The 56,651-nt window shown below is 30.9% G+C and overlaps 2 protein-coding genes across 2 annotated transcripts; both read right to left on the minus strand.

Annotated features, from left to right (window-relative positions):
• Positions 1-24,788: 24,788 nt before the first annotated feature.
• LOC115715781 (protein DMR6-LIKE OXYGENASE 2) lies at positions 24,789-26,801 on the minus strand. The gene is made up of 4 exons (XM_030644454.2): positions 26,364-26,801; positions 26,036-26,283; positions 25,618-25,939; positions 24,789-25,200 (listed from the first exon to the last, which is right to left on the minus strand). Exons 1-4 carry the CDS (start codon positions 26,586-26,588, stop codon positions 24,940-24,942), a joined length of 1,056 nt encoding a protein of 351 aa, XP_030500314.2. The 5' UTR covers positions 26,589-26,801; the 3' UTR covers positions 24,789-24,939.
• Positions 26,802-49,863: 23,062 nt separating this feature from the next.
• LOC115717977 (mitochondrial import inner membrane translocase subunit TIM13) lies at positions 49,864-51,189 on the minus strand. The gene is made up of 2 exons (XM_030646947.2): positions 50,859-51,189; positions 49,864-50,249 (listed from the first exon to the last, which is right to left on the minus strand). The coding sequence occupies exons 1-2, from the start codon at positions 50,973-50,975 to the stop codon at positions 50,097-50,099; spliced, it is 270 nt and encodes an 89-aa protein (XP_030502807.1). The 5' UTR covers positions 50,976-51,189; the 3' UTR covers positions 49,864-50,096.
• Positions 51,190-56,651: the final 5,462 nt, after the last annotated feature.

Consider the following 56,651-nt stretch of genomic DNA (forward strand, 5'->3'; position numbering starts at 1 on the left):
TATGAATCTGACTTCTTGAAACACCTTCAAGCCCGAACTCCCTTCGTCTTTGAAGTGTGAGTGCTTACTTCCTCCCGAAGTAAGGCTTCAACAAGTCTTCTCCCGAAGACCAAGTGCTTACTTCCTCCCGAAGTAAGGCTTCAATAAGTCTTCTCCCGAAGACCAAGTGCTTACTTCCTCCCGAAGTAAGGCTTTATCAAGTCTTCTCCCGAAGACCAATCTCTTGTTCAGTCAAGTAGTTCTTCACAACCTCTAGGATAGAGTAAGAACAGAAATAGAACAACTAGAACCTAGATGAACAACTAGGCTCTCACAAAACAAAGAAAGACTCTCTTCTCTCAAAAGATAAATGTAGAAAATGAATAATGGAAGAGGTAATTCGAATGGTTGCTCTCTAGGCTCTATTTATAGATCATAGAAACCAAAGAGGCAACCACAAGTTCGAATTAGCAGCTGTACAAAAACTTTCCAAAAGAAACACGATCTGCTACATCAGATTCGGATGCTGACGCAGCGGATCTGCCCAGAAACGGGAAACTTACTAAAATCGGGTCCGATCTTCTTTTAATGTTTGATTCCTGCCAAAAACAGATTAGATATTCTGATTGTATCAAGATACAATCGAAATCAATAAGGAAAAGGCAATAAACAAAGTTTCCCTAAAAAAGACAACTTTCCAAAAGAGAATTCCTTCTCTTTTGAGAAGTTTTCAACAAAGGAAAGTTCAGCTGAAAGTGCAACTTTCCAAACAAGGAAAAGGGCAACTACAATCCGAATTTATAAGGTAAGAAATCGAATATGAATGCACACCAATCTTACCATAAATGGAAAAATTATTTTGTCAACTAACTTGCCAAAAAAAGACTTTACAATCTCCCCCTTTGGCACTTTAGATGAACAAAATAATTTTTAACACAAAGTACCTGCAAGTTAAAGTTAGCCATAACAAATAACTACTCCCCCTGAGTAACACAATCGAAAACCAACAATTCCTAAAGAAACATGCTAACTTTTAAACCAAATAAGTTCACAAGTACCAAACACAACTCCCCCTGGAAAAAGGGTCTAGAGTAGATAAAAACAAATTGAATGCTCAATAAAATGCACATTAATTAAGAAATATTTTGACAACTAAATTGCCAAAAAAGGACAATCTCCCCCTTTGGCACTTTAGATAATCAAAATATTATTAATTAACAAACACCTACAAAACAAAGTTAGCAAAATAAACATAAAAACTCCCCCTGAGAAGCACAACATTAAACCAAAATAAACAGCTAACTTTGACCAAAGATGAACACAAACACAAACCTCAACTCCCCCTAGACAGTTGAGTATACAATTACTCCCCCTTTTTGTTTATCTATAAGGGCCAAAGACAAAAAGAAATGAAAAGATAGAAATATGTCCAACAAAAACAAAAAGAAAGAAAACTTATGCCCCATAAAGCTTGATCAATGAGGACAACTGCTTGGACATCTCTTGCTGAACCTCCTCCATGGCAGCAAGACGATTGGAGCAGCAAGAAGAGCATTTGAGGGGGCTTGTTTAGATTCCACCATTTTCCTTTTTGGGATGCCCTAGGTTCTTTGTTCTCACTATTTTGATCTGAAAGAGACAATGAACAGCAAACAAGCAAGAGAGACAACGAAATAGAATCGGGTAGGTGGTGAGAGTGAATCACATAAATTGGTTGAAATAAACATGGGAGAGTTTAGCAAAAAGGAAACCAATTTCAACATATTTGAGAAACCACCAGCCCACGATTACAAAAGGAAACTGCCCACTCCTTGCAACTTCTTTCCCTTTTTTTTTAAAAAAAAAATAAAAGGAAACTAGAATTACCAACAATATTTCCAAAAATAAGTCAATCTTTCAAGATTAAAGACACATTACATATAAAAGATCAATCTTTAAATGGAAACATATCAAAAATAAATCAAAGAAAGAATGAATGTTGATACTTACCATTTATGCACAAGATTTTCCTTGACCCATGAAGCAAGTCACACGCCTCCCTCCTTTTTTTTTATTTATTTTTTTTATTATTTTAAAATAAAACCGAAACTAAAAAGAATAATGTGTACAGTGAGTATATGTGATTCGAATCAAGCAGAGAAATCAAATATCATTGACAATTGACAAAGTAGATTACATGTTATGCTTTCAAGGAAAATAACTAATTAGAATCTCATGAGATGATCATACTTAATTGATGTTGAGGAAAAAGATATGCATGTTACTGAGAATTGTGAACCAGGATTATTACTTTAATTTTAATAGAGGAGACTTACAGAGTTGAACACACTTGTCAGACATAAGTGTGTGCAGTGAAAATAGGATCATTGTCCTTGGCATGATTTTTCATTTTCGCCTTTTTCAAATTGATCCCGCTTGGCTTGGATGCTTTCACACCATACTGAAGGTAGCCCTTTTCTATGGTAGTGCATCCTCATCATAGTTGCTAATTACAATGTTCCAGCTTACTCATCAGATGGCTTTCACACTTCAGTATGGGTAGCTCTATTCCAGCAAGGGGCCTGACAAGCATGAAACAAAAATTGCTCAACTCTGTATAAGAACATTATTTAATCCCAGACACAAATAAAGAGTAACATGAATCTTTTAACACAACATCACAAAGTATGATCAGACAGAGATCCTAACTAATTATATTCCAAAAGCATAAACATGATTTGTCAAAAACAATGATAGAAGAATTAGAGCTAGAGAAGAATCACACAACACTATTGTACACGAATGATGAACAGATAAAATTAAACAATGCAAACTCCCAAAGACTTTCTGAGGGAGTCAAAGCGACTTGCATCTAGGGCCTTTGTGAAAATATCAGCTAATTGTTTTTCAGTATCAACATATTCTAATTGTAATGATTTATTTTCAACAAGTTCCCTAATAAAGTGGTGTCTTATATCAATGTGCTTTGTTCTAGAGTGTTGAACAGGATTTTTGGAAATATTTATGGCACTAGTATTGTCACAAAAAATAGTCAAAACACCCAAATCAAACCCATAATCAATCAACATTTGTTTCAACCACAATAGTTGAGTGCAACAACTGCCACCTATGTACTCGGCTTTCCGCGAGTGGATAAGGAGATGGAATTCTGTTTCTTGCTATGCCAAGATACTAGATTATTCCCAAGGAAGAAACACCCTCCACTTGTGCTCTTTCGATCATCAGCATTTCCTGCCCAATCTGCATCACTAAAACAAGCAAGATTTGAATTGGTATCTTTCGAGTACCAAATTCCATAATCAGGAGTGCTATTAACATATCTAATAATCCTTTTCACAGCTGATACATGAGATTCCATAGGATTACTTTGATATCTAGCACACACTCCCACACTGTAACATATATCAGGACGACTAGCAGTTAAATACAAAAGACTTCCAATCATGCTACGATAGAGTGTAGTGTCTACCTTTACTCCATTCTCATCTTTTGTTAATTTCAGTGTGGTGCTCATAGGAGTACTTACCTGCTTAGCCGATTCAAGGCCAAATTTCTTGACAAGGTTCTTAGCATACTTGCTTTGAGATACAAATGTACCTCCTTCCATTTGTCTCACTTGAAGACCCAGAAAGAAATTAAGCTCACCAACCATGCTCATTTCAAATTCACTTTTCATTTGATCAACAAATACCTGCACTTCATGGTTAGATGTAGAACCAAAAACTATATCATCAACATAAATTTGAGCAATGATAAAATCAGATTTTATATGTTTGATGAAAAGAGTTTTATCCACACTACCTCTGTGATAGCCATGAGAAAGTAAAAATTGAGTCAACCTTTCATACCAAGCTCGAGGAGCTTGTTTCAGACCATACAAAGCTTTTTCAAGTTTGTATACATGGTCTGGAAATTGAGGATCTTCAAATCCTTTTGGTTGCTCAACATAAACTTCCTCATTCAAAATACCATTTAGGAAGGCAGATTTCACATCCATTTGAAACAATTTAATATTCAGAATACAAGCAATACACAAAAGTAAACGAATTGATTCTAATCTTGCAACAGGAGCAAAAGTTTCATCAAAATCAATACCTTCTACCTGTGTGTACCCTTGAGCCACCAAACGAGCCTTGTTTCTCACAATTGTACCGAACTCATCACTTTTATTTTTAAACAACCACTTTGTTCCAATAACATTTATACCTTTTGGTCTTCGAACCAAAATCCATACCTTGTTGCGAACAAATTGGTTGAGTTCCTCTTGCATTGCATTGAGCCATTCCTCAAAGGTCATGGCTTCCTTCACATTTTTCGGTTCATATTGAGAAACAAAGCAAAGAAAGCTGATTAAATTAATATACCTTCTGCGAGTTACCATGCTTTCTTCAGGATTTCCAAGGATGAGATCTTTTGGATGATTCAGTTTGACTCTGGTGCTTGGTTCTTTCTGAATAGAGTCAGTGATGATGTTTGGATGAGTCAAGATAGACGGTTCTGGTTCTCCAGTTTCAGTTGCAGCAGCAGATTCGTCCTTTGCAGCATCAGCAATGGGTTCTGCTGCATCAGGATCTGCTGTTACAACTTCTGGAGGAGTATCCATGAGACTATCTATCTTGGCTTCTGTGGAAAACTCTGAAAAATCTCTAAAATCATCAACAACCACATTAGCTGATTCCAAAACAGTTTGAGTTCTCATGTTATAAACACGATAAGCTCTACTGTTTAAGGAATATCCAATAAACACACCAACATCACTTTTAGCATCAAATTTACCAATATGCTCACGATCTCTATAGACATAACACACGCATCCAAAAACATGAACATGACTTACATTGGGGCGCTTACCTTTCCAGATTTCATAAGATGTTTTTGAGGTACCTGGACGAATAAACACTCTGTTTATTATGTAGCAAGCTGTGTTAATAGCTTCAGCCCATAAGCGCTTTGTCAACTTCTTGCTATTTAACATCACTCTTGCCATTTCCTGCAATGTTCGATTCTTCCTCTCAACAACTCCATTTTGTTGAGGAGTTTTGGGAGCTGAAAATTCATGAGTTATACCTGTAGACTTGCAAAAATCATCATACACAGAATTTTCAAACTCCTTACCATGATCACTTCGAATTCGAACAATTTTCCCAATATTACAACCTTTCTCAACTCTTAATCTCAGACAAAGAGTTTTAAAGGCATCAAAAGTGTCAGATTTTTCTCTTAAGAAATCTACCCAAGTAAAACGAGAGAAATCATCAACACACACAAAGATATATCGTTTACCATTCAAACTTTCAACTTGGATTGGACCCATAAGATCCATGTGAAGCAATTCCAATACCTTTGAGGTATTGATATCAGACACAGGCTTGTGAGTGATTTTTAATTGCTTCCCAAGTTGACACGGTTCACACTTACCTTCACTTTCCTTACCAAGCTTGGGAAGACCTCGAACAATACCTGCATTTGACAATTTTTTCAGGTTTTTAAAATTAATATGCCCAAGTTTGGCATGCCACAGATCTGTGGTGTTGTTGATAGCTGAGTGACAAGTAAACACAGGGGTTAGAGTGTAACAGTTATCATTGGATCGAAATCCTTGCAAGATACATTCATTGTCATCATTCGTAACATAACAATGATCACTATCAAAAGAAACAGTAAACCCTTGATCACAGATTTGACTGATGCTAAGTAAATTAGCCCTCAGTCCTTCAACTAACATCACATTTTTCAGTCTAGGTAACCCTTCAAAATTTAGAGTTCCCATACCAACAACTTTTCCCCGATAAGCCATTACCAAAAGTGACTTCTCCACATTGCATAGGCCGTATGTTAGTCAAGAAATCCTTGTCACCTGTCATATGTCTAGAGCAACCACTGTCAAAATACCACATTTGAGATGCAGCAGTTTTATCAGAAAAACCAGCTAGACACTTCTTTTTCACCCATATTTGTTTCAAACCTTTATGTTTCTTTTGAGATTTTTTCAAATTATCAAAATAATTTGTTTTAAACAGGTTGTTCAATGTGAAACATTTAGGTCTGATATGTCCTTTTCTACCACAAAAATGACAAATGGGAACAAATCTTTTTACCTGAGATCTTACCCTTTTCGAAAATCCTGGAGATTTTGCAGCATCAGAAGCTGTTCTTGTTGCCACAGGCTGTGAAACTGTTACAGCAGAGTTTGTAGCCTCATGGTGATTCGTTGGAACACTTGATTTTACAAACTTCGTGACTCCAGAACTTTCCATTCCATTAGAACCAAGGCCTGCAAAACCTCTCTGACCTGCATTCTGAGCTTTTTCAAAAATAGAAGATCCAGGATTAAGCATTTGAACATTTTTCTTAAAGTTTTCAAGTTCCTTCTTCAATAGAGAGATTTTTTCATCTTTATCACAAACACTTGTCTCATATTCTTTTATTTTCAACTCACACATTTCAATCTGATGAGACAATTTTTTATTCAATTTATTCAACTCTCTATTTTCAGAAGCAACCTGAATCCATTTTTCATACATGACTTTGTATGATTCAGCAAGAGATTCTTCACAGATTTCAGACTCATCTGAATCTGATTCCTCTTGTTTGGTGGTATTATTCAGACATACCAATCTATCTTTCACCTGTGAATCACACAACACATTAGTCATAACAGAGGTTAGGGCAACATTTTCAGTAATATCTTCATCACTTTCGGTTTCATCATCACTCCAAGTGACATTGAAACTTTTCTTATTCTTTTTCAAAGTGTTTGCACACTCAGATTGAATATGCCCAAAACCTTCACATTCCCTGCACTGAATTCCCTTTTTGTTAGAGACAGATGGTTTAATGAAAGCATTACCTTTTGAACCTTTCGAAATATTCTTTTTATTTCCCATCTTTTTCATATATTTCTGAAAATTCTTAGTTAATAAAGCAATCTCATCATCACATTCACTATCAGAATTTTCATTATTAGTAACTTTCAAAGCAATACTTTTACCTTTATCAGCAATGGATTTGGGTTTGTCCTTTTGTTTAATCTGTTGATTTAATTCAAAAGTACGTAAGGAACCCATCAATTCTTCCACTTTCATAGTGCTAAAATCTTTAGCTTCCTCCATTGCCAAAAGTTTCGTATCAAACCTCTCTGGAAGAACTCTAACAATTTTTCTCACAAGAACAGAGTCATCAAGCTTTTCTCCAAGAGCAAAATATTCATTAGCAATGTCAGATAATTTTTCATAGAATTCGGTTAAAGTTTCATTATCAGACATTCTAAGCTCATCAAATTTAGTTTGAAGCATGATAAATCTAGATCTTTTCACATCAGAAGTTCCTTCAAACTGAGTTTGAAGAATCTCCCAAGCTTCCTTAGCAGAAACACAAGATGATATAAGTTTAATGTAACCCTCACCTACACCATTAAAGATAGCATGCAAGGCTTTGCTATTGTAGGCAGATAGTTTATCATCTTCAATAGACCATTCCAGTTCAGATTTTATAATAGTATTACCTGAAGAATCTGTCTCAACTGGAGGAGACCAACCTGATAGAACCATTCTCCACGCCTTCTCATCTTGAGATTTGATGAAGGCTCTCATTCTAACTTTCCAGTAAGGATAGTTAGAGTCATTAAGCAATGGTGGTCTAGAAATAGAACTTCCTTCTGCAAAAAACGACATTCTAACAAAAACGTTATAGGACCACACTAAGAGTTTAGTGTCCCGCTCTGATACCAATTGAAAAACCGTGTTTTTGCAAATGTCAGTTGTATATAAGAAAATATAAAAACTGTAAGCGTTTGCAGCAGCAGAAAGTAATTCTGCTACAGCAAAACTGAACAGGCAGAATATAAAATATTTGCAGAAAAATAAATAACTTGACACAAGAGATTTATACGTGGTATCAGTGTTCTCACGAACACTCCTAGTCCACGGGGCCACGCCCAGAGAATGAAATCAATTAATAAAGTATCAAAATTACAAAGACAATTGACTTAAACAAGTTTAGACTCCCTCTAAAGTATTGCCGCAATCCTTTGTAATCCACTTTATGAATCTGACTTCTTGAAACACCTTCAAGCCCGAACTCCCTTCGTCTTTGAAGTGTGAGTGCTTACTTCCTCCCGAAGTAAGGCTTCAACAAGTCTTCTCCCGAAGACCAAGTGCTTACTTCCTCCCGAAGTAAGGCTTCAACAAGTCTTCTCCCGAAGACCAAGTGCTTACTTCCTCCCGAAGTAAGGCTTTATCAAGTCTTCTCCCGAAGACCAATCTCTTGTTCAGTCAAGTAGTTCTTCACAACCTCTAGGATAGAGTAAGAACAGAAATAGAACAACTAGAACCTAGATGAACAACTAGGCTCTCACAAAACAAAGAAAGACTCTCTTCTCTCAAAAGATAAATGTAGAAAATGAATAATGGAAGAGGTAATTCGAATGGTTGCTCTCTAGGCTCTATTTATAGATCATAGAAACCAAAGAGGCAACCACAAGTTCGAATTAGCAGCTGTACAAAAACTTTCCAAAAGAAACACGATCTGCTACATCAGATTCGGATGCTGACGCAGCGGATCTGCCCAGAAACGGGAAACTTACTAAAATCGGGTCCGATCTTCTTTTAATGTTTGATTCCTGCCAAAAACAGATTAGATATTCTGATTGTATCAAGATACAATCGAAATCAATAAGGAAAAGGCAATAAACAAAGTTTCCCTAAAAAAGACAACTTTCCAAAAGAGAATTCCTTCTCTTTTGAGAAGTTTTCAACAAAGGAAAGTTCAGCTGAAAGTGCAACTTTCCAAACAAGGAAAAGGGCAACTACAATCCGAATTTATAAGGTAAGAAATCGAATATGAATGCACACCAATCTTACCATAAATGGAAAAATTATTTTGTCAACTAACTTGCCAAAAAAAGACTTTACAGATATTACACAGAGAAACTTCTTCACATCATCCGCAAAACATTGAGGCTGTTAATGATACTCCTACTATTGATATGCAAGGAGTTATACATGATGTATTTGAACAAAATAGTAGAGACAGTGAATGTGAAATTGAAAATGATGACAATTTTCAAGGTGAAGAGGATGAACCAAATATGAAGGCAAAAGAATTTTATGATTTGATAAAAGATGCAGAGACAGAACTTTACCCCGGTTGTAAAAGTTTTACAAAACTCTCATTTGTTATTGAATTATTTCATATTAAGTGCATGTGTGGATGGAGTGATAATTCATTTGGTAAGGTACTTGAGTTATTTAAAAGAGCACTACCAAAAGGTGAAACTTTACCCGATTCTTTTTATGAGACAAAAAAGTTAATCAACTCACTAGGCCTTGATTATGAAAAAATTGATGCATGTAAAAACGATTGCATGTTGTATAGAAAGGAACATGTAAATGACACAGAATGTCAAGTATGCTCTACACCAAGGTACGCTATTAAATATAACATTTTTTTTCTTCTATTTTTTTTTTCAATTCACATATACTGTTTAGATTAAAATAATTAACTTTACATTTTTTTAATAAAAATAGGAGTGAAGCAAAAGTGTTGCGCCACTTTCCATTAATACCGAGATTACAAAGATTATTTATGTCATCAAAAACATCTGATTTTATGACTTGGCATCATAAAAAAGATTATGCAAATGATAGTTGTATGAGACACCCAAGAGATTCTCCAGCATGGATGACTTTTGATCACAAACATAAGGATTTTGCTGCAGATCCTCGAAATGTTAGACTTGGGTTAGCTTCTGATGGAATGAATCCTTTTAAGACATTAAGTGTAAGTCACAGCACATGGCCAGTTATTATGATACCATATAATCTCCCTCCATGGTTGTGTATGAAACAACCTAATTTTATTATGTCCTTGCTCATACCTGGTCCAGAAGCACCTGGAAATAATATTGATATATATTTAGAGCCACTGATTGAAGAATTAAAAACTTTATGGGAAGTTGGAGTTGAAACTTTTGATGCGTCTACAAAAAAAAACTTTATGTTACGAGCATCACTGTTATGGACTATTAGTGATTTTCCAGCATATGCAAACTTATCAGGATGGAGTACTAAAGGAAAATATGCATGTCCATCTTGTCATCAAGATACTTATTCTTTGTGGTTGAAGCATAGCAAAAAGAATTGTTATATGGGTCATCGTCGTTGGTTAGAAAATAACCACTCATTTAGAAATGATGAAAAGTCTTTCGACGGTACAAAAGAGAAAAGATTGGCTCCAATACCATTAAGTGGTTCAATGATACTAGATAAGTTAGAAGGCTACCAAATTAAATTTGGAAAGACAGTTGTTAATCCTCAGTTGCCATATAGTTGGAAGAAAATGAGTATATTTTTTGAATTGCCTTACTAGAAGGATAATTTATTACGACACAATCTTGATGTGATGCATATTGAAAAAAAATGTATGTGAAAGTTTAGTTGGGACATTATTGAGTTTAGACACAAAAAATAAAGACAATTTGAATTCACGTCTTGATTTAAAGTTTATGGGTATCAGATCTGAACTTCATCCAAAGGAGAGCGAATCTAAGAGAACTGTCATACCACCTGCTTGTTTTACATTAACCAAAAAAGAAAAAACTATCTTTTGTCGATTTTTAAAGACAATTAAGGTTCCAGATGGATATGCTGCCAATATTTCAAGATGTGTTGATGTAAATCAACGAAAAATTCATGGGCTCAAGAGTCATGATTTTCATATTATTATGACTCAATTATTACCACTCGCATTGAGAGGAATGTCAAGTCTGCATGTTCGTCAACATATAACTACTTTAAGTAACTATTTTCGAATGATGTATTCAAAAGTTGCTCGACCACAATTATGCAACTTGAACAACAAATATCAATTACTCTTTGCAACCTTGAAAAATTATTTCCCCCATCATTTTTTGATATAATGGTTCATTTGGTGATACACTTAGCATATGAGGCGAGAATTGCTGGACCATCAGTTTATCGTTGCATGTACCCTGTTGAAAGGTAATATATATTAATTTTTATTTTATTTAATTGTAAAAAGTTTCAATATTACTTTTAATGTTCATATGAATAATTGCAGGTACTTATCTAAGTTGAAGTCATATGTTCGAAACAAAAGTAAATTAGAAGGTTGTATTGCTGAAGGATATTTAGCTAATGAATGTTTGACATTTTGCTCGAGATATATGGAAGGTGTAGAGACACAAATTAATCGTAAGCCTAGAAATTACAGTGATCCAAATTCAAATAGAGAAAGGCTGCCTATTTTCCAAACGACGGGTCGAAATTTGGGGGAAATTGGTTCTGAGACTTTACACGAGGATACCAAAACTAAGGCACATCGATATGTATTATTTAATTACAATATCGTAGACTCGTTTATTGAGTAAGTATTATTTATTATATCTTTAATAATAAAACAATATTGAAACATTAAGTAAGTATGTCTAATGCTTATTAATTTTGTAGGGATCATCGCAATATTATTGCACAACAAAATCCTCGTCAAAGAGCAATGACCTTAGATCGGATTCATAGCCAGACATTTCCTTCCTGGTTTGCACAAAAGGTAAGCTTATTTTCAATTCCTAATTTTTTGTATTAACTTAATGAGTTCACAAACATATTGAGTGTAGTAATTTATTTATTACAATTTTTTTGTCAAATTAGGCAGAAGAATTATATGATAATCGGGATAATCGACTTTCTGAAGATCTATATTGTCTAGCTAAAGGACCAAACAATATTTTCAATCGATTTAAAAGATATTTAATAAATGGTTTTCGGTTTCATACAAAAAAAAAATCGAAGAGAAATTAAGAACTCAAAATAGTGGAGTTATTGTGACTGCCAAGACTCAAAGTTTTTCAAGTAGTAGGGATCCAAATCCTATTTTTGGAGATGTTACATTTTTTGGGATATTAACAGATATTATCGAACTAGATTATTGTTCAGAAAATCGTGTTGTGTTATTTAAGTGTGATTGGATTTCGAGTAGTGGTATTAAAAAAGAGAAAGATTGCACAAGAGTCAACCTTTCGAAATTGATGCGTGAAGATGAGCCATTTATACTAGCTTCTCAAGCAGAACAAGTAATGTATGTAGAAGATCTCAAACACGAAGGATGGCATGTTGCTTTGAAAATAAATCCTAGAGATTATTATAATATGAGCGTGCAATCACATAACGAGAATGTGGAGTCTTATTTGCAAACTGAAGTTTGCGGTGCATCTCTCGATGTTGACAGTGAAGATATTAGTTTGGTTAGGAAAGATATGCCAGATATAACTATTGATACATCAGTGTCATTTGATGCAAATGATATGGATGAAGAAGCTTAGTGGTGTAGGTATTATTATTATTATTATTATTATTATTATTATTATTATTATTATTAATACTTTCCTTATAAATTTTATTTATCTTAATTCTTTTGTTATGGAGATCAATTTTATTTATTCAAAAACTTTTATTATGATACAATGCTTATTTATTAAGTTTTTTTTCATTTACGTCTAAAAATTAATTAGATTTAAATATTTTTTTTTATAAATTTGTATAATAATTATAACTTTAAAAAATAAATTAAAATTAAAAATTCCACTATTTTTTTTTTTACTAGTAACACTTTTGAAATGTCACTAAAAGTATTTAATTAGATGGCAATTTAAAATGTCACTAAATCTAACATTTGGTGTCATTTTTATAAATGCCACTATTAATTTATTCTAGTGACATTTTTAAAAATGTTACTAAATTTAATTATTGACAAATTAATGACACTTTTTACAAAATGTCACTAAAATATATCAATAGTTACATTTAAAAAAAAATGTCACTAATGAAAATGTCATTTATTCTCATTATAGTTACATTTTTTAACAAATGTCATTAAAATATCATTATTGTGACATTTTTTAAAAAAAATGCCACTAATAAAAATGTCACTAATTGTGATTTTTGGTTGTCAGGATTTTATCGAAAGTGACTTTATCGGAAGTCAAGTACATAATTTTTGGTATAAGGTATGTTTTCTTTAACTTACTTTTATAAGAATATTTTTTTTTATATATATTTAGATAATCCTTAAATACTTAGAGTAGTTTTCGAATAATATTAATACATAGGATAGATATTGTTGAGTGTTAAGGATAGATATAGTAAGCTAAAAAAAATACAAAAATATTGGGATAATATACTAATTATTATACAAAACATAACTTAAAAAATTATAAAAATAATACTAATATACTAGAAAAATACAAACCCATATTATAAAATTTAAATGTATAAAAATATTAAATTACATAAAATTAAAATATTACACATTATTTTATTATTCAATAAACTAATTATTGTACAAAACATAACTTAAAAAATTATAAAATAATACTAATATACTAGAAAAATACAAACCCATATTATAAAATTTAAATGTATAAAAATATTAAATTACATAAAAATTAAAATATTACACATTATTTTATTATTCAATAAATTAATTATTATACAAAACATAACTTAAAAAATTATAAAAATAATAATAGTATACTAGAAAAATACAAACCCATATTATAAAATTTAAATGTATAAAAATATTAAATTACATAAAAATTTAAATATTACATATTATTTTATTATTCAATATACTAATTATTATATAAAATACAACTTAACAAATTATAAAAATGATACTAAAATACTAGAATACAAACACATATTATAAAATATAAAATATTAATAAAAAAAATACCTAATATACAAACACTTAGAGCAATGTAAATTTGTATTTATTCAACTTTTTAATTTAATTTAATTAATAATACAAAAATAAATTTAGATTTTTAATAAATGTAAAAAATATATTAATTAAAGCTGAAAAAAATTTTTAGGAAACCCCTATGGAGTCGGTTATTTTATAAAAATCGACGCCATATGTACCCCTATGGCGTCGGTTCATATAAACCCTTTAGCGTCGCCCTGATCAGCATCGGTAGCGAATTTTGCGAAAACCGACGCTGAAAGGACTTAAAAACCGCCTCTAAAGGGGGTTTTTGTAGTAGTGTTACTATTGTGGCCAACATCGATAACATATAACTATTGTGGGTAGGTCATAGGTGATGTATGTGCATCAGAAAGTCTTGTGCTGATCTAGTCCTGATCAGGTTCCCTCCTGTTGCATCCTATAATTAGCACCTTTTCAGTTTCACTTATGAGGTAATGAGTGGACAACAATATCAAACTAATTTGGTCATGTTCGATTGTTGTTGTATCTGATCCATTATTTGTCCAATTTTGCATTAGATATATATAAATATTTTTTTTCTTAATAGCACTCGTACCATCTCAGAAATGAGGCAAATGTTAGTGCAACCTCATAGCGTCCTCGCAACACGCATATGGTTTGTGAGGTCAGGTGGAACAACTGTCAATGCATGCTGCATGTACATTAATATTTTTGGCTTAGGTTCGATGTTAGTGGCGATTTCTTGGCCTAATATCCATTAATTAAAAAACAAAAGTGGTTACATAACATATTTTTTTTGTCAAAAGCAAAATTTTTAAAAATAAAAAATTTACTTTCATTTTGTGATTAAAAAATTAGAAAACAAAAATGTTACCAAACGACATCTTATTTTATTCACAAAATTTACGTGTCTTACGATATTAATTACTATTGTGGCCAACATCGATAACATATAACTATTGTGGGTAGGTCATAGGTGATGTATGTGCGTCAGAAAGTCTTCTGTTGATCTAGTCCTGATCAGATTCCTTCCTGTTGCATCCTATAATTAGCACCTTTTCAGTTTCACTTATGAGGTAATGAGTAAACAACAATATCAAACTAATTTGGTCATGTTCGATTGTTGTCGTATCTGATCCATTATTTGTTCAATTTTAATTAGATATATATAAATATTTTTTTTTCTTAATAGCACTCGTACCATCTCAGAAATGAGCCAAATGTTAAGTGCAACCTCATAGCGGGCTAGCAACACGCATATGGTTTGTGAGGTCAGGTGGAACAACTGTCAATGCGACAATGCATGCATGTACATTAAATTTTTTGGCTTAGCTAGGTTCGATGTCAGTGGTGATTTCATGTGCCCCGAAAACTTGAAATTCTCCATTTTGATTTTAGCTCTTCGACGTATGCCCCCGATTGAATGTTGGCACCCTGATTTGGTAATTGGTAAGCAACCCAAGGACACAAATAGCTCCATTTTCTGTTCGATGTCAGTGGAGGAAAGTTAGGGTTTAGTTTCTCTACCACGGTTTGACAAGGATAAACATGTCACAATAGGTTTGTCAAATAGGGCAAGTAATAGCAATTAATAGGTGAGAAAAAAAACTACTTTCGTAACTCAACTTCCGTTTAGTATTTTAATCCCGTTCCCACACTTATCCTTGCATATTTCCCTAGTGGTGGGATGAGTACAAAAGATAAATCATTTAAAATAGAATTTTAATTTTTCATTAAAAATGACATACCATAAAAACTCATAAATAAAAATAATATCATTAAATAAATAATAAATAATAAATATTTATAATATAAATATTTAAATTTAACTTTAATCACAAATAAATAGGTAATTTTAATTTTTAACAACAATAACCATTGTGGCATACATATTTTGTCACTGCACAAAGAGAGACATACCCCTACGTTTTCCAAGGCGTTGATGGTGAGATAAACCACACAAATAATATGTAAATGCGTGTCTGCATGCTATGCTAGCTAGGTAGGCTCAACCCATATTTTTTTTTTGATTTTTAAATTTTTTTTTAAAATATTTATAATTATTTTTTAAAATTAATATTACGTGGACCACTAAAAATTTGCACGTGTACAAGTGTGTACACGTGGACAGTCCACCGTGGCACTTAACGGTGATTTTTGGACGGAGGTGTGCAGAGCAAAACGGAATCAAGGTTTAGGTAGTTTAGCCACCAAAAATTCGATTTTTGTGGTTAAGTGTTACAAATCGTAAAGTTCAGATAGTTTAGCTGCCAATATCCATATTTTTTATCATATTTTTCAAAATATGAGTTGTGTATGCCCATTAAAGTTCAGGATTGATATTTTTGTATCAGGTTCGGGTTCAGATTTATGTCGTACTTTACTCGAGCTAATTTATTTTTCTTAAATAAGCTAGCCTTCATATTTTAACTTAAATTGTGCTTTATCTTTTTATTTTTTTTATATATAATTATTAAACTATATGTATATTTTATATCTTGAATTATTTTCATATTATTGTATTGACAATGATATAAAAAGTTATTATAATTATTAAAATCTAAATAATTCTTCAAAATTTTAACTAACACTACAAATAAATTAATATAATTTTAATAGTTTATAAAATTATACTATACAGTATTATATTTAAGTTTTATTAATAATAGTCGCCGCCATGCCACATGCTTTTTAGACTAGCCATTGGTGTGTAGTTGTGCTTGTGTCATCCGACCGGTTTTGTATCGCGTTAAAATGCCCGATTTATATTTACATCACTATATACTTAATGCACTTCATAAAGTGAGAACAATCCTCCCAGAATTTTGTTATGTTAAGTTAGACCCAATACATTTCCTATTATAGTATTATAGTTGTCCATTTTTTTTTTCATTTATTCTAAGATTGGAGAAATGCTAAAAGGGAATTAATGCATTTATTAATATTTTCAGAAAGAATTATATGGTTAAGAATTAATTAAATATATTTATTTGATAAATTTAATCATACATCATTAGCAATATATAAAAAATAAAATAAGAAAGTCTTGAAACCTTTTCGTTGTAGCATTATCATTTGGAAAATTTTATGGTGTATGAATCAACTTTATCTATTTCAGGAGCCACTAAATTTTTTAAATCAAATTGTTTTTTATAATCATTTACATATACTTATTTAAGATATTTAATCAAATTTTAAAAAATTCAAAAAAATTTAAGATGTCAAACAAAACATTCAAATGATTTATTTACACATGTGACACTTTTAATTATTTATACGCATGTAGGCTGTTTGAATACTTTTTTTTATGTTATAAATTATTCCAAATTTTTAAAAAAATTTACACAAATTTTTAATTAAATATTTGTAACGTATACGATTATAAAAAATTAAACTATTTTTTTTTTTAAACACTGAAATAGTAAAAAATGAATTGGTGTACTTTTTTAGAGGTGCATTATAAAAATACTTTATTATACCTATTATTTTTATTATTTAAATTTATAAAATAATTTGTTTGGTAAACACGCCAAGCCCTACATTTTTTCTACTAAAAATGTGAAGGTAAAGGACTTTCAATAGTTATAGTCAGGTTTATATTTTTCAGGCTTTTATTTATAATACGGATCGTATTATGTTGAGCCATAAAAATATATGGATCATTTCGTACCATGCCATAAAAAAATATGGCTAGTGTCCTACTGTGCAACAATTTTATAAAGTAGGCCCGATAAGACTTGTAAGCTCGGTAATTTTGTACCGTACTCGAAAAATTCGTATTGTATATACTTTATTTGGGCCAACCCATTTTTTTTAAGTAGACCAATACATTCTCTTATACGAGCTTAAATTTATTCTATATGTTTGCATTTTTATGATAATTGATGAGCTAATTACTAAAATTTATGTGTATTTTATCATTTTAATACTTTTGTATCTTTTTTTAAGAATAGTTACACATAATTATGTAAAAACAATTATAATTATTAGAATTTGAATATTAGCGTAGTATCATTTTAGTTCATAAATAAATATTAATTATTATTATTATTATCAAATTATCTGATCTTTTAATATGTCGTGATAATTTGTAATATCATATTGTGTCGTGTTTAATCTTATATTTTTTTGTATCGCGTCATATCTAAGCATATTTTTTTTCATATGAAATTGTGCTCATACTTCTTAGTCGTACTGATTTCATGTCTCATGCTAAAAAATTCGACTCATATTTACAATACTATTTTCCTGTCATTTTATTATTTAGGGCAACTCCAATGAGGAAACCCAAATTTAGTGTTAAATCAACACTAAAAAAATACTATTTTAACACTAATTTTTTTTCCCAATAACTACAACACTATAAATATATTCTTTATTATTATATTATTTTATTAGATTATTTCACACTATAATATGTATATAAATATAAAAATTTAATCATTAACATATTATTTTAATGTTAAAAAAAATATAATTTGGTGTAGTCTATAGTGTTACATTAAAAATAGTAGGACACTATAGGCTCCCACATATATGGAATAGCATTTAGTATTTTATTGGAGTAATTTTGTGTCTAAATTTCACAATTTTTAGAATTTTAGTGTTCTATTAGAAAAGCCCTCAAAACAAACAGAAACAGATTTAGTCTTATTGAGAAGACACGTCTATATCAATTTGTTTTTTAATAAACACGTCTAATGTGTAAATAAAAAAAAGATTTGTTGTTATGAGGAAGACACGTCAGTGTATAACATTATAGAATGATAGTTTATTTTTGGGTACAATAAAGTAGTGACAAAAACACGTAGTTGGGCTGAAAGTAAGGATGATTAACTTGTTAGGTTTGGTAGTTAATTGACGGAAAAACACTGTACATATGACATACTTAGATTTGATTATACAAATAGATCACAAAAGGGAGAGTGATAAATTATATTGAGGACTTTATTCCTAATTAATCATCACTTATTGTTAGCTGGGGTAGTAATTTGGATTGGAAAATTTGACTTAAACATGTTTAAATTTAAATATAAAGTATGATTTTTTTAATATATCACTCAATTAAAAATAAGATATCTATTAAACAATAGAAATAATAATTACTATTCTCTTTTATTATTGTATTAACAAGTGTCTTAGATATTCTATTTATTCTCTCTTTTGGGTACTATAAATATCCTGGTACCTTGTACAGCTTTTCTTGAGGAATATAAAATACAATTTCTTTTCCTTCTGTCATGGTATCAGAGCCCAACGACTCTCTATGACATCATTATATAGTACAAGTTCTACCCCGCAAATAGTGGAAGAAAATACCCAACATACCCGTCAAAACCCAACTGTCCACAATTTTCAAAACCTTAACAATGCAGCAGCAGCCGCACCCACCATTCCTTCCTTTGTTTTCTCAGCCTCTTCTTCTTCATCTATTCCATCAAATCTTCCCTCCTTCAATCAAACCATTTCAGTTAAGCTTGATGACTCCAACTATCTTGTTTAGAGAATGCAAATGCAAAATATCATTATTGCAAACGGACTAGAAGGTTACATAAATGGCACGATAGTCTGTCCATCTCAGTTTATCGATAACACCTCGAACCGAATCAACCCAGAGTTCACGGTATGGGATCGTTGCAATCAGCTTCTCCTGAGTTGGTTGTATGCTTCTCTCTCCGATCGTGAGCTTCACCACAGCTGCAGAAATCTGGGTGTTTCTTGAACGAACATACACAGCCGCGTCTTTAATTTGCGAGGAGCTCCGATTTTCGAACGGCATTACAGAATTTAAAGAAGGAGGGGCTGACTACTTTTGCGTATTTGCACAAATTAAAATCCCTGTGTAATACTCTTGCTTTTGTTGGTGAGCCAATTTCATCTCAAGATCATTTATCCTATCTCTTAAATGGTTTAGGACCGGAGTACAATGCCTTTGTAACACCCATTTTAGCTCGCCCTGTTCAACCTACTGTGGAAGAAGTTCATGCACTTCTCCTTAGCTATGAAGCTCGTCTTGAACGACAAACTGCAGCTGCATATCTTAGCTCCCTTCAAGCCAATTTCGCCAACTTACCCTTCCCCAAACAGAGACCGAAAGCACCTTCCCAGCCACGTCCACCATACTCTTCTTCATCTTCACCTTCGCAGCCAACTCGTCCTTTCTCTCAACCTTCCTTTCACCATCCTCATGCACCATACTCACCACAACCCCGTGCACCTCCTCCCTGAAATTCCAGACCTCCCAATAGACTGCCTAAATGCCAAATTTGCTTCAAAACAGGTCACACCGCCATGACTTGTTACCATCGAGCCAACTTCAACTTCTAACCATCTCCAACCCCCAGCGACCCTTCAATGCTTATTTCACCCAACAATAGCCTCCTCAACATCGGCAACAACCTCGTCCTTCCCCTAACCCTCAATTATTACCCACTCCACCATTCCCTACTGCTGTTACCAACCCTGCTTGGTACATGGACTCGGGTGCTTCACATCACTTCACACCTGATCTTAATTTTTTGGAGTCTACAGCATCGTATCATGGTAATGACCAAATTACTACGGGCAATGGTAAGTTTGCTTCTATCTCTCATGTGGGTTGTGCACACTTACCATCTTCTTCACTTAAACTCTATCGTGTTTATCATTCACCTAGTCTTTCTAAAAATCTTCTTAGTGTTTCTCAGCTTTGTTTGGATAATAATGCATTTGTGGAATTTCATCCTACTCACTTCTTTGTCAAACACCAGGAGAGTCGTCAAATTCTTCTCGAAGGACTTCTTGATCAAGGCATTTATCGTGTTTCCACTTCGCTTGAGCCAGCAACCCCTACCCGTCCTCACCTCATCTACTCCTCCAAGACCTCTCTAGATCTGTGGCATTCTCGGTTGGGGTCACCCTTCTTCGGATGTCATCTCTCGTGTTTCCTCTACTTGTAATTTTTCTTTTCCAAGAAGAAATTGTCTAACTTTTTGTACTTCTTGTCAATTAGGCAAATCTCATAGACTAAGTTTTCCTAATTCTATATCTCAGGCTTCTAAGCCCTTTGAATTAATACATTCTGACATTTGGGGGCCTGCCCCTGTTTCTTCTATTACTGGTATCAAATATTTCCTTTTGTTCATTGATGACATTACTCGTTTTTCCTGGTTTCATTTACTTAATACTAAAGATGAAGCTTTCAATACTTTTCTTATTTTCAAAAATTTGGTTTCCACACAATTTAACAGCACTATTCAATCTATCTGCACTGATTGGGGCGGTGAATACCGCTCTCTTTCTCGTTTTTTTCACCAATCACGGCATCCGCCATGACATTTCCTGCTCACATACTCCCCAGCAAAATGGTCGCGTTAAGCGTAAAAATCGATATCATTGAAACGGGCTTAACTTTGCATCCTATACTTAGCACCTTTTCAGTTTCACTTATGAGGTAATGAGTAAACAACAATATCAAACTAATTTGGTCATGTTCGATTGTTGTTGTATCTGATCCATTATTTGTCCAATTTTGCATTAGATATATATTTTTTTTCTTAATAGCACTGGTACCATCTCAGAAATGAGCCAAATGTTAAGTGCAACCTCATAGCGTGCTCGCAACACGCATATGGTTTGTGAGGTCAGGTGGAACAACTGTCAATGCATGCTGCATGTACATTAATATTTTTGGCTTAGGTTTGATGTTAGTGACGATTTCTTGGCCTAATATCCATTAATTAAAAAAATATTTTTCACTAGATGATTCTTTTGGGTGAGGATAGCAAGCCACCAAATCAGTCAATGTTTGGCCAACGGGCTAAAATTGAAAAACAAGTTCATCTCTCATGTGCCCCAAAACCTTGAAATTAATCTCCATCTTTGGTTTTAGCTCTTGGACATATGTCCCCGATTGAATGCTGACACCTGATATGGTAATTGGTAAGCAACCATTAACACAAATGGTTCCATTTTCTGTTCGATGTCAGCAGAGAAAAGTTAGGCGCACACTAACCTCCTCTTGGTTTGACAAGGATAAACATGTCACAAGGTTTGTCAAATAGCCTAATATGGGATGGAAACAAGTAATAGCAATTAATAGGTGAGAAGTACTTTCGTAACTCAACTTATTCTTGGCATATTTCCCTAGTGGTGGGATGAGTAAAAAAGATAAATCATTTAAAATAGAATTTTAATTTTTCATTAAAAATGACATACCATAAAAACTCATAAATAAATATGTATAATAAATAAAAATAATATCATTAAATAAATAAAAAATAAGTAATTTACCATATAAATATTTAAATTTAATTTAAATTATAAATAAATACATAATTATAATTTTAGAGATAATAATCTTTAAATTATTTTGCACAAAGAGAGACATACTCCTACGTTTTCCAAGGTGTTGATGGTAAGTGAAATCACATAATATGTAAATGCGTGTCTACATGCTATGCTAGGTGGCTCAACCCATATTTCTTTTTATAATATTTTTCAAATTATGGGATGTATATGCCCCATTATTAAAAAAATACAAATTGTGTTGTACTGTACTAATATTTTTGAACTAATATTTTTGAAGAGAGATTGAATATATTTTTGTATGGGGTTTGGATTTATGTTATATTTTACTCGAGCTGATCTTTATATCCTAACTTAAATTCATATATTTTTTTAATTTTTTATAAAATTATTAAATTAATTAGTAAACTATATATATGTATATATTATATCTTCAATTATTTTCATACAATTGTATTGACAATGATATAAAAAATTATTATAATTATTAAAATTTAAGTAATTAAATTCTTCAAAATTTTAACTAACATTACAAATAAATTAATATAGTTTTATTTGTTTTAATATTTTTAATAGTTTATAAAATTATAATATTCGTTATCATATTTAAGTTTAATTATTATTATTTTTAATGTGTCGCCACCATGTCACATGCTTTTTAGACTAGCCATTCGTGTGTAGTTGTGCTTGTGTCACCCGACAGGTTTCGTATCGCGTTAAAATACTCGATCTATATTTACATCACTATATACTTAATGCCGCCATGCCACATGCTTTTAAGACTAACCAATGGTGTGTAGTTGTGTTTGTGTCACCCGACCGGTTTCGTATCGCGTTAAAATACTCAATCTATATTTACATCATTATATACTTAATGCTGCCATGCCACATGCTTTTAAGACTAACCATTCGTATATAGTTGTGCTTGTGTCACCCGACCAGTTTCGTATCGCGTTAAAATACTCAATTTATATTTACATCACTATATACTTAATTAAAGCCGCCATGCCACATGCTTTTAAGACTAACCATTCGTGTGTAGTTGTACTTGTGTCACCCGACCGGTTTCATATCGCGTTAAAATACTCGATCTATATTTACATCACTATATACTTAATGCACTTAATAAAGTGAGAACAATCCTCCAATAGTTTTGTTATGCTAAGTTAGACCCAATAAGTTTCCTATTATGGTATCATAGTTGTCCATTTTTGTAATGTTGGATGACTTTATTTAATATCAATATATTCACAGTTGTTTGACATGATTCATACTTGTGTGGGGGCGTATTAAAATCTCACTAATAAGAGCACTTTCAATAGAAGTATAAATAAGCAGTGAAAAAATAAAAAGTATGTTCCAATAGTGTACCAAAAAATGATATAAATTTAGGTAGCGTTTGGTAAAATTTTTTTAATCAATTTTTTGTTTTTAAAAGTAGAAAAGTGAAAATATTTTTTAAAAACATGTTCTATAAAACCGTTTTTACTTTTCAATTTTATAATTAGAAATTAAAATTTTAAAAACAAAAAAAATCACTTTCAATATTTTTTTAAACAGTTTTTTTTCTTAATCAATCTTTTAGATTACGACCAGACCCGGACTCAAATCCCCTCCCTACGGCCCTGGCGCTAAACCCGGCTTTTGACTTGAACCCGAATCCGGCCCCGGACCTAGACCCGACTTAAATAAAATCAAAAAATAAAAATAAAAATGAACTTTAGAGAACACACTTTTGTTTTCTGTTTTTAAAATTGAAAAACAAAAGTGGTTATAGAACGCATTTTTGTTTTTAAAAAATAAATTTTTGAAAAACAAAAATTCCACTTTCATTTTGTGATTAAAAAATTAAAAAACAAAAGTGTTACCAAACGACACCTTAACACATAACAAATTTTGTATCAAATTTAACACAATATTTACTATAATAAAAAATTTACACCACAATAAATATATTAATTTTTTTATTAATATTTATGTTATTTATATAATAAATAATATAGTAGAACCTCTATCCAAAAATACACTTGGGACCAAGAAAATAATATTCTAATTGAGAAGTTATAACTAAATAGAGTTACACTTGAAAAAAAAATCAAAATATAAAAAAAAAATATCAATATAACAAAATTATACCAATAAACAATTCTTAATACTATATTATATTAAAATTATTTTCAAGCACATATAATATTTATACATGTACTATAATTTGAAATAAAATTATTAATTTTACATAAATAAATTTATAAAATATATGTATATATTTTTTTAAGATGTAATTATTCTTATATAGAGGTATATTTTATTAATACGGGACATAAAAAATGTATAACTAATTACAATATAGAGGTTATTCTTATTTATATAACTGACCAAAATTGGGAGTTCATTTTTTTATAACAAATTAAAAATTATTCTTGAATAAAGTATTCTTAAATAGAGGTGCTACTGTAGTATATTTAACTATCACATTAAATTATAAAATATTTATATTATTATTTTGTTATCTTACTTATTAAAATATTAATTGTAAAGTTATTAAATTTTTTTTTCTTCAATAAAACATTAATTAAATATTAAATTTTGCATTTTGTAATAAAATACAAAACTAAAATTTAATGTAAATTTACCACAAAAAGTAATTTTGTGACGATTTTTACAAGATGATGATCATATATACTTACACTTAATAAGATGAAAGCAATCCTTCTCTAATAAGTTGGTTTTGCTAAGTTAATAAGTTCGTTTTGTTAAGGTTGTTATAGCTTAAAAACTTTTCCAATATGAAAGTACTTATTATTATTACTCATTAGTAGTTTATTACAAGTAAAGCTACAAATTAAGGGTTTGCTTTTATTTTCTAATATAACAGCTAAAAGGGATATTACAACTTTATTTATTTATAGCTAGGTAGATGATCCAGTCTTAATTTATAAGATGATGATCAGTTTTGAACAAGTCTAAGCAGCATTCAGTGTTGAGTCCTCTGTCCCAGAATTTCTGATAGTAATCAGCATAGGTGAAACTCCTATACACTGCCGGATTTTGTTCATTGACCAAATCCTTGGCTGGCTCCATAATGGCATCTAAAGATGGACAGTAGAAAGTTGGTACTGATAAACGCTCCATGCTACTGTTCACCACAGCTCGATGAAGCACACTCTTATACCGATCGTTGCTAATCACCTGATTATTAATTAATTAAACACACCAAAATTAATTACTTTAATGGCGAAGATATAACATTTGATACCATTTGACCAAGCCCAGTATATTAATATATTATTTTAACAATGATATAAGGTTGATTTGAACTCCAGTATATATTCTTAACACTAAGAACAAAGCTTGATGCGATTTGTTTCCATTATATAATCTATCATATATATATTTTCTGTCCGGTCCCACACCGAAAACTTTTATGGCAACTAATAAAAAGAAATGAAAAATCACTTGTACCCTTTTGATCCTGTATCTTGACCCACACTTTCTAAAAGACCAAAAAGAAAATCAGAGAAAATGATAGCTTTAAAAAGTTTTAATCATTGAATTCATCACAGTGACTAGTGAGTAGAGTAGGCTTTTATTATACTAATTAATTACCTGCATTTGATCTCCTATGTTGACAATAAAAGTGTTGGGAATGGGAGTAACAGGGACCCATTTTCCATTTCTGAGCACTTGAAGTCCAGGGACCTGGTCTTGAAGAAGAACAGTAATGAGATTAGGATCGGTGTGACCAGGTAATCCATAAGTGAGCTCTGGCTCTGGACATGGTGGATAGTAATTCAACGCCATGTGTTGACCATGCTTCCCCAAAGAATTTTCAATACTTTCTCTTTTCAGTCCTAAGCTTTCTGATATGGCCCCCAATAATCTCAGAACTAGTCCTCTCACACTCGTGCAATACTTGGCCACGTCTTCTCTGATAAAAAAAAAAGAAAAGAAAAGAAAAAACCAATCATCATCATCATCATCAAATGTTTTTAATGATCAAAGTAAAGTAGTAACTAATTAATACCTGAAGGAAGGTGGGTTAGAAGGCCATTCATTAACATAGTCCTGAAGAGGGTGGCAATGGAGTCTTAAGAAGTCTCTCCAATTGGATACTTTTTCAGTGTTTACATTAAAACTGGTTGAAAGTCTAGTGGTTTTGGTAGGGTCGTTTGAGTAAATCTTCAACCTTTCATCCTCTGGCATCTGAAAAAACTCCTTCGCTATGCTCAACATTGTTTCTACAACCTCCTCTGCTATTCCATGGTTCTTAACCTGATCATACATAATCATGATATGACATGTCATGTATGTTTCAACATCATAATTTTATAAAAATATATAAATATATATACCTGAAAGAAACCGTCGAGTTGACAAGCTTGGCCAATTTGTTGAATGACTTTGGAGTGGTTGGGGCCATAGAGGTCCTGAAGATCAATGAGAGGAATGGAGTGAGCGGCGGAGGTGTCCAGTGCGGCGAGGTTAGGGCGGTCGGAGATTGGTCGGACATAGTTTGAGGGAACATGTTTGGCTTTGGAAGCTAAGTCGGTAAGGAGTAGGTTACTTGTGATAGCCATATATGATTATGAAGATGATAATTAATTAATTAATTAATTAAACCGACTAATACTTTAATGGAGAGAAACTTTGAAACTTGTGGATGTGGTGGTGGAAAATGTTGTAGTGTGATGCCAATTTATAGCGTCGTAAAAGTGATGAGATTATTATGTGTATATATTTTATTAGTACTAGTGACGGTGGAACCAACGAGTTGGCAATTGGCACAAAAATCTACAAAATGAAATCAGTTTATTTTTTCTTCCTTATATATTGATTTTGACACGACAAGATGTGAATTTGAGAAACTTGTGGGCTTTATATTATTAATTGAATTAGACATAATGATGTAATAATAATACGTTCACATTTATTTTTCGCTAATTATTATTATTTTTATCTCTTTAATTTTGACATTTACCAAATTATGTCCCCTGTATTTTTAAGGTTGTTAAAAATGCCCCATGAATTATTGATATTGTTTGATTTAAGGACTTTTGTCTAATTTTATTCAATTTCACTAGTTCAGTGATTGTCTATGTACTATATTATGCTCTCCAAACTTTGATATCTACCAAATCATGCCCATCGAACTTTGACACATACTAAATTATGATCCTTGAACTTTCATCCATATTAGACTTTTTTACTAAAATTAGAAAAAATCCTTAAATCCAACAATCTCAATAGTTTAGAGGTATTTTTAACGACCTTAAAAGTTCATATCGTATGATTTAGTACATGTCAAAGTTCAGGAAGCCAAAATCTTAATTAGTTTTTTTTTTTTTTTTTTTTTGTTTTTTTTTAAATTAAGTGGTGTTTATTTATTCTTCGTTTCATACAATACACATTTTATTCTCCCTTTTAAAAAGTGTGTTTGTTCTCTTAATTATTAATTATTAGTGAATATTGTTCATCTTAATATTTTTTATTATTATTATTTTTGTTGCTTTTTAGGGTATGCATACATTCATTTCCATATAAAGAATTGTAAAAGTGGTTTTGTTCACTCTCTTCTTGGTGTCAATTTTCCATAGCTACTTCATTGGATGATCACACAAACTCTAAAATGAAATATCAAATATGTGGTAAAACAATTCAAGAGAAACAATACAAAGATATATAAATACATTAATTAATGTTGATAAACGTGTAAACTGATAAATACGACAGGTCTTAATTAGCGTGGAAGTACTAAACTGAGTCAGCCAAAGCTGTACTGCTATACGTTATAACAAGTTAAAAATGATGACATATTAATAATGACGTCATAAGCGCAACGTCATGCATACTGAGTGGGATCACGATCAAAATACCATATATATATATATATGCCCGGTTGTGGAATCTATATATAAATATCAAAATGCAAATTTTTTTTTTTTTTTTTTTTTTTTTCTTTTTGTGTAACAGTTTAAAATGCAAATTCATATATTATTTTGCCTTGACAAATCACACTCACACATACCGAATCACTTTTTTCTTTTTTTTTCATTTATTCTAAGATTGGAGAATGCTAAAAGGGAATTAATGCATTTATTAATATTATCAGAAAGAATTATATGGTTAAGAATTAATTAAATATATTTTTTTGATAAATTTAATCATACATCATTAACAATATATATAAAAAAAGAAAGTACTGAAACCTTTTGGCTGTAGCATTATATCATTTGGAAAATTTTATGGTGTATGAATCAACTTTATCTATTTCAGGAGCCACTAAATTTTTTAAATCAAATTATTTTTTATAATCATTTACATTTTACTTATTTAAGGTATTTAATCAAATTTTAAAAAATTTCAAAAAAATTTAAGATGTCAAACAAAAGATTCAAATGATTTATTTACACATGTGACACTTTTAATTATTTATACACAGCTTGACTGTTTGAATACTATTTTCTATATTATAAATTATTCTAAATTTTTAAAAAAATTTACACAAATTTTTATTAATAACTGTAACGTATACTACCATAAAAAATTAAACTATTTTTTTTTTTAAATACTGAAATAGTAGAAAATGAATTGGTGTACTTTTTTAGAGGTGCATTATAAAAACACTTTATACCTATTGCTTTTATTATTTAAATTTATAAAATAATTTGTTTGGTAAACACGCCAAGCCCTACATTTTTCTACTAAAAAAGTAAAGGTAAAGGACTTTCAATAGTTATAGTCGGGTTTATATTTTTTTTTTCAGGTTTTTATTTAAAATATGGATCGTATTATGTCGGGCCATAGAAATATATGGATAATTCCGTACTATGCCATAAAAAAATGTGGCTAGTATCCTACCGTGCAACAATTTTATAAAGTAGGCTCGGTACAACTTGTAAGCTCGGTAATTTTGTACCGTACTCGAAAAATTCGTATTGTATACTTTATTTGGGCCAACTCATTTTTTTTAAGTAGACCAACACATTCTCTTATACGAGCTTAAATTTATTCTATATTTTTACATTTTTATGATAATTGATGAGCTAATCAGCTAATCACTAAAATTTATGTGTATTTTATAGTTTTAATTACTTTTATATTTTTTTTTAAAAATAGTTACACGTAATTATGTAAAAACAATTATAATTATTAGAATTTGAATATTAGTAGTATCATTTTAGATGATAAATAAATATTAATTATCATTCTTATTATTATCAAATTATCTGATCTTTTAATATGTCGTGTTAATTCGTAATATCGTGTTGTGTCATGCTTAATCTTATATTTTTTTGTATCGCGTTATATCTAAGCATATTTTTTTTTCATATGAAATTGTGCTCATACTTCTTAGACTCGTACTGATTTCATGTCTCATGGTAAAAAATTCGACTCATATTTATAATACTACTTTCCTGTCACTTTATTATTTTGGGCAACTCCAATGAGGAAACCCAAATTTAGTGTTAAATCAACACTAAAATGATACTATTTTTACACTAATTTTTTTTTCCAATAACTACAACACTAAAAATATATAATTTATTATTATATTATTTTATTAAATTATTTCACACTATAATATGTATATAAATATAAAAATTTAATCATTAATATATTATTTTAATGTTAAAAAAGAAAAGTATAATTTGGTGTAGTCTATAGTGTTACATTAAAAATAGTGGGACACTATAAACTCCCACATATATGGAATAGCATTTAGTGTTTCATTAGAGCAATTTTGTGTCTAAATTTTTCAATTTTTAAAATTTTAGTGTTCTATTGGAAAAGTCCTCAAAACAAAAAGAAACAGATTTAGTTTTATCGAGAAGACACGTCTATATCAATTTGTTTTTTTAATAAACACGTCCAATGTGTAAATAAAAAATAATAAGATTTATTGTTACGAGGAAGACACGTCAGTGTATAACATTATAGAATGATAGTTTATTTTTGGGTACAATAATAAAGTAGTGACAAAAACACGTAGTTGGGCTGAAAGTAAGGATGATTAACTGGTTAGGTTTGCACTACTACAAAAACACCCTTTAGAGGCGGTTTTTAAGCCCTTTAGGCGTCGGTTTGCTGAAATTCTGGCAAAGCGCCTATCGAGCGACGCTAAAGGGTTTATTTGAGCCGAAACGCCATATACCCCTATGGCGTCGGTTCTTGCTTAGAACCGACGCCATAGGGGTACATATGGCGTCGGTTCTATGCCAATAACCGACGCCATATGTGGCGTAGGAACCAGACGCCAAAACTCCTCAGATTTCAGTTTTTTTCATTTTTTTTGAATTTAATTATATTATTTTAATTTTATATTTATTAATTTATATACATATTTATTTAATTTAAATTACATATTTATTTAAATTTTAAATTACATATTTATTTAATTTAATTATATATTAATTACATTTTAAATTAAATAGTAATTAAATTTGGGTAAAAACATAATTTGATTTCATAAAAATAATTAAATATTACACAAACATGTAAAATTAGTTAAAAATATTAATAAGTTAATAAATCTAATTACAAGTTAATCTATAAAAATTACATAATGAAGAAAAATTCTTCGACCTTTGAACCTCAATCGTCACCGTGAATCACCGCCATCAATTGTTCGATCCACTTTCGCCGTAGTGGTAAAATTTACGTTTTTGGATCGTATTGCTTCTTACCCCCAAACTGTTAATAAATTAAAAATTTATATTAGTTTATGTATATGTATATTATATATTTGTTATTATAAAATTTATATACGATGATCAATAATTAAAACTTACGGCTTTTGATCTTCTATGTAACGGTTGGGGTTGGCACGTGCGACGATGTCGATCATATATTTCAAAACATAAAAACCGCATTCTTGGCTTTTAGGTTGTCTTGGACGGCTTGTGCAATTCCTTGCCACGGGCCAAGAATGCGATGTGCGTCCCATATACATGAATGTTTGGAAAAATTATATTAGCATTTTCAATTCGTTAGTTAATTTAAATTCGTTACATAAGAAGTCATTAAATAATTACCTTCCGATCATTTGTTCTATTTCTTCGGGAATTAGGCGGCCTTTTAGAGGGTTTAAATGGATAATTTTCTTTGGCGCAACCACCACTAAGCGTCCAATGCATCCTAGAAAATTATATTTGAATATAAGTAAGATAGTATAAAAATAATTTGAAGACATAATATAGAAATGAACAATTAGCACTAAAGAATTTAATAAAGTTTACAATATTCCAAGGAATAAAGAACATTTGAGTGGTTCTTTGTTCATTAATGATAACCAATTAGCCAATCGTCTTGCCGCATCGTCAAAAGGCGACTCTGTTCTTCATCGGCGATCCCATTACCGTGAGAAGCTGCGGGTCGTAAAACTTGAAAATTTTTCTCGTACCGTTGATGCTCTCCCATATGTGCTGCCAAAAAAGTGTTAGTGCCTTATAATAATTTAACTATAATTTGATATAAGGTTAATTAGATTAAAGAAGAGTATACATCATTCCAAAACGGCATTCCACAGTTGTAGTGTAGTTACACGTAGCAACTGTGCAAATCCTCTCCGAGATAAAATGATGCGGGTACGCGGTGCAATGAATCCTCGGGGGACGAAATTGTGATTATATCACGTTTATCTTTGAGCCTTAGGAATTCATGAATCATCCATTTCGGCGAATTAGGGATCAACGCCATCTTCTCTTCCGTGAACAACTCATCTTCCCATGCACCACGGCTTTGTGGAGAAAGCATCGGAGCTTTCCCCTTTGACGCATCACGTCTTGAGGGCGGTTGACGAGTGGACCCTAAACAAAACGGAACATAATATATATATATATCAAATTTTATCTAATTTCTACCGAAATTTCGGACATAACGGTTGTAATTGAATGATCCCAAAATTTTGAACATGGCTGTATAACGACAAATAACACATATATAACGGTAGTTTGTTCATCCATCCCACCGCACATATATTCGCAGAACCTACTTCACTACGGATGAATATTGAAGATATTCAAACTCCACTAATCATTAATAATTAATTTCGGTTGAGAAGTTACCTCGGTTGTTAAAATTAAGTGTTTAGGCCAAGGAAGGAACATCGGTACACGTCCCTAACATATCCGAACTCTTCAAGTGGGACCGGATTTCAGCGTCCTCTTGCGGGATTTCCAAACCATGATCCGAGCATGTGAATCATCGTAATCCTTGCGATTAGGTACTTTGATCTCACCCACATGCTCGTACAAATACCCTCGGGCCACAATATTGTCGATGTTGTCGGAGCGGAGATGTACTTGCCGATTAAGGGCCGCATGGTCATCAAAATTGTATAGGATACCTTGGTCGTTGAGGGAAATGAACTCCTCGGCATAAATTTGTGGTTGTACCTCATCCCGAGGAGCGTATGGTTGTGGAACATACGCCTCACCAGCCACCTCTCCTTCTTCCTCTTGTTCGGCGGCGTTCCTCCGCTCGGGGATTGGACTTCGGCTTTTAATTGTTCAATCTCCTTCGCTTGACGAGCCACAACATCGAGACACTTCCCTTTTCTTCCTGTAGACGGTTGAGATGCCACGGTCGGGAACCTACAAATCATAAAATGCAAATTAGCAACGATTTCATTTGTGTAACTAAATAAATAACATTTGAAGTAATAGCATACCCAGTGCGGCCGACACGTCCGTGGATGCTGCGGTGTCCCTAGCGCCCGCGTGAGGATATCGTTTTGGCCCGGACCCGAATTTGTCACGACTAAGCTTCTCCTCTAATTGAGCCTAATGCACGCATATATTCAAGCAATTAGTATATGAATTATATACACTTAACTCTAATTGAATTATATATTCAAGCAATTAGTATATGAATTAATATATACTTACTATCTTCTCGGCAATTTCCTTGTCGTCGTCAGTGACAAGTTTTCTACTCTTGGTGCGAGATTTAATCCAAACACGGTGGCGGGGAGGATACGCAACTTCGAGGTCCTTTTTCTACATAACGTTATAACAATGAAATGAGTACCAATTAAATTGTATAGCACATTATAGCACATTAAATTTTTAGTATTACTTACCACAAACTTCCCCGTACGTTCACCATCCCACTCGACCACTTCGATGTCTCGGATTGAATTTTGAGGAACGTTCACGTTGCACCTTACTCAATTCCTACAATGCCAAAAAAATACATTAGATACATGTACTTGTATTTAAGAGTTTATCTTAGTGTTAATATAATTAGCGTACCGAAATTCGGGAGTTAGTCTACTTTCAACAAATTTGCACCAATCGAGCGGCGTCGATCTCGGGTGCTTTTCGGGGACTTGTGCCGATCGTCCCGAGATCATTCTCTTTCAACGCGGGCATTATGATGTCTTTTGTCATCCTATTCTTGAAGTCTTTCATTAACTTCCCAGCTAGGATGAGACAATCATGTTTGAAGGTGTCGAGCACAATGAACCCGTCTATTTTGAAGGAAAACAAACACGGTTAGAGTCAACATTTGGAGTAATAGAAAAACAAATCAAAATTCTAACAAATAATAGCTTACCTGAATGTCTTTCCAAACTTTATTTTTCAGAGTCTGGTTGACTTCTTTCCAATTTTTATAAGCCAACCCTATTGTCTGTAGACATCGACTCCAGAGTGGATACGAGCTTCGCGTAGCTTTTTCCACAGTATTGACCTTTATCATTAACTTCGAGGGCCACTCTTTTGCCTTATCCATTAGTTTGGATATTTCATTCATTTGCGTCGGCCCTCGTGTAGGTATTGTGGTTGGACACTCATTTTCTGCTCCCGAATCAGATCCTGATTCTGAGTTCGCCATGTCTACACCATTAACAAACAAACTTCAAAGTTAGCTACATATATAACAAGTAGTGTATATGAAATATTAAAAGCATAAACAAATTGTTAAGTATTCAGGACCATTCACAACCACAATATAAAGTAAGCTATATATCAAGTTACCAATTAGACACGTTTTCTTTTCTTTTTTTGTTTATGTTTGCCTGAATCACAATTGACCCATATTCCCTCATTGATATCGTTTCTAATGTATTCAGCGTCATCTTCCTCAATGTTACGATCAATTCCCATGAGTTGCTCATGAATTGGTTGTCCAACAATGAAGTCATCGTAACATAAGTCAGCATTCTCCTCATCCTCTTCAGTCTCTAAGAACCTCCTCTCTGGTGTCGATAAAACAATAGACCATTTATCATTAAGCGGATCGGAAATGTAAAAAACTTGAAAGCCTTGGCTAGCCATGATGAATGGATCATTCTTGCTTCCTCTCTTACTTAAATCAACCAAAGTAAAACCAAGCTCGTCAGTTTTTACTCCAACGTTGTTGTCAACCCAAGAACACTTAAAAAGTGGAATTCAGTTTTTACACAATGTAACTAACTAAGTTTCTCACAATTTATTCATATTAATTTATAAATTACTTAAATTCTCGTTTTAGATTAGTTCATATTATTAGGTTGTTTTGTTGATTAGAATGTTATTAAAATGTTAAATATTTTTAATAAATAAAATTGAGGGGAAAAATTTTTGGTAAAGCAATAAAGGTATTAACTAATATTTTCCCCTTTTAATTAACTTTTGCTCTTTATTTTCTTTGAAAAATAAAAATCCACATTGAACCTCTCAAATGAAAGAAAAAAAAATAAAAAAAGAAGGATTTTATATGTTTATTTTGTTAATTTATTTAGTAACTAATTATATCTAGTTACTAATTACACAATGTAACTAACTAAGTCTCTCACACAATTTATTCATATTAATCTAAAAATTACTCAAATTTTCGTTTTACATTAGTTCATGTTATTAGGTTGTTTAGTTGATTATAATGTTGGTAAAATTAAAAAGTTTTCATAAATGTGAATATTATTATTTTTTATGTGACCTAACTTCTTATTACTATGTTATAATTAACTATATTATGAATGGTTTTAGTAAGATTTATCCTAATTCTACCGAAATTTCGGCAGCATAACGGCTGTAATTGGACGTTCCCAAAAATTTTACAAGTGCCTAAAATAACAAACAAAACAGATAAACAATACAAAATTAATCCACCCATCCGATAATGATACATGTATTCGCAGAACCTACTTCACTACGGATGAATATTTAAGATATTCAAACTCAACTAACATGCATTGATAATTAATTATATATTAAGAAAAAGTTAGTAAAAGTATATACCTATAATTGCAAGCCCAAATACGCTACACACAAAATTATGCCGAACCCCTATAATATAAAGAAATACAACGAAATTACAAAATTAATTATTTCATAACTTATAACTAGTTATAAAAAATTGTAACAAGTTACTTAGTTACTAAATTATACATACATATATATAATCAATTATATCTCACACTATTATCTCAAAAAAATAAAATTATATCACACACTAATTCCATTTTAAAATTTTTATTTCTAAACTAATTTTTTTTTTGAAACTAATAAAATCCCTCCAATGTCATTTTATTCACAATAAATATACATTGCAAAAAATATATAAAATACAATTACAAAATTTATTTTCATAAAAAATATACACACACTATATACACACACAATATATACACACATTATATACAAATATTCAATAAAATATACAAATACATATATATACTATACATTGTGGTATAAATTATTACCTAATAACCGCAATCAAGACGACCACTAGTAAAAATCCGACACTATACACATAAAACACAATAATATTACTAATAAAATAAAAAAACTCAAATAATAATTTACAAAAACATAAAATAAAACAATATACATAATACTGATAAGAATAGAAGCAATATTTATACCTTAAACGAGGTTGAGATTGAACAATTTCTCAACAAAAATGGGTGGCCGGATTTCACACCCAAAGTTTACTATTTGGGTTCGGATGACACTTTTAGAGGCTAAAAAATCAGAACTTTTTAGGTGTATGTTATTAAGTATCGAAAATGGAGGATTTTAAAAAAAAAAAATGGGCTGAAATGGTTGAGAAATGAGGGAGATAGGGTGGGGAGAAGGTGGTGGAGGCGAGGGTTTTGGCTGAGAGAAATGGGTCTCTGGTTTTTCTGGGTTGCTGAGTGAAGTGGGGAGGAAGAAGGAAGGTCGAGCAAAAGGGTTATAGTCTGATCGACCCTATGGCGTCGGTTCCTTCACAGAACCGACGCACAGGTACACGTGTCGAGTTTACGTGTACCCTATGCGTCGGTTCTGTGGAAGGAACCGACGGCATAATAAAATTCGTCGAAAAAAAAAAAAAAATAATTTCTAACCGCCTCTAAATGGTATAATGCAATTTTATACCTACGGTTTTTATCAAAAAACCGCCTCTAAATGTCAATTTCGAACATAGCGGGTATTTTCACACCCTTTAGCTTCCCTTTTTATAAATGGGGTTGAAAAAACTGCCTCTAAAAGCTAACATTGTAGTAGTGTTGGTACGTAGTTAATTGACGGAAAAAGACTGTACATATGACATACTTAGATTTGATTATACAAATAGATCACAAAAGGGAGAGTGATAAATTATATTGAGGACTTTATTCCTAATTAGTCATCACTTATTGTTAGCAGGGGTAGTATTGTAATTTGGATTGAAAAATTTGACTTAAACATGTTCAAATATAAAGTACAATTTTTTAATATATCACTTAATTAAAAATAGAATATTTATACTTTTAATATCTCACACTTCTAGAAATACCTTTACATTTCAAAAAACATCACGTACCATGATTTTTATGGCAAATTATGGTGGTTGCTTGCTAGTCTCTTGACTGTATAGTTGCATCTTTTCTAGATTTATTAGTTGTACATCTAACATTACGTAAGATACATATGTTAAATGTGATTTCATTTATTTGTTGCCAGGTCTCCATTAGAATCTGTGCCACATTAATTGTCAGAATATTTTGACAATTAATTTAGAAAATCAAATCAGGTAATGAATATTAAAATCTGACCATATATAGAATATTACGTAATTAATTTTGTCTAGATTCAATGAATATAAAATATTCATTTATTACAAAATCAATTATTTATTTATATCCTTAAATAGAAATATTTTAATATTCGATGTTATTCTTTGATCAACCTTTGATAATTTCTACAAGTTTTGGGCTCAATAGTTATTCATAGACTCGACTAGAGTTTTCTTTTCACGTTAAGGTATGGTGATCATGTTATCTTACTTTTGAGATGTGTAGATTAATTCAAGGTTAGGCTTTATATATATATGTGCCATGATAAATCCTAATTAATAAGTATGAAATTTAGGTTTTTCGCAAGACAATTATTTCTCAAGGATCACTCTCATTACAATCAAGGCTAGGACTCCACATTTGAGGTAAGGAAATTAAGTAGAAACTTTTAAGTTTTTTGTATGAAATGATGTTCAAAAGGAGTGGGAGTGAGGTATAAGACTTCTATCCTATTTTTATTTGTTCATTATTATATTATGTTGTTCAAATAATAGACGATACAATAGGTTCACATTATTTAAGTAATAGATATGTGTATGTGGTTTGAATAATGAACTGTACAATAGATTCACATTATTTAAACTATAAATATGTATAATTAGTTTGAATAATGGTCGGTACAATAGATTCATATTATTTAAACTAATTATGTTGTTTGGATAATAGACGGTACAATAGATTCACATTATTTAAACTAGTTATGTTGTTTGGATAATGGACGGTACAATGAATTCGCATTATGTAAACAATGATATGATTATGGTATAATTATGATATGATTATGATATGAATATGATATGAATATGATATGAATATGATATGATTATGATATAGTTATGATATGATTATTATGTAGTTATGATATAATTATGATATGGTTATGATATGATTATAATATGATTATGACATAATTATGATATGATTTATGATATGCTATTTAAATAATGTATAGTAGTTAAACATTATTAAATTAGATTAATTGTAGATTATGTGACATGGTTTGACCGAAAAGATAATGGTTAAATACTTGACTGTTGGGTCTATATGGTAGATAGGGGCCATCTAGTCGTGTGTACGATTTTACTGAACCACGACCTCCGCCATTTAGTCTAATAGTTCGAATTTATTTCGGGCGTAACCATTATTATGTGACTTAGCTTAGAAACTAGTGATTAGTTACTAGTGACAAGATTAAGCTTATATGTATTGCTATTTATCTAAATATGTGCATCTAAGTTTTAATTATATGTTTTTTTTTTATTTTATGCGACTACGTGACAAACATTTCCTTACTGAGTTTAGTAGCTCACCCTTATCAAACTTACCATGTCCAGATTAAGGTTGTAAAACTTAGAAAGTCGGTGGCAAGTGAGACCTTGGAGGCTTGTCAGTGTACTCGCTGATGACCATATAACTTAGGGTGGTCTAGGGCACGCTCCATTTATTTTATTAAGTGTTATTAAATTAATGTCGCAATTATTTTTTATTTATTAATTATTATGTCTTTTAAGTCCAAACTAAGCTCAAATATAAAATAATTTATGTTTATAAATAAAAGCGATATTACAGTTTTTCCGCATTTTAACGCTTGTAATTAAATTAGTAATTTATGAAAAAGTACGAGCGTTACACCTCTTCACCTTAGTCGACACTCAAATTTGCCTTCATGTTTAAGAACACTCTTAGTTGACTATCTTTCACTAAAACCTCAGGCAGTATCTTATTGTCTTTCATGTACATGTAGCAAACCTCTAATTTCAATTCATAGACCAAAGGTATTGATTTTCTGGTACTAAATTAGGTATACAACGAAAGTATTTTAATTTGATTATCATTGTACCGACCCTGAGGATCCTCGATGTAGTATATATATTAAATCAAATAATAATGATAATAGAAAAAGACCTCTTGACACCCATCAAGTGTTCTTACTTTCTTTTCGTATTAATTTCAATTATCCTATCCAGCTAGGTAAAAAATGATGATGATGAAACTCATATCGTGATCTTCCAAGTCAATCTCAACACTCAAGGATTAGTGTGAGCTAATAAGATTCACAAAATAATATGTTCTTATTTTAGTCTTAAATCATGAGCAAGAACAATAATAGGAGAGGAGAGAAAATCATACCAATAACCTTTTTAAGTTTCTTAAATATGGATAGGATTATACTCATATAATTAATTATAACTAATAAATTCATTATTTAGGTTTAATTAATTAAAATTTTATATTTAAGTAAATATCCTAACCAATTCTGTTATACATATTATTTCAAATTTAAATATTTAAATAAATAATAATATTTAGTTAAATAAATGAGAGAATCTCTCAACCACTTGAGAGAATATCTCAACTGCATGGAGAGAATCTCTCAACCACTTTGAGAGAATATCTCAACCATATTAAATATCTACAACTAACTTTTAAATTTAAATTTAAATAAATATTTAACTTTTGAATTAATAAATTGATCTAAAATTAAACCCACTGGGGCCTACATCATGTAGTAGGCAGTGTTAGGTGCCACCTAATGTCTTAACAAAGATATTCTTTCCTAATTTATTTAATATTATTTACTTAAATTTTTGCACTTGCAAAATATTTCTCATTTCTCTTTTATTTTGTCACATCTGTACCCTTGATAATGTAGTATAAATGCGACTCGAGGACCATGGACATATAATAGTAAGCTCCAATAAATTAGATTATTTATTGAGTCTCATCAATACAATAGTTCTATTTATTAATTTAATTCTTATTCCACTATAAATATAGAATTGTACTCTTAGTTATTGTAGAATTATATTTACTAAGTTTACTTATAGTGTCCATTGTTATAATCAATACTAGTAGTTCACCCTCCTTGTATTGGCTCATAATTAAAATTGGTTAAATTACCGTTTTATTTTTCTAATTACTTTTTTTTTTCTTTAGTACCATTAATTCTCTAGTGGTAGTTAATTTGTGATCATATCACAAATTTGCGTGTAATTTTTCAGTACTAGAATTAACACTTGGGAATTAATATTTGATCTATTAGGAAAGTCAGGATTCTATATTGTAAATCAAGTTCCTAACCATCCACCTTATTAGATTCACAAAACAGAAGTTGTGAGAATTATCTATTCTGAGAAACTTTAAAGAGTAAATCAAAGAATCTAATAACATGAACAAGAGTTCACGATAACTTAAGATTTAGGCCGATCTACTATTGATCATCGTTATGATATGAATTAGGTCTTTATGATAAATGACATGTTAATAAAGTCAACTTCATTCATATCGATTCTTGTCATATATAATCTATATTATATACAACACATTCACCGAGATGTCATACTACATCAACAATTCGAATCGAGATTGCTTGCACCAAATAATGGACATTAGTGAACCACACTAGCAACTGTTGATTAAAGATTCCATAACTTGAATATGTTGCTGACTATTTTATTTATGGCTCGTGATCTTTTTTTTTTTTTTTATTCATGGCTCGTGATCTTAATTCTTTGTACAATACAAGTCACAACCTCATATATGAATAAGAAATTTTCTAATATTTATATACATAAATTATCAATAAATAATTTAATCATCAAATATAATAACATTGTTCTCTTTATTTAATAATTAAAATATATTTACATACTTTTATAATCTCTAATAAAATGGTCTCCTTCCAACTCTTCATAAAATATTTAATGCATTTTCTATAAGATAGTGTAAATCTCAAACATCTATTGAATATCCAGTTGAAACTTTCAACAACCCAAACTCCATCATACAGTACAATCACAAACACAATTAAAAATGCAAATAAAAACAGAACAAAAAATTAATTTAAATCACTAAAATGCCAATAAATGTCGCTAATTGTCCCTACAACTTTCTATATTTACAATATCGAAAAAAGTACTGAAAATAACTAATAAAACATTGCTAATTTTCACTCGGCTACTATTAATTGTCTCATATCACAACTTATATAGCTAAGCATGCAACACAAATGTCCATGATATATTGCAAAGGATGTTGCTATACATCGGTAAATATCGTCAAACTTCATCCCTAACTTCTAACTCACACGCATATCGCAAAAAGTTGCGAAAAATGTTGCTAAACATCATTAAAACACGGAAAAACCCAAAAAACCCGTATTCCGTACAATTTCATTTCAGAAACAAAATGATCAAACAAAAAGTAGCATATGTGAAGATCTATTCATATCAAACAAAATACAACTAAATCTAACAACATTTAGTAAAGAAATTATATTATACATTATATTTTTTTTCAAGAAATGTGTTGACACAGTGAGATTTTGGGTTTGTCATACGCAATTGACGTAGAGTTTGGTGGTCCAGCGAAGTTGAGAACTCCGGCAAAGGGTGCTCCGGCAAGGTTGGGGTGACTTGGGTGTGTGTGTGACTTTCTAGAGAGAGAAAATAGAAAGAGAGGGGAAAAATTGAGATGAGTTTGGTTTTATTATTTAGGGTAAATGGCGGCAAGACCTCCAATACTTTCGTTTTGGTTTCATTAAACCCCCAAAACCCAAATTTCTGCGGGTAAACCCCCAAAACCAGAAAACTGTTAGCAATTTAACACTTCCGTCCAAATTTAGCTGTTAAATGCCAAGTTGGATTGTCCATGTGGACACAATATACACATGACACAATTTTATTGGTCCACGTAAATAATTATTTAAAAAAATAAAAAATTAATTATTTTAAAAAAAATAAATAAAAAAATTCTTTTTTTTTCTTTCTTTCTTTTTCTTTTTCTTTGTCATGAACCCTAAACCTAAATCCTTCCCAGCCACCACCCACCATGAGAAATCCTTCCCAGCCACCACCCACCACCCACCACCATTCTCTTCCTTCCCAGCCATCGCCACCATCTTCCTTCCTTCCTTCCTTCATACTGTTACCACCACCACCACCATCTTCTTTTTCTTCATCATCTGCTACCACCACAACCATCCAAATCACAAAAAAAAAAAAAGAGAACAACAAAACTAAGCTCAAACCAATTCAAACAAATTCAAATCCAACAAATAAACAAACACATATATATACACAAAATCTTAACTCCAAAATTAATATTTAAAAACCCTAAATTTATTTCCCCACAAATATAATAATACTAAGTAATAATATAATGTATATTATATTTTTCTGGAAACCCCCAAACAGGAGCAATGAGGTATTCAGAGGAGGAGGATGGTTATTATGATGATGTTTGTAAAGAGAGGAGAGAGAGAGAGACGAACAAAGAGAGAGAGGGAGAGGGAGAGAGAGAGAGACGAACAGAGAGAGAGAGAGAGAGGAGATTGACCGGCGCTGGCTTGGTGGTCCCCGACGTCCTCCTCCACAACCACGTCGAAGCTAATTCGCCGGCTTTAATGGCGGATCTGAGATGGAGGAGTTAGAGCCAACATGTTATGGGGCTTCAAAGTCGGCGGAGGAGGACGAGGCCGGAGGAGGTTTTTGTTCAGCGGTGGTTGTGGAGGAGGACGTCGACAGAAGAAGAAGAAAGAGAGAGGGATATGCGAGAGATAGAGAGAGGAGATCGAGTGAGATCTTTCAGAGAAGGAAAAAGAAAGAAAAAGAAAAAAAGAAAGAATTAGAAAAAGAAAAAGAAAAAGAAAAAGAAAAAAAATATTTTATTTTTATTTTTTAATTTTAAATTATATATTTTTTTAAATTTTTTAATTTTTTTAAATAATTATTTACGTGGACCAATAAAATTGTGCCACGTGTATATTGTGTCCACGTGGACAATCCAACGTGCCAGTTAACAGCTAAATTTGGACGGAAGTGTTAAATTGCTAACAGTTTACTAGTTTTGGGGGTTTACCCGCAGAAATTTAGGTTTTGGGGGTTTAATGAAACTAAAACGAAAGTATTGGGAGTTTTGCCGCCATTTACCCTATTATTTAAGAAGTATAATTAGAACAAATAAACATTCTCACGTATGTTCTTTAAGGGGTGGTATACTTAGAGACCATGCTTTATATTTAAGTGGTTACTAAATTTCCCTTCGAATTATTGTGTTTAGATTAAAATAACAATTTGGTAAACTTAAATCTGAATCATTTATGTTTTATCTCAAGAAATTTAACCTCTAATACCCATCGAGTTCATAATGTTCATATATAATGTTCATAGGATTATATTAATAATAACATTAATTTCTAAAATAATATTAATAATACATTTGTAATCAAGAAATATGCTCGTTAGGTTTAGGTACTTTCATCACATTTTCAGTATAGATAGCAAATTTGGTGACTCGCACTCACATTTTCTTTTCTTTCCTTTCCTTATTTTTTTTTTCTTAATAAAAAAAATATATAACTTTTAATTAAAGAACAATAAGCACAGAATCACATAATATTGAGAGTGAATATAATACAAATATTCCATACCACCTCATTATCTAACACCTATAAGTTTATGTGCTAAAATATTAGAATCCACTAGTGCAAAAGAAAGAAAACTATGCCAAAAAAAAAGAAGAGATAATGAGCTTTCGATGTTCTTAATTACTTCATATGTGTTAGAAATTTATTGGGGATACAATTGTATATATAAAATGTGTGTTGAGTCTTCAAATAAAAATAAGTCAAATTTATGTGGTCTATTTTGGAATAAAGTTTATGACATAAGTGCATAATTGTCATGATTTTAATATGTGGATACCATAAGCACAATTTCTAATTTGATGAGGGACCAAATATAAGAAATTAATAAAATAATCATTAAATTTTTGAAATTTTTACATGAAAAATCCATTTTACACAATTTATTACAAAATTAGTCACACACGCCTATGACTACATTTTTACTTACAAAGTTACTTTTATTACACAAATACCACTTAGTCATCATTCCATCCATCATCAATCAAATCCTACTCTCTTCCCTCTCTTTTTTCATTTTCTATCAATCAATCCATCATTTCACTCTTTTTTTTTCTTTTCTTTTTATTTTTAATTTTATTTCAGTTTTTAATTTTTAATTTTTAATTTTATTTCAGTTTTTAATTTTTAATTTTTAATTTTATTTTCAGTTTTTAATTTTTAATTTTTTTCCATAACAATTCTTCTTTTCTTTTTATTTTTAATTTTTAATTGTAAAGCTAGTTTCTTATATATTGTTGCTTAGGTCTAGGATTGACTTCTATCAATCAATCCATCATTTCACTCTCTTTTTTCTTCTTTTCTTTTTATTTTTAATTTTATTTCAGTTTTTAATTTTTAATTTTTAATTTTATTTCGGCTTTTTAATTTTTAATTTTTTTACATAACAATTCTTCTTTTCTTTTTATTTTTAATTTTTAATTGTAAAGCTAGTTTCTTATATATTCTTACGAAGAAACGGATCTTGATAACATATGGAGCGACTGTGTAGAGAATAAAGCCAGAAAGAGTATAGAAATCATTGTGCTTCTTATGTATGTTTGCTCAACAAATAATGCAGAGATTTCATTGTCAACGTTTCTGGGAAAAAAGCTAATGTTGGTGCTGATGTTCGAACCGAGGTTTGTTTTCGGTTTCTTTTTTGTTTTCTCCCATATTTGAAATTTTACACCTTCTATATGTATTTTTTTAATAAGTTTTTTATCTAGTTGTTTCCTGTCCATTTTTATATCATAAATGGGTAACAATGAGATTTATCATGGATGTTGATGTTCAAAGAGTTTTTCCTGTATTTTAGTTTGTATACAGTTGTTTTGTAGTTTTATTATAGTTTTGCTACTTGCATATGTTATTTCACTATAAAATTAATATGCAACTATTTGCACAAAACTTACTATGTATAACTACTATTTTTTAGTCCCCATCAAATTAAATTCTTGCATAATATATAAACTATCATAAAACGATAATGCAACTATAAGGCAACTGTTTGCACTTGCATACAGTTGTTTTGTAGTTTTATTATAGTTTTGCTACTAGCATATGTTATTTCACTATAAAATTAATATGCAACTATTTGCACAAAACTTACTATGTATAACTACTATTTCTTAGTCCCCATCAAATTAAATTCTTGCATAATATATAAACTATCATAAAACGATAATGCAACTATAAGGCAACCAAAACAAAAAATAAATCAAAATGTAACTGTATATAACGTAGATGTATTATTCATGAGGTTTTTTTTAAAATTTTCACATCATACATTGTTTTGAATTTGGTGGGAGGTCCAGATCTGTTTGTTACAGATCTACATTTCATGAATCTGGATTTCGATATTAGGGGGAGTTGTTTTGATCGAATAAAACAGAAAACAAATGTGTAATTTCAGTTTCTTCACAGTTTTTCTGATTTTTTTTTCGTCATTTTCAGTTTAGATCATTGCAGGTATTTTTTTCCAGTTGTTTTTGCCAGAATTAATAGTTGTATTTTTCTCGTTTTGGTTTCATTTTGGTTGTTTTGCGGTTTTGAAACGAGCGCGTATTTTCATCTTCATGGTTCGCTCTGTACAGCTGAAGGCTTAGTGCATGTGGTATTTTTGTAAATATTTGTATGTGGACTGTACAAATGTTTAATGGGCCGGCCCAAAGTATTTTTGTAATTTTTTTTCCTTTTTTGTATTTTTTTGTTTTTTTCCCTAAATTTTTTCTCATGTTACATTAGAATGGTATTTCTTTCCGTTTCAAAATGGAATAGTTTTTCTACCAAAATAGTGAAAAGGGCATTAAATGACATTCCAATACTTTAAAAATGCAACCAAACAAAGGAAAATAATAAAAATTGTTTTCTTTCCATTCTATTCTATTTCATTACCTTCAACCAAACGCCACCTTGTCTGTAAGTAATATAAACGACAGTGGTCCTCAATTTGCAGTATCGTATCTTTTCTTTCTCTTGAAACCCAATCATTAAGAGACAAATGTTACAGAAAAAAATTTTACTGAAAAATTGGAAGATCATACCATTACAAAATCGATTCTATAGACTCCAATACGCTTCTGTTATTCCTTAATTCTATTGTTTGATTCTCATAAATTAAGGTTAAATTCAGATTTAGAGTATTCTTACCAGTTTGATCACCAGTTAGAGATTAATTTCAATATATGAGGAAGATGGATCTGATTCTCACCTCACCTCATCTTTGAATATTGGATTAGAAACCATCATATATAAACTGCTCATGTCTGGTCTCTCAACAAATTTGGAATTTGGATAATAAAATAAGTTTTATGTAGAACAATCAAGTGCATAGTATTCATATAAAAATATAAATTTGATATTATAATTAATAATGGAGACCGACAAATCCACAGCCACATGGATATGGCCCAACTTTTATAAGTTAAGTTTTCAATCTATACATCATAGTGATCAAATCATACTATATTACGTTACTCTGCCGACGTTTTTTTTTCAAACATTGGGCTAAAAGAGACATGATTCCTTAAAAAAAAAAAAATTAAAACAATTTATAAACATTTATTTGACTTAACTCTTTAATTTGTTTCCATATGACAAGTCAATTGATTAATTATTTACTTAAACAGTGATAAAAGATTGTTCAAAAAAAAAAAAAAACAGAAAAAATGAAATAGTTGTTTTTTATAACCTAATAAATCAAAACAAAAGAAAATATGAACTTGTTAATGAGATAGCATATTCATTAGATCTACCTAATGAAATTCAACAAATTTGATTACTATTATTGCGAGAGAGAAATTATAATATAATTAAAATTAGTTTTTCATATTTTTTTTGAATAAAAATTATAAGACATATTAATTAATAAATTCATTCAAAATAATAGAATACATTTCAGAGAAACAGTCTTCCAACTGAAACGCACGACCTGTAGAGAAATAAGAGTCTCTTGTTAAGCAATGAGCCAACTTATTTAATTGCAGATCGTTTTACAAAACACAAATTAACAAAAGATAAAGCCAAAAGTAAATTTCGAACATCTTGAACAATAAGCCCAAGCTGTGAAGGCATAAAAATACCGTTTTGAATCGCTTGGACACGCACCAAGCTATCTGTTTCCAACATGACTCTATCCCACGAATGAGTTGCAAACCAACTCAAGGCTTCTTTAATGCATATTATCTCAGCAATTTCAAGTTGAACACATTCAATCTTCCTCTTCTTGAATGCTTCTACCATAGCACCATGATGATTCCGAGCTACACAACCCATGCCAAAAGACAAGACTCGAACCAAAAAAACTAAAAGGAATAAAAGACTAAAGAACCATGTCAAAAGACAAGACTAATGAGAAAAACTAAATTAGTTTCAACACATAAACACGATCGCAACATAAAAATTAATTAAGGAATGTACTCCTTATAATTCTATCCCCATAAAAACACTAATTGGAATTAACCAAATAATACTAAATTAATAAAATAGTTTTTCATATTAATTATTAGGAATATTAGCTGAACTTTACATTTTTTAACACTTAATCACAAAAATTAAAATTTTAAACCTACTGAACCTAGATTCTGTTTTCCTCATTACACTTCCCTCTAAAATTTTCAGTTAAGTACTACAGTGGACTGCTCACATATACATAAATGTACACGTGTCACGCTTTTAGTGATCCACGTAATTTTAATTATTAAAATACTACAAAAAATAATTTAAAAAATGAAAAATAAATAAATTATAAACAATATATTTTTATTTTTTTATTTTTTTCTCTTTCTTTTCTTCATCTTCTGAACTAAACAAGACTCCAACACCCACCCACTTCTTCCTCATCCTTTTTTTTTTATTATTTTTTTTTTATATATATATATTTCGTTAAATTTCATAATTTAATGTTGTCAGTTTATGAAATCACCTTAATATGGAAATGAAATTGAATTAATAGATTACTATTTATTGTGAATTATTATATCTTTCAATCATTTTATAAGAAAATGTATTCCTAATTAAAAACAAAGGAGTGTAGAGTTTGAATCCAATCATGAACTAATGGCACGTTTACTATACAGTAATCAGAATCGGAATAAATTAATGGAGAAATGTAACGGAATAAATGAAAAATAATCGGAATCAATATTTGTAATATGTTGTTTACTAAAATTTTTTAGAAATGGAATAGTTGTAATTTATCTTGTTTACTTTATTAGGAACGTAATCGGAATGCTTAAATTGACTAAATTGCCCTTTTGAGTTAAACTATATTATATGGTAGTTATTTTGCAAGACATATTTTAAAGGACAAAATTGTCATTATATATTTAATATTAAAAAATAAAATAAAAATAATAAAAATCCATTACCCTTAATGGCATTCCTTATAAAATTGGTGGGAGAAGTTCTCCCTTTCTTTTCTCCCTTATTTAATCAACTTCTCCCTTTCCTAATTTTAATAATGCAAGTAAACAAATGTAAGGGAATGATTACCTTACTACTTATTCCCATTACTTATTAGTAAACATGCCATAAGAGTGTATGTTTACTTAATCAATAAAAATATAAGAATATGAATGGAGTAGAATAAAATTTAAAATGCAAAAAAAAAAAAAATAATATATTACAATTTTTTTCTTATTATGCATTGCAATAATTTTCTCTTATATTTCAAAATGAAATAATTTTTATTTTTATTTTAAAATAGAATAATCATTCCACTAGTGAAAAAGTCGTTCCAAAAAAATTAAAATATTATATAATACTATAATAATCCATTTTCATTTCTTTCAAAAAAAAAATGAAAATACATTCCAATGCTATAAACCAAACAAAACAAATATTAGGGTAAATTGCGGCATAAATAATTAATGTTTTCGATTTTATACACTTAAATACCTAATGTTAATTTTTGGTGGCAAAATACCTAATGTTACAATTCTCTTACACCGTTACTACCACTTCGGTTATTAACTCATAAATATGGACACGTGGAGAGCCTAAATGCATTACATTTATTTATTTTATTTTAAAATTTAATATTCTTAATATAAAAAACTAAATATTACTGGTTTTTTTTTTTAAAAAAAAAAAGATAAATGCAATACTAAATTACTATAGCTGAGTGAACCAGTGTAGTATATGAAACATGATTATCGAATTGAAGTGCCAATATCATGTGAAAATTGTTAATGAGAACAAGTTTTTTTTTTTTTTTTTGAAAAAGTATATTTAGTTTCTGATATTAAAAATATTAAGTTTTAAAATAAAATAAAAATAAATGTAATGCATCTGAACTCTTCACGTGTTCGTATTTATGAGTTAACGAAAGTGGTAATAACGGTGTAAGAGAATTGTAACATTAAGTATTTTTTCCTCCAAAAATAAATATTATGTATTTAAGTGTATAAAATCTGAAACATTAGGTATTTATACCGCAATTTACCCAAAATATTATATAAATAAATTCCTTTCTATTCTAATCCATTTCATTACCTCAAACCATACGCAACCTAAAATAACTTCTCCTCTCCCTCTCACAAATTTTCTTGCCTGACACAAGTATTTGACCTCTCCCATTATTCCTCTCCTCTGCTCCTACCAAACATGGCCATAAAATAGATAACTCCTATAATTCTGTTCAAATTTTCTTTTCTGTGCCAGACCAGTCGTCAAATGGCATTGAAAACCAGGTCACCCTGCCATTGTTTCTTAAATAGACCTTGTCATACATTTTGCTACAACACAATTTGGCTAAGAACAAGATAATGATTAGTGTGAGTTAAAAAGCAAAAAGACTCTCCTCTCAGATAAAGGATTGGGCACGAGTAAAATTGATCAAATTTGAAGTTTTGTAATGAAGTCTAAAAGGAAAAGCTATTTGAAATGCCAATCGTTCTCGACACCAAATTTAAGACTACATTAGTTACATGAAAACTATCCATTATGATGATCCAAGAATTTAAGTTATTCAACCAGTGATGACAGTAAATTAAAGAGATTGCATATAAGTTAAAACATATAACCCCATGATAAAAGAATAGGTTCGAATAGAAATATATGAAACAAATGTCTCTTATGCTTTCATGGGTATCTAAGCTTTTTTGCTCAAATGTTTTGACCCTGTTTCTTCAAGAAATTTTTCAAGCCTCAAAATGTTCATTGTGGTGGTCCACTAAATAGAGCTTTACTAATGATACCTGTGGCCTCAACATACCGATCCATACATCTAGAAATGCAACTGCTCTCACCTCCACTCATGCTTGATCCTGGTTTTGTAACACACTTATCAAAGCACTTTGCCCTCAGAGTCTGTTTAATTCCAAATTAAAGAAAAGTATTAATGAAAATAAAAGTCCTATCAAATGTATAACACAAAAAATAACTAGCCAAGTTTCCATATCAAATCCAAGTTCATAATAATCAATGTTGGTGAGTAGTTGATTAAGAAAAGAAAATATCCATGTATGTCACGGAAGATCCAATAAATGGATCCAAACATTTCTCTTTATCCCTACTGATATTTCTTTTGGGATAATAAAGTTGGTGAAACAGCATTAGACACAACTGGAAAACAACTTGGTCCATCAAGAATGAAACAATGGACAAGAGTGGGATTTTCTTTTTTACCTCAAATATCATAAAAAATTAATGGCAATTGAAACTATATTTAAATAAAAGCCATTGATATATATATATACTGATGATAGTGTGTGGTATTGTAGTAAGTCACAAACTCAAGTTAAATTACAAACCCAAAATTGAAAATAAAATAAAAAAAAAAAACCCAAAAAGGCAATGAAGTTTCCAACTGAAGAATCAACGGTCTTGTGAGTGTTAGAGAAACCCAAGACCATCACGAAAATTAGGATGAATACATAATCAAAGAAGAGACAAAGTTAAAGTGGAAGAATTTTGAACCTCAAGGAATTCCTCGGCATAAGCCTGGGCAAGCTGGTTCTTGAGCTGGTCCTTGAAGACATCGGGATTGAATTGGCTGGAAGAAGATCCAGGCGATGGGGAAGAAAAGGGATCCATTTCTCACTTGTCTAAGGATTTCAAGCTTTCAATCCTCTACTGAACAAACCCAAAAACCCTAACAAGTTTTAAACCCCTTTGTTATTCCAATGACGAAACGCAAAAACCCTAGTCAGGTTCACAACTCTACCGGGTTTGGGCAGGCCCATATATATTGCTTTTCATTGGCCCACTATACTAAATCTAAACGGTTTGGGCTCTTGTCCAGATTGGCCATGCTGAGATTTTCTTGTTTTTATTTTTTTTAGGGGTAAGTTGGAAAATGCCTCTTTTATTCATCAATTAATCAAATTTACCTCTAATTTTATATTTATTTGAAACATACCTCTTTTTATATATATTGTACCCAAAATACCCTTACATAAGAGAATCACATGGAGAGTATCTTAAAGTGACAGGGGCAAAATTGGTACAATGTTTAAAAAAAGAGGTAAAAATGATAGATTTTAAAAAAGAAGGTAAAAATAAAAGAGGACATTATAAAAATGGTATAGAGTGTAATTTGTTATTATAACTTAAGAGAGCCATTTACAATAACTAAGAAAGTAGCCGTGAAAATTTTCTCTAACCTAATACAAATATTATATTATCTAACGCTAAAGCTTGTTTTGCTAATCTATAAGCGCTTAAATTAACATCACGACGAATGTGAGAAAAACAAATTGTAAGGAGATAGTATTAGAATATTTTATATATGGAAATTATTTTCTAATTAAGGAAATAATTTTCTATTTAAGGAAATAAATAAATAATTGATTTTCTGATAAATGAATATTTTATATTCATCAATCCTACAAAATCAATTATGTAATATTCTATATATGGTCGATTTCTATATTCATTACCTCGATTTGATTTCCCGAATTAATTGTCAAAATATTCTCGACAATTAATGTGGCGCGTATATCGATGGAGTATCTCACCTATAAATATAGGTCTCGGTCCCCCGAGCTCCTCACTCATTCCGAATTCATTCAAAGAATTCCATCTAAAGAGAAGAGAAGCCGAGGAAGCCCGAACTCCAATACCGAAGCTATCGCAGGATCAAGCTCAAAGATCAATGGCCGGAGGTACATCGATCCTTTCATTGCATATATTATAGATATGATTGGCGCTTATTTTCCGCATTTCATATCATCAGATATGCTATATTACATACACTATATATATACGTCTAACAAGCTGTATCGAGCGATTTATCTCCGCCGATTTCATTTGAGTTTCATATATATATATATACATACATATACTGTTCATATATATACATATTTTTTTTTCGGTTCTGTATATATATATATTTATATTCATACCATTTATATTATATATACATTTTAATCAGTATATACATATATATATATCTTTTATTGTTCATATATACATATATATTATATACTCATACATTCATACTCGTACGTGTATATATATATATATATTTTATATGTATATATGTTTATATATATATTGTATATTATATATATGTTTTGTCACATAATAATAATCATAATATTCATTTTTTATTATGTGATATATACATGCATATATATATATACATGCGTATATATAATCACGATCTATCCATGGTTTTGTTTTTTCCTTTTTTCATTTTTCTGTTTATTTTGAATTCTATATACATTACTATATTCGTATAGTATTATAGATCGATCTAAGCATCGAAAATCCATCAAAAACTTAAAGATGGAAAAAATTTTCGCTTAAAACTTTTTCTAATTCGATTAGTTTCGTGATATTAAAGTATATATTTTTTCGTGTTTTCGTGCATAAAATCTATGTGGATCTCTTTATTATTTCGATTTAGAACATTTTAGATTGAAAACACGCAATTTGGTCGCTTCGAAACGCAATTTTCGATCGGTTTGGGCCTGGGGTTCGACGGACCGCGTGTTAAAAACGGTCAAAATCGACCCGGTTTGGGCGTCAAGAAGACGACGCAAACGACATGTCGTTTTCCAAAAAACGTCGTGTCGTTTGCCCAAAACGACGTGTCGTTTGTCAAAAACGACGTGTCGTTTGAAAGCCTTCGGGCTTTAGCCGTCGTTGTTGAAAAACGACATGTCGTTTTCACATCGTGGAAAACGACATGTCGTTTATAGCTTATGCCTCGCCTCGTATCGAGTAAAACGACGTGTCGTTTTTCTAGTGGAAAAACGACGTGTCGTTTTCTTCTTCATTTTCGCCCTTCAAATTTTGGAAAAACGACGTGTCGTTTTGTTTTTGCAAAAACGACATGTCGTTTGGCATGGATTTTTCAAAAAAAAAAAAAAAAAAAAAAAAAAAAGGGAAAAATTCGAATTTTTTTTATAAATTTTTATTTTTTTGGAATATTAATTATTTTCCCATTTCAAGATGTTAATTTAGTCAATAAATTGCATTTAGTTAATTTTCCATTTTTGTTTAATACATATATTTAGTATAAATTGAAAATGGAAATTTGTTTAAATTTGGTAATTTATTACATGATTTATTTAGGCATGTAAAAAATTGTGCTAATTTGTGCATTTAATTAAATATTACTAAATTTATGCAATTTATTGTCTAAATTAATTTTGAAAAATCTGCCATTAATTTCATATTAAGGAATTAGCATTTAATTAATAATCATACATTAATTGTATTATGTTGTATTTATTTGACAAATTTATGTTTAATGCAATAAATTTTGATTTGTATGATTTAAATGCTATACATAAATTCCTTTTATAAAGGCTAGATATATTTAGAAATATTCAAACATTAAGATAGGTTGAATATTTTATTTAGCAATTAAGTTTCATAAAACTTCATAAAATTATTCATAAAACTTTATAAAATGAATAAAATATGAATAAAACGTAAGTAGTTTTGTGGTTTGACATAAGAAAACATGAACTCCGGGACAAATGCTCATATCTAGAACTATTTTTAATGATCTTCTGACGACCACACTAGGAGCACTAATCTCGTTGATTGTCTATTATGTTAATAACGAAATTACTTTTAGGTAGAGCCCAATACCTAATGTCTAAAGTGAAAATATAATTTTTTATAATTGTGAGTAAATGACAAGATCTTTAATTATATAAAATTATATATTAATTAAAATTCACCTTAATGGACAAAACTTGTAATTAATTATTTGGATATAATAATTTTACCCCACAGGATTTTATTATATTTTTATAATTAATTAGGATAATATATTAAGTTAAATTCTCTTAATTTACCCCACAGGGAGTTATGAGGATTTGAATTAATAAGTGTTATCACAAATTTTAATTAAAGATAGATTTCATTCCTCCATTATTTCTAAATTAAATACTTCATTAAATCTATCATAAAGTTCATCTAATTTTATTAGATTTAAAATTTAGCCCACAGCAATTTTAGATTTAATAAAATTTTTCATCTTCATCATGTTTCTACATTGGTAAAACATGAATTCATTAAAGCCTCAATTCTTTTAACATCTAAATTTTTTTTTTGTAATCCTATTCTTGCGCCTATTTCATCCACCTCTAAATATGCCGAAATCACTAAGTGAAATCCCCGAGCTTAGGAGTGACAACTTCAAAATCCGGAAGGAACGAGTTCTTCTCCACCTAGCTTGCACCGACATGGATTATGCAATAAGGAAAGATGAACCGACTCGCTTATCACCGATACTAGCACTCGCCGTCGAGATTGCACTACGTGAAAAGTGGGAGCAATCTAATCGTCTCTCGCATCATGTTCATTATGTCTAGAATTCCTATGGGAATGCGTGGACGGCGGAGCCACCCGAGAAGGTGAAAGACTTTATCAAAGTTATGGATGAGCAAACTTGACACTTCGTATAAATCCTTGTTCATCAACCTCATCCAAGAGTTCTCGTCCACAAAACTCACCTGTTAAAGGAGTTCGAGAACATATTTCTAAAATGAGGGACATCACCGTCATTTGAAGAAACTCGACGTTATCATTCCCGATACCTTCCCGGTTCATTACATCCTTCACAATCTTCCTCCACAAGATGGGCCTTTCAAAATTTCCTACAACACACATAAAGAAAAATGGACTATCAATGAATTGATGACCCGTGTGTTCAAGAGGAAGCCAGCTCCTACAGGAGCAAGGAGAAAGTGTTCACCTGACCACTCAACCTAAGAAACGCAAGCCATTCAAGAAGAACAAAGGGAAAAAGCCCATGGCTCCCAAGGCTGCCATAAAGAAAGATTCCATCAAATGTTTCTTTTGTAAACAAAAGTGGACATGCGAAAAGTGAGGCAAATCCTTTCAAGAAATGGATGGATGACAAAGGTAATCCAATTTCCTTAGTATGTTATGAATCTAATATGGCTAATGTTAATCTTAACACATGGTGGATTGATTCCGCTCAACAATTCACATAACAAATTCCTTGGTGGATATTCAAAATCTAAGGAAGCTGCTGGCAAGTGAGCAAAGCATCTTATCTCGGAAACAAGATGGGCTCACATGTGGAAGCTATTGGAACATGCAATTTAGTTTTAAGTAATGGTTTTGTTTTAAAGTTAGAAAAGACCTTTTATGTACCAAGTTTCTCTAGAAACTTGATTTCGCTTCAAGACTTATACCCTTTGGTTTTTCCTTTACATTTTCGTACAAATATTTCAATTTATATTATAACCGAATGTGTTGGAAATGGTATTTTGTCTGATGGTCTTTACTGCCTTAATTTACAAAATAATACCACTAATAATGTTATGCATGTTCACGCTGGCACTAAGAGATGTGTTATGAAAGAGGATTCCCGTACATTTGTGGCACCGAGATTGGGACATATCTCCATTGATAGAATTAAAAGGTTGGTAAAAGATGGGGTACTCAATACCTTAGATTTTATCGACTTTGATACTTGTGTGGATTGCATTAAGGGAAAGCAAACCTCCAAGTCCGTCAAAACCGGTGTCCATAGGAGTTCCGAAATATTAGAAATCATACATACCGATATATGTCCAGATATGGAGTCACATGGTCGAAATACTTCATCTCATTCATGCATGATTACTCACGCTACATGTATATCTACTTACTTCATAATAAAAGTGAAGCATTAGATGTCTTTAAGATATTTAAAGCCGAAGTAGAGAAACAATGCAACAAGCAAATTAAGATAGTGAGATCGACATAGAGGAGGTGAGTATTATGGTAGATACACGAAGATGGACAAGCACCTGTGCATTTGCGAAGTTTCTCAAGAAAATGGGATTGTTCGCCCATTACACCTGCCCGTACACCCGAGCAAAATGGTGTTGCGTAAAGAAGAAACCGAACATTAATGGACATGGTGCGGAGTATGCTTAGTAGCAACTCTAATCTTCCTAAATCCTTGTGGATCGAAGCATTAAAGACATCCGTGTACATATTAAACCGAGTTCCAACAAAGGCAGTCTCAAAACTCCTTTTGAATTATGGAAAGGTTGGAAACCAAGTTTGAATCATGTACGCATTTGGGGATGTCCATCCGAAGTCGAATATATAATCCACAAGAGAAGAAATTGGACCCAAGGACCATAAGCGGATTCTTTATAGGGTACGCCGAAAAGTCTAAAGGTTACAAGTTTTATCGTCCATCTCATAGCACAAGAATTGTGGAATCAAGGAATGCAAAATTTCGAGAATGCCTTGATCAAAGGGAGTTGATCAATCAAAGGACTTAGG

This window comes from Cannabis sativa, chromosome 5, assembly GCF_029168945.1.
Source record: "Cannabis sativa cultivar Pink pepper isolate KNU-18-1 chromosome 5, ASM2916894v1, whole genome shotgun sequence".
NCBI lineage: Eukaryota > Viridiplantae > Streptophyta > Magnoliopsida > Rosales > Cannabaceae > Cannabis > Cannabis sativa.

Excerpts from the sequence above, each read along its gene's own strand:
- LOC115715781 (XM_030644454.2), bottom strand. The coding sequence starts at position 26,588 with ATGGCTATCACAAGTAACCTACTCCTTACCGACTTAGCTTCCAAAGCC. Across the intron at positions 26,284-26,363 it reads AACTCGACGGTTTCTTTCAG|GTTAAGAACCATGGAATAGC; the intron begins GTATATATATTT and ends ATGTATGATCAG. Across the intron at positions 25,201-25,617 it reads ACATAGGAGATCAAATGCAG|GTGATTAGCAACGATCGGTA; the intron begins GTAATTAATTAG and ends ATTAATAATCAG.
- LOC115717977 (XM_030646947.2), bottom strand. The coding sequence starts at position 50,975 with ATGGATCCCTTTTCTTCCCCATCGCCTGGATCTTCTTCCAGCCAATTC. Across the intron at positions 50,250-50,858 it reads ATGCCGAGGAATTCCTTGAG|ACTCTGAGGGCAAAGTGCTT; the intron begins GTTCAAAATTCT and ends GGAATTAAACAG.